The sequence below is a fragment of the Papio anubis genome, unplaced genomic scaffold, assembly GCF_008728515.1.
Source record: "Papio anubis isolate 15944 unplaced genomic scaffold, Panubis1.0 scaffold546, whole genome shotgun sequence".
Taxonomy (NCBI): domain Eukaryota; kingdom Metazoa; phylum Chordata; class Mammalia; order Primates; family Cercopithecidae; genus Papio; species Papio anubis.
The window spans coordinates 1-52,313 of NW_022165677.1; the positions used below are offsets into that span (position 1 = coordinate 1).

At 39.2% G+C, this 52,313-nt stretch overlaps 2 protein-coding genes across 6 annotated transcripts; both read left to right on the forward strand.

The window, feature by feature from the left end:
* Nucleotides 1-145: 145 nt before the first annotated feature.
* On the forward strand, nt 146-29,924 carry LOC116273319 (transient receptor potential cation channel subfamily M member 7-like). Of its 3 annotated transcripts, XM_031662319.1 has the most exons (15): nt 146-1,011; nt 3,279-3,346; nt 6,718-6,814; nt 9,841-9,911; nt 12,167-12,201; nt 14,371-14,396; nt 17,271-17,321; nt 17,401-17,466; nt 18,061-18,344; nt 18,476-18,558; nt 18,717-18,922; nt 20,322-20,373; nt 20,488-20,594; nt 20,819-20,868; nt 28,415-28,526. In XM_031662319.1, the coding sequence occupies exons 1-14, from the start codon at nt 195-197 to the stop codon at nt 20,836-20,838; spliced, it is 1,983 nt and encodes a 660-aa protein (XP_031518179.1). In that variant the 5' UTR covers nt 146-194; the 3' UTR covers nt 20,839-20,868; nt 28,415-28,526. The 3 variants fall into 3 exon arrangements, with proteins under 3 accessions (XP_031518179.1, XP_031518177.1, XP_031518178.1); XM_031662317.1 differs by lacking the exon at nt 20,819-20,868 and having other exon boundaries at nt 148-1,011; nt 28,415-29,924; XM_031662318.1 differs by lacking the exon at nt 20,819-20,868 and having other exon boundaries at nt 150-1,011; nt 9,844-9,911; nt 28,415-29,924.
* A 13,321-nt stretch (nt 29,925-43,245) lies between these two features.
* Nucleotides 43,246-51,915, forward strand: LOC116273318 (putative ubiquitin carboxyl-terminal hydrolase 50). Of its 3 annotated transcripts, none has more exons than XM_031662314.1 (5): nt 43,246-43,781; nt 45,762-45,956; nt 46,755-46,950; nt 49,284-49,499; nt 51,709-51,915. In XM_031662314.1, the coding sequence occupies exons 1-5, from the start codon at nt 43,729-43,731 to the stop codon at nt 51,898-51,900; spliced, it is 852 nt and encodes a 283-aa protein (XP_031518174.1). In that variant the 5' UTR covers nt 43,246-43,728; the 3' UTR covers nt 51,901-51,915. The 3 variants fall into 3 exon arrangements, with proteins under 3 accessions (XP_031518174.1, XP_031518176.1, XP_031518175.1); XM_031662316.1 differs by having other exon boundaries at nt 43,251-43,781; nt 45,767-45,956; XM_031662315.1 differs by having other exon boundaries at nt 43,251-43,765.
* Nucleotides 51,916-52,313: the final 398 nt, after the last annotated feature.

The window sequence follows — 52,313 nt, forward strand, 5'->3', positions numbered from 1 at the left end:
TTTACAAAAAACTAGCCGAGCGAGGTGGCGGGCGTCTGTAGTCCTACTGAGGTAGGAGAATGGCGCAAACCCGGGAGGCGGAGCTTGCAGTGAGCTGAGATCCGGCCACTGCACTCCAGCCTGGGCAACAGAGCGAGACTCCGTCTCAAAAAAAAAAAAATAACTGTACCTTATTTTATATCTTGCTTAAATGCATGTACAATTTTTCTCTTTATCATTATTATTTGAGGCTACAAAATAAAATTCTAAGTTTTTTTTTTCACATTTGTAAAAAAGGCTTATTTCTCTCCTACAGAGTGGAACAGATGTGCATTCAGATTAAAGAAGTTGGAGATCGTGTCAACTACATAAAAAGATCATTACAATCATTAGATTCTCAAATTGGCCATTTGCAAGATCTTTCAGCCCTGACGGTAGATACATTAAAAACACTCACTGCCCAGAAAGCGTCAGAAGCTAGCAAAGTTCATAATGAAATCACCCGAGAACTGAGCATTTCCAAACACTTGGCTCAAAACCTTATTGATGATGGTCCCGTAAGACCTTCTGTATGGAAAAAGCATAGTGTTGTAAATACGCTTAGCTCCTCTGTTCCTCAAGGTGATCTTGAAAGTAATAATCCTTTTCTTTGTAATATTTTAATGAAAGATGACAAAGATCCCCAGTGTAATATATTTGGTCAAGACTTACCTGCAATACCCCAGAGAAAAGAATTTAATTTTCCAGAGGCTGCTTCCTCTTCTGGTGCCTTATTCCCAAGTGCTGGTTCCCCTCCAGAACTGCGACAGAGACTGCATGGGGTAGAACTCTTAAAAATATTTAATAAAAATCAAAAATTAGGCAGTTCATCTAATAGCATACCACATCTGTCATCCCCACCAACCAAATTTTTTGTTAGTACACCATCTCAACCAAGTTGCAAAAGCCACTTGGAAACAGGAACCAAAGATCAAGAAACTGTTTGCTCTAAAGCTGCAGAAGGAGATAATATAGAATTTGGAGCATTTGTAGGTAAGTTTGGCAAATTCATATTTGTATATCAATATTACTTTTCACCTTAGAAATAAAAATTATCACCTTAGAAATAATAAAAACATACTGTATTACAAGTCAGTATCTTTTCATAGAGTATAATTATAAAAATTTTTTAAAGAATCAGACACCTGTGATTCTGGTACTTTGGGAGGCTGAGCAGGCAGGATTGCTTCAGCCCAGGAGTTGAGGACCAGCCTAAGCAACATAGCAAGACGCCATCTCTACAAAAAATTTTTAAAAGTAGTCAGGCGCAGTGGCATGTGCCTGAAGTACCAGCTACTCAGGAGGCTTAGGCAGGCGAACCACTTGCACCCAGAAGCTCAAGGCTGCAGTGGGCTGTGATCACACAACTGTGCTATAGTGTGTGTGATAGAATGAGACCCTGTCTCTAGAAATGAAATGGGAAAAAAAAAAAAAAAAATCAGAAGTATGGGAAATAGACTGACTTAGGCTATAAGAGTTATTTTGGCATATAACCTCTTTGATGGAATTTTAGGTTCTGTCTTTTGAGTTTGAATATCTTCAGTTGGGTTTCATCAACTCCTGTTGAAAACTTAAGTGATTCTTAAGTGTTAAGTAGTTGGAGAACCTCCTAGGGGAGGTTAGAATCAACTGGAAAAGAACAGTGCCCTGTAAATAGATAACCATATAATTTTTTTACCCAAACCAAGACACTTTAAAAGTGAAAGAGTGCACTATTAATAATTATTATCAGAACAACAACGGAAATCTAGGAATCTACTGGGAAAATTAGTATTTATGGTCTACCTATTTATGTATTCACAGAGGAGAACATTTTAAAAAGGAATGACTTATTCTTATACCTGTGATAGCTTAAATAAGACAGTATTTATTTTGGCAGTAACACATTAAAGACCTTAGTGAAAACTTTCATGCATAGAGATTGTTCAGACAGTATGTTAATAAGCCCATGGAAAATTGCCACATTAAGGCCAGCCTAGGAAGTTATCTAGGCACTAAACGTGTTGATATTTACTTCTAGGCTATATGGGATTCACTCTAGATACATAGATATACAACTTTTCCTACATTAAATGTATTCCTTTTTTTAAAATTTAAGACAGAGTCTCCCTCTGTCGCCCAGGCTGGAGTGCAGTGGCACAATCTCGGCTCACGGCAGCCTCTGCCTCCTGGGTTCGAGCGATTCCCCTGCCTCAGCCTCCTGAGTAGCTGAGATTACAGGCACGCGCCACCACACCCAGCTAATTTCCAGTTTATTTTTAAAAATGCATTTTAGCCTGTTTTTTAATGTATTACCAGTGAGGTATATGTTTATATCATATATATTTTCTCGACATGTATATCATATAGGAAAATTTATGTATCTATATATCTAGAGTGAATTCCATATAGCCTAGCAGTAAATATCAGCATGTTCAGCGCCTAAATAACTTGCTGGCTGGCCTTAATGTGGAGATTATTCATGGGCTTATTAACATGTTGTCTGAACAATCTCTGTGTGTGAAACAGTTTTCATTAAGGTAATTAAAGTGTTATTGCCAAAATATTTTTTTTCTGTTCTTGTTTAAGTTATAGGCATAAGAATAAATCATTCCTTTTTGGTTGATTATCCGTATATATGTAATACTTTTATATATTTTTTATTAATAGTAAAAATGCTTGGTCCCCTTGTTTCTTTTAAATTTCGAGCTATTTATTCATATCACATGTTGGTTTCTTTTATAAGGACTTTGGCTTTTAACGTTAGTGTAAACTTAACTATAATCTTGGCCAGGTGCAGTGGCTCAGGCCTATAATCCCAGCAGTTTGGGAGGCCAAGGCAGGCGGATCACGAGGTCAGGAGTTCAAGACCAGCCTGGCTAACATGGTGAAACCCCATCTCTACTAAAAATATAAAAATTAGCTGGGCTTGGTGGCGCGTACCTGTAGTTGCAGCTACTCAGGAGGCTGAGGCAGGAGAATTGCTTGAACCCAGGAGGCAGAGGTTGCAGTGAGCCAAGATCATGACACTGCACTCCAGCCTGGGCAACAGAGTGAGACTCGTTCTCAAATTAAAACAAAAAACAAAGAACTATAACCTTCACCAGCTTCTTGGCAATTTTCAATTTTATTTATCAAAAGAGCTAAAGGAGACTGCAAAGCCATCAAATGTACTTGAAAAGCAGCATAAATCTATTGTTTTTATAAACTTTAAGCAATGCCATTATTTTGGTGAAGAAAAATAAAAATTTCTCATTGCAATCTCTTTTTTTCTATTAAAGGACACAGAGATAGCATGGATTTACAGAGGTTTAAAGAAACATCAAACAAGATAAAAGAAATACTATTCGTAAGTAAATCCTTATTAAAACATCCACAGTTCTTTTTATTTTACTATCTTGATGTTTAGTTCAAAATTTAATTAAACGTTTTTTCAGTAAAAATACAGTTGTAGCAGATATCATCATTAACATGCTGATACCAAATATTTGAAGCTGTCCTCAATTTGAAAAAACGAACAATTGAGGAACATGAAAAGGTACAAATAGCTTGCATAGTTATAGTAATTAAATAGCAAACATCACCTATTTAACATTTCTCTCTCTCTCTCTTTTTTTTTTTTTCTTTTCTTTTCTTTTTTTTTTTTCTTTTTTTGAGACGGAGTCTGCTCTGTGGCCCAGGCTGGAGTGCAGTGGCACGATCTCGGCTCACTGCAAGCTCCGCCTCCCGGGTTCACGCCATTCTCCTGGCTCAGCCTCCCAAGTAGCTGGGACTACAGGCGCCCACAACCGCGCCTGGCTAATTTTTTGTATTTTTAGTAGAGACGAGGTTTCACCATGGTCTCGATCTCCTGACCTTGTGATCCGCCCGCTGTGATCCGCCCGCCTCGGCCTCCCAAAGTGCTGGGATTACAGGCGTGAGCCACCGCGCCCGGCTCTTTTTTTTTTTTTTTGAGATGGAGTCTTGCTGTCACCCAGGCTGGAGTGCAGTGGCACGATCTCAGCTCACTGCAATCTCTACCTCCCGGGTTCAAGTGATTCTCCTGCCTCAGCCTCTTGAGTAGCTGGGATTACAGGTGCACGCCACCATACCTGGCTAATTTCTGTATTTTTAGTAGAGATGAGGATTTACCATGTTGTCCAGGCTAGTCTCAAATTCCTGACCTCAAGCGATCCATCCACCTTGGCCTCCCAAAGTGCTGGGATTACAAGTGTAAGCCACTGTGCCCGGCCTACATTTCTTTTTCTAAAGTTTCTTCTCCCCATATGTTTTCCACTGATTAAATACTTAATGAGCTCACTCTTCCCAGATCCAAAAGTTTTATTAGAACATGACCCTGACTCTTAGAAACCTATTGTCTAGCAGGAAGAAGCTGTATATTATGTACAAATGCAAGATAATTCAATAAATGTTTGTTAAATAAGTTTCAAAATATATAGGACAGCTGGCAAAAACGGTGTATTTCTTGCCTGCAAGTTAGTTTTATTTCTTAAATGTTGCTATCATATATTGTGGCTATTTAAAGCCTTAAGAGTAGTAACGTGGCTACACCAAGATAATTAAAAACACCTAGAAAGGTGTTAAGCTTCTCTAGCCCTTAAAGAACTTACACTATGGAAATGTTAAGTGACATACACAGTGAAAACAGGACCTTTCCTAAAGCTAGAACCAAGTCAATGATAATGACATAGGAGTTTCTATGAATGATTTACTTTTTATGTGATCCAAGTTAATTATGTAATTGCTATCAGGCCATATTACTTACTCCCCTACATATAAAAAGTAGACTCAAATGCATTTTTGTATTGTAACATTTTGTATTTTTATTATCATATATTTTGATTAAAGTATTGTACTAAATCAATTAATATCAACTAGATATTGATAACTTGGAATTTAATTCGTTATTATAAGCAAATTGAGGTGTAATGATTACCTAGGTTTTTTCCTTTCTGTATTTGCCTTTAAGTTTGAGAATAGTTGCAGTTTTCTTACCTCAAATAGGAACAGCAGAATGATGTAAGAAATGTGATTATGGAGTATACAGAGATGCCTAAATATGAGGTAAACTCTCTTTAGTATATGCAGAAGTCAGAAAGTCAGCAAGATGGAGAAAATAGGTGTAGGTTCAGTGGACCTCTCATAAGGACTGTAATTCGTAGTGTTTTCTAGCCATTTTAATTATGGCATATTTAGACTGAGAGAGCTAAATAAATGGATCAAGTTCTCTTAGGTAGCCTTAGCTGACACATGATAAAAAGAGAAAGAAGAAAAACAGGAATGAGACTAGGAAGTAGGAAGAACAGACTGCTGTCTACCAAATTGGTTTTATAATTATTGCAATATGACTTATGGAATATCTGTAATCCATATAGGATTGAAGTAGATTTTATAGGTAAATGAAATGTTTTATGGACTTTCGTAAGTTTTAGTAAAGCTGTTTACAATGTAGAACTATTTAAACCTAAGTTCATCACATTTTCTTTACACAAATTATTGCCACACCTCTAGTGGTATTGTTTTGCTATTGTGAAGCACTTGGTATAGATAAGACATAAAACTTAGGATAAATGGGCATTTCTTAATGGGAAAAGGTAAAGCATCAGAGCTTTCCCACAGATTTCACCTTTTTAATAATGAACTTAAAGAGGAATGTGCTGAAAATGTTTTAGTGGTAGGTACTCCTTAATAAAGCAAGACATTGCAAGTTTCTGTGAGTTAGCAGAAAAGCAGTAGCTGTGTTTTGATTTAAACAACTTTTTTCTTTTCAGACAGAGCAAGACTCCATCTCAAAAAAAAAAAAAAAAAAAAAAGCAGTATTTATTGAGCCAGTAAAGCCGTCAGGGCTTTCCAAACACATAAATAATGGAAAAATATTAAGGGAAAATGTAGAGATTTAAATACCTAAAAAACATAGTCAAAAGAAATTTGAAAAACAAATTGCAATTTGACAGATAGTAAGCATATAGATAACCTTGTTGTATAAATAGCTCATACGAATCAATAAGAAAGTTACCATGATCCCCAAAAGGAAATAGTTCCCCCACCATTAATGTTATCAGTGTGTCAAGATACATGTAAGATAATAGCTTCTTTGAATTCATAATGGTTTCATTTTTTCTCCACAGTTTTGTATATTTTTCCAACTTTTTAATGAGGCTTTTTGTTTTGTTTTGTTTTTTGTTTTTTTCTTGAGACTGAGTCTCATTCTGCCACCAGGCTGGAGTGCAGTGGCTTAATCTTGGCTCACTGCAACCTTTGCCTCCTGGGTTCGAGCGATTCTCCTTCCTCAGCCTCCCAAGTAGCTGGGACTACAGGCGTGTGCCACCACACCCAGCTGATTTTTGTATTTTTAGTAGAGATGGGGTTTCACCGTATTGGCCAAGATGGTCTCGATCTCTTGAACTCATGATCCTCCCGCCTCAACCTCCCAAAGTGCTGGAATTACAAGTGTGAGCTACCACACTCAACCTGAGTTTTTATTATTATAAAAAATTCATTTGGATGGATTTATGAACAGTAGGCAAATAAGGTGTTTTGGTGCAGTTTTTGAAATTGGCATTGAAGAAAATAACCATAATCTATAATATACCCATCAGTGTCCAGGTAGAATAAAGCGTATTGAGCTAAATAGATCAAGGGACTCTTATACTACTTAGAATAATGGGTTGAAATTTAGTTCAGTTGTTTTCAAATTGTATATATGTACAATATTTGCAGAATAACAATACTTCTGAAAAGACTTTGAAACGAGTGAGTTCTCTTGCTGGATTTACTGACTGTCACAGAACTTCCATTCCTCTTCATTCAAAACAAGGTGAGTATTTTGACTACATGAATAGTGTTAGAAAACATACTCATTTACACTTTATAAATGTATTTTATGTTTGTCAAACACGTGAGCAGTGAATGGTACAGGAGTCAGAAGATGAAAATTCTGGTCTTCCATAGTTACTGTAACCTTGAATAAGTCGTAATCCTAGCATTCATTAGAATGTTATTAGAATATTTTTTTAAAAATTGTTTATTCTGTAAAGATGGAATAGAAAAACTTTTTATAAATCTACTTTTAGCTTTTACAGATGTATCTGTTCATCTGTATCATCTGTTTTAATCTGTATCATCATTTATTCAACATATTTTTCTAGTTTAACTTTTAAAAATAATACATTTTTGGTTCAAAATTAAAATACAAACACTCTGAAAATTTTCCCTCTCACTCTGTTCCCCCATGTAACCACTATTTGTCTACCCTTTAGAGTTTCTTGCTTATACAATCATGTATGACAGTACAATCTTATACCTCTCATTTTTTACACGAAAGGTCACAGACAATACATGTTGCCTTGTACCATTAATTTTTCATTTACTATATTGTGGTGATGTTTCCATATCATAATTTTTTTATAAGTCAAAGTTATATATGCACATCCTTGAAAAGTTGAATAATTATAAAGGTTCCTTAAGAAAAATAGTACTACATTGTCCAGCTCACCATCACTTCTTTCATTTTTCTTTGGCATACTGAATTCAGCAACGCATATTATGACCAAATTGGGTTTATTCCAGGAATGAAAGTTGTCTTTACATTCAAAAATATAATTATGGTGATGCATGATAATAGCAGATTAAAGGAGAAAAATCATGAGATCATCTTAACAGCTGCAGAGAAGGTATCTGATTAACATTCAGTATTCATTCGTAATCTCAAAAAGGATATCAACAAAAAGTTATCACGAAGCATCAAATTTCATGGTGAACTATTGAAAGCCCAAGATGGGGAGCAAGACAAGGATTCTGACTGTTACTGTTTCTGATGCCAGAGCAATAAAGCAAGTAAAATGGTAAAGGGGGCCGGTTGGCTCACGCCTGTAATCCTAGCACTTTGGGAGGCCGATGCGGGTGGATTACCTGAGGTCAGGAGTTCAAGGCCAGCTTGGTTAACATGGCGAAACTCCATCTCTGCTAAAAATACAAAAATTAGCCAGGTGTGGTGTTGCACACCTGTAATCCCAGCTACTCGGAAGGCTGAGGAAGGAGAATAGCTTGAACCCAGAAGATGGAGGTTGCAGTGAGCCAAGATCGCACCACCGCATTCCAGCCTGTGCAATGGGAGCGAGACTCCATCTCAAAAAAAAAAAAAAGAGAAAGAAAAGAAAAAGAAATGGTGGAAGGATTAGGAGGGAAGAAAAAGAATTCTCAGTATTTAAGATAACATAAATGTTATTTTTGAGCTCGTATGCTTATATGGGTTGAGCATCCAAAAATCTGAAATGCCCCAAAATCCGAAATTTTTGAGTACTGACTGAAAGGAAGTGGTCATTGGAGCATTTCAGATTTCAGATTTTCAGATGCTTTCCTGGGTGAGTATAGTGCAAATCTTCCAAAATTTTTTTTAAGAAAAACAGAAATCTGAAACACTTCTGATCCCAAGCATTTCTGGTAAGTGATACTCAACCTACCTGTATTGCAGCATCCTCATATTTCAGTTTTAGGCCATGTCTGTTGACCTTCCACTAAAGAAGAGAAGAATTGAACTCTTTTCTCACTCTGTATTCCCAGAACGAATGAACAAACGAACACACACACACGCACACTTGTTCACCTTTTTCCACCAAGTATAGCTACAGTTTTGGTTAGGTCAACACTCTAGGTTCTCTGATATTTAACCAAATTTCTTCATGATATTCAGAATATAATGTATTCTGTCAGTTTCATCATATTGAAAACATTTTGCCCAGAGTCTTCTAATATATCTCAGTCTGGTCTTTTTGTCCTCTGCACCTGGAATACACATTTTGTTCTGAGATTTTCCTTTCTTCATTCTGAGGTTTTCCTTTATTGTACTGTAAAATTGTAAGCTTTCTTTAAGTTGATTTGTAACTTAATGTCCTGACTTTTTTTGGAAGTAGGCTTAATTCTAAAGTTCATTTCAGATAAACAAGATATGACAACAAAGGTATTATCATAAATTGGGGAAAAGGATTATTCATTGCAGCATTGTTTATCACAGGAAGAGATTGGAAACAGATCAAATGTCCATCAGTAGGAGTTTGTTTGAATACATTACTGTATATCCAGTATGAAATAAAGAGAGCATCAAAAGATAATTGGAAATCTCTGTTCTTCTGTAGAAAATCTCTAAGCTGGCTAGGCGCAGTGGCTCACTCCTGTAATCCCAGCACTTTGGGAGGCTGAGGTGGGTGGATCACCTGAGGTCAGGAGTTTGAGACCAGCCTGACCAACATGGAGAAACCCAGTCTCTACTGAAAACAAAATTAGCTGGGCATAGTGGCACATGCCTGTAATCCCAGCTATTCTGGAGGCTGAGGCAGGAGAATTGCTTGAACCCGGGAGGCAGAGGTTGCGCCACTGCTCTCTAGCCTGGGCAACAAGAACGAAACTGTCTCCAAAAAAAAAAAAAAAAAAAAAATCTCTAAGCTTAAAGTTCAAAAAAAACAAAAACCTCAAGACATATATATTTCCCTGCCATTTATGTTAAATATTGGCAGGGGTATGTGTACACACATACAAATATCCTAGGAAGAATATACAAGAAATGAATTATCTTTACTGCCCCCAGTCAGGGTTACTTGGGAACAGAAGGGAGGTAAATATGTTTTTACTTCATACTCTCATTTATTGTTGCCTTTTCACAATAGTTTACTCAAAATAAATTGAGTAATTTATGGGCCTCATGTACCTGTTGTGTTCAGCATGTTGAGGAAAGTTTGAGTTATCTTATGAAGGTTATACTCTGCCTGGAATACTTTGTGTTTGGTTAGTTGGTATTCATAAAACTTCAGTTGTATAGCTTTTTTATGTTTTTAAATTTTCTTGCAGCAGAAAAAATCAGTAGAAGACCATCTACCGAAGACACTCATGAAGTAGATTCCAAAGCAGCTTTAATACCGGTTTGTAGATTTCAACTAAACCGATACATATTATTAAATACATTAAACTTTTTTAGGTAAGATCTACAAAGTGGTGATATTTGGGACTATATCAAAAATTCAAAAAAATTTTTCTTAGAAAACTGACTTTAGCAAAATAGCAGTTACAGAAAAGTTTCTTCTTACAGTGAATAATCAGGAATTTTAAAGAAAAATGTATGCAGAATAAAGGCAGAAATCTCTTTGTTTGAATTGAAGCTAATTATATGAACTCATTTCCAGCTAATTGCGATAATAATTGATTTTGCAAATTCCCTTTAAAAGCATACACTGACAAGACAAAAAGCTCAGGAAAAGACAAAAATTACTCCTTTAAAATCAAGTATATATAAGTCAGTTCTCATAATTTTGCTCAAGAAAATATTGACTTACATTCAAAATATATCTGTTCTGGCATAGAGAGATTATGTTGTTAAAATCATGTTATTGAAAAAAGTTATTTCAGTGGGGAAAGAGGTTAGTTAAAGAGATTCACAGTAACAAATCCTCCTTTCTGGAGGGACTCTTCCTGACCCTGAGCTGCACAACGTTGCAACAAATTAAAGCTTTGCCAAAGATGACCTCACAATGGCAATTTAGAACTCGTGGGAGTCAACTTACATAAACGGTATTTGATTTCTGATAAGATAGTGGAATTATTGGTTACAGATGACAAAATAAGTATGTTTAAAGTGATTATAGACATAAAAAAGTTTTAAATATAAAACATGAGAAAAGGAGGAGATACTATTAAAAAAGACTGGCAAATTTGAAAAAACTAGAAATTAAAAAAAAACTCAGTGGGGGCTGAGTGCGGTGGCTCAGTAATCCCAGCACTTTGGGAGGCTGAAGTGGGTGGATCACTTGAGATCAGGAGTTCAAGACCAGCCTGGCCAACATGACAAAATACTGTCTCTACCAAAAATCAAAAATTATCTGGGTGTGGTGGCACATGACCTGCTACTTGGGAGGCTGAGGCAGGAGAATCTCCTGAACCAGGGAGGTGGAGGTTGCAGTGAGCAAGATTGCACCACTGCACTCCAGCCTGGGCTTCAGAGTGAAACTCCATCTCAAAAAAAAAAAAAAAAAGCCCCCACTCAGTGGGAGTTATAATTAACAGATTAGGCACATCTGAAGGGGCAATTACTAAACTGGATCAGAATGCAACACAGAACTGTAATTAAATGGATTAAAGTAATAATAATAAATTGTCCACAAGATGATTAAAGTAAAAAAAAAGATAAACTACATAATAAGGTGGAAAATATGTTCAAGGTAAAGAGATATGGAAGACAGATCTAACTGGCCTTGAGAGAGTAGACAAAATATGAAGAGATTAGAAATGGTTTAGAATTTTACAAAATGATGAAATATGTGAAGATTCAAATTCAGGCAGAATGAGTCTCAAAGTGAGTAAGTAAAAATAAACCCACACCTAGGAACATTATAAAACTGCAGAATAAAAACCATATGCACATACACACAACAAAGGCAGCAGTGAAATACACCTAAATGTCATGAGCATTCACAGCTTACATGCTTTTAATGTTTCTGTTTATATTTTGATGTTTATTTGGCAAGGGTCACATATTATTTTTAGAATCACAGAAACAAATGTGTGTGTGTGTGTGTATATATATATATATTTTTTTTTTTGGAGATGGAGTCTCACTCTGTCACCCAGGCTGGAGTGCAGTGGCACGATCTTGGCTCACTGCAACCTCTGCCTCCTATGTTCAAGTGATTCTCCTGCCTCAGCCTCCCAAGTAGCTGGGATTATAGGAACCCGCCACCACGCCCAGCTGATTTTTGTATTTTTAGTAGAAGCGGGGTTTCACCAGGTTGGCCAGGCTGGTCTTGAACTCCTGACCTCAGGTGATCCACCCACCTTGGCCTCCCAAAGAGCTGGGATTATAGGTGTGAGCCACCACGCCTGGCCACAAATGTATATTTTAAGAGAATAGAATTGTCTTCAAACAATATAAAAATTCATAAAGAATAGAAAGACTATGTTGTGGGAAATAACAAAATTTTTTATTCCACTTTGTTGAATAGCCTTATGGTAGTTACAGTTATAATAAATAAATTTATTGTTTTATGAAACAAGAACTTTATGTTAATTTTTTAGCCTTTCATTCTTAAAATATAAGAAAAAAGTTAAACAGTTGTGCTTCATCTAGAGATTTTGGTCTTTAAAGTTTTTGTGTGTGTGTGTGTGTGTTTTTTTTTTACCTAAGGATTGGTTACAAGATAGACCATCAAACAGAGAAATGTAAGTAAGCCTTTTCTCACCATTAGCTTGAAAAGTATCATAGTTATTGAATGTTGTCTTTTTTCCTGCTCTTTGCATCATCTCTTTAACATTTCTTTATGAGTGTTGATGATTTATTCTAGCATCTCCTCTCTTCACATAGATGAGGTTAGGGGAACAAGTTTATTATGGGTTAACACATAAGTTAAAATTTATTTTCGTATAGTTGTACTATAATTACAACTCTACTAAGGTCTTCCTCATAGTGATGCAATTCTGATTTTATTATTTAGTCCTGTTTCTAACTTATTCCTGAATAAATTTGTTGAGAGACCTAGTTTGAGACTTTAGTTTTGTACTTGCTTGATTTCTCTATCCATCATTCTAATCAAACTTTGCATCTGCTTTTGGAAAGCACTTTGATGATTAGAGCAGTAATACACAGTATATATTAGAAAGCCTGCATACAGGAAGATCCACTAGAAAGCTGATGTGGTAATCCAAAACCGAAAGTGGAAACTATAGGCAATCTGACAGGTTATTGTCCCCAGAAGGTAAAACTTTTTGGTACAGATTAGACATAAGGGTAAAGACGAATCTAAGATAATCTCTGTGGTTCCATCCTAGGAATTAGTATTGTAGAATTCCAAAGGATATGGGGGAAAAAAAAAACAAGTCTTGTTTTGACACGCACCTGATACTGGAAGCATGGTAGAGTTATTCTCTCATATGGATTACTTGAGCAGAGAGGCTAATTTGGGGGAAATTTTTATTCTGCAGTGTTTTTCCCCCTTCTGTGAATCAGAAATAAATCTGGGTCAGGCATGGTGCTTCACACCTGTGATCCTAGCACTTTGGGAGGCCAAGGTGGGTGGATCGCTTGAGTTCAGGTGTTGGGGACCAGCCTGAGAAACATAGTGAGACCCCGTCTCTAAATTAGGTGGGCATAATGGTGTGCACTTGTGGTCCCAGCTACTGAGGAGGCTTGAGACAGAAGGATTGTTTGAGCGCAGGAGTAGTGAACCGTGATTGTACCACTTCACTCCAGCCTGGGCAACAGTGAGACCTAGTCTTAAAAAAGAAAAGAAATCTGAATCTATAGAGAAGAAAATAAACCTGGGCCACAGATAAGCAGCTGCTCAAATTGAGTTTCCTGACCCTGAAATGGCATTTGGAAGACCCACCTATAGTCAGACCTCTTCAAGGAATATTTTCTTTTATAACCAAAGCCATAGGATGTAAGTACAGAATAGGTACTTCAAGTTGGTGTTAATTCTGGTTTCTAACAGCAGAACATTGTCTTGCAGAATGCTGACCCTGATAATTACCCATAAAGGTGGAGTTGATTGGCAACCCTTTGAGTGCTGAGAAAAGAGTGATTGATTAGCAGCAGGCAAAGGAATGATGTTAGGTTCAAAATACTTTTTGTAAGAAAATGTTTCTATTAAGGTGAAAATCAACAGGAAACAACAGGGTCACATAGAATGTAGGAGCTGGAAAGTGACAAGGTTATTTACTCCGAAGGTCCTTTCTGGATCTGGTCCTTTCATTCCTGAGCAAGGATACATAGCTGTATAATGAAAGTGCTAACTCTCTAACCCGTTTTCCTTTATTCTCATTCTATTCTCTTTTCTGCTATACCTGTGTGTCTAATTGACACTGGAATCCTTGGAAGTAAAAGAACCTCCATTTGGTGCCAGTATATGTTGTTATAAATAAATACAGTGAACATTGGGAGAAATATTTTGCAACATTAGAAACTAAGAGGCAAAATGACATCTACTTACTTTTCTGTCAGTTCTTTGTTCATCAGTTCTATTGAAATATTTCTAGCATCCTGCAAAGTCATCTCAATGTATTGTTAAAGTACTGGAATGAATCTCCACAAATACAGAAGTTATGAAATACTTTATTAGTATAGAGCCTTCAATTTGGCACCAAACTACTAATAATATTTAGGCATAAATTGGAGATACAAGTTATTAATAAGGAGATAAATATGTATATATATATGGATATATATCTATGGATTGGGATTGGCTTAAGGGAAATGGCAGATATTCGGAGGGAATCATTATCAGAATTTCTTTAATATTTTTATACAATAATTGTATAAAATCAAAAAATTAAATGATAGCCAAAATTTATATCATAGCACAGCTTATACTATATTTTTTGGTGTTTCTTTAGGCCATCTGAAGAAGGAACATTAAATGGTGAGTCTGTGTGGTAGATTTAATGTGAAAAAAATGACAATCTTACATGATCCGTTATAGCAAACACCACATTATTCTAGGTAATACATTTTAGACTTCAAGCTAGAAAAAGCCAAGGTAGTGAAGAGTTCTTCCCTCATATAGTTTTTCCTTACTGTAGATGTTTCACAAACACATGAACCACCCTGTGAGTGATATCTGTTTACTGTCACACTTCCTCCCGCCACTTGGTCTCTGCTATACAGCCTGCTCCTTTTCTAATATTCCATCTGTTGTAACAAATGAAACTTTTAGTCAGCTGAGTTATTCTTGACCACCTTGACTTTGTACTCGCAAAGTCCTATTGCATTTACTTCCTACGTGTCTCTAAAATCCATCCTCCACTATACATCCCACTGCTCCTTTCAGCTTAGACCACTACTTTTTCAACCTTTTATCGAAGTGTATAGTTCATACAGAATAGTACAGAATTCAGTAAATTCTTACAAAGTAAGTATAGCCATGTAATCTGCACCTAAAAACAATTTTGCCTATATCCCTATTCCTTTGTTTCTACTTCTTACAGTCCCTCCCCCTAAAGCAATAGTTTCACCTATTTTGGGGGGGGTGTGTGTGTGTGTGTGTTTGCATGTTTGTGCATATTGGCTATATAAATGAAATTATACAGTATATACTGTTTTGTGTCTTGCTTCTTCCTGTTAACATATTGTTATAAAATTCATCAGTATTGTTGTGGATAGTGGTAATTTGTGCATTCTCACTCCTATATAAAATTTCCTTATGTGAATATATTGAATTTACTTATCCATTCTGCTATTTGGTGGTCATTTCAGTAGCTTCCACTGTATGGTTATTATGATTTGCTGCTATAAGCATTCTTGTTCTTGTTGTTTGATAAACATATATATATTTATTATTGGCATATGCCTAGGAGTGGAATTGCTGAGTCAGAGTTAGCATGTGTTCACATTTGGTAATTACTGCCAAATAGGTTTTCAAAGTGATTATACCAGTTTGGGGTCCCTGCCTGTAGTTTTACTTCTTGTCTATGTTCTATTCTGCCACCAAAATGATTTTTCTTCCCCACCCCCGGGTGAGATGAAGTCTTGCTCTGTTGCCCAGGCTGGAGTAGAGAGTACAGTGGTGTGATCTTGGCTCACTGCAATCTCCGCCTCCCAGGTTCAGGCAATTCTCCTGCCTCAGCCTCCCGAGTAGCTGGGATTACAGGCGTGCACCACAACGCCTGGCGTTGTTTTTTTGTAGAGAGGGGATTTCACCATGTTGGCCAGGCTGGTCTCTTAACTCCTGACCTCGTAATCTGCCCACCTCGGCCTCCCAAAGTGCTGAGATTACAGGCGAGAGCCACTGCAGCTGGCCTGATTTTTCTAAAAGATCTGATCTGGTCACTCCTCCACTTTACATTTTTCCCCATTGTTGTTTAATAAAATCCATTGTTCTTCCCTAACCTATTAGGCTCTTAATTCCCCCCCACCCCGCCACCTGCCCAATATTAGGCTCTTAATTCCACGCCCCTCCCCGCCCCGCCAAGGCAGGATCTCTCTGTCACCAGGTTGGAGTGCAGTGGCACGGTCTTTGCTCACTGCAGCCTCAACCTCCTAGGCTCAAGCAATCTTCCCACCTCTGCCTCCTGAGTAGCTAGGACCACAGGTGGGCGCCACCTCGCCCGGCTAATTTAAAAAATTTTTTTTGTTGATATGGGGCCTCGCCATGTTATCCAGGCTGGTCTTGAACTCCTGGCCCCAGAGCAATCTTTTCATCTCAGCCTCCCAAAGTGTTGATGATTACAGCTGTGAGCCTCTGTGCCTGGCCTCCTCTTAACAATTTGACATTCCTTGCTTCTGTAGCTTCACCTCCTGCAGTTACCCCTGTATTCTTGCCCATTAATTTGTAGTCTTAGCTGCATATTCAGATCATTTGTAGAGAATCATTTATGTGATGACACATACCTATAGAATTAGAATATTTTGGAGTGACATCTGGGTGAGTGTATATCCAAAAAGCTCTATAGGTCATTCTGATGTGTATATAATTAGCCCTATTCATACAAAACTGTGTGTAGTTTCCCAAGTGTAGCATGTACTTTAACACTTCCATGCCTTTGTAAATGAAGCCCTCTACACACCAGTACCTTGCAAAATACTCTGTTTTCCCCCTTCTCTTACTCTGAGATAGCCTTTGACGTCTTCTCAACCAAAAGGCATTAGGTACTCCTTCTATATAGTCTTACAATATGTGTACACATGTATGTGTATATGCACATTTTACAGTATATTTTTATGTTTATTATACAGTATTAAAACTGTTGGCTAACTTCCTTTTCCTGCAAGACAGTAGGTTTCTTTTTATTTGTGTTCTAGAAACTTAGCACAAAGCAGATTTGACTTGTCTTTGTCTTCTTGCTACATTTAAAGGTCAATTCCACACACAAAAAAAAAGATGGGGAAAGGGCTTTTGATGGGTATGTTTCACATTCCAGAAATTCATCTTCTCATGGTAGACCTGCTAAAATAGTTACATGGCTACAGTCCTCAACCCCCAAACATCAGAATCAAAGAGAGATTTTTCTTTTTGAGTGGGAGGTATGGGAAGAGTAAGTTTATGGCAGGAGTTAGGATAGTGTGCAGCATAATGTGGTCTTCACTTGTGGGTGTCTAAATGCACAGCTCTCACTAATCTGGCATAACGAAACAGGGTAATATAGCACAGGGGACATATTTTATCCCTAATTTTTTCTGTTTTTGTGAGGAACAGTTACACGATGGAAATTGAAAATTATTTTATGAGAGTATCCAGGTTAAAATTTTTGCTGCACTAGTACTTTTTAAATGGTCTCATTTGTTTTTGCCATTCTAGGTCTCACTTCTCCATTTAAGCCGGCTATGGATACAAATTACTATTATTCAGGTCAGTAATATTAAAAACAAAATTTAATAGTATTTTGAACCTTTACAGATTTCATCATTTCTCTCTCATTTTTATGCAGCTGTGGAAAGAAATAACTTGATGAGGTTATCACAGAGCATTCCATTTACACCTGTGCCTCCAAGAGGTAAATCCAAAAATTAAAGAAATAAATAAAAGTGAAAATTAACCCTTTAATGGTTTTTAGCTATAATATAGACTGTGGGTGGGATTACATTAATAAGTATCAATTTCAACTAAAATCTTAATCTGACTACTACAAGGGTGAGGTATGTTTGAATAGAAGAAGGGAAGCATCAGAAGTGTTGAATTTCTCCATTACTGGCATATTCAGAAGCAACAATATATTCTAATTCTAAAAAGTTCTTGATCCAGTATCTAGTAATGTATATAAATTGACATCACAGTGTCCATGAAACAGATAGCTCTAACTTCTAAGTTTAATTCAGAAGTGTGTAGAATTTCAGTTGCTTTTTTAAAGGTTTTCTTTAAAATGCTCAGAATTTCAAAAGTGCTTACATTACACATGAATTCAAAGATATTATGAAAATATCCTTGATTTCTTACCTATTGCTATTAAATTTCTTTTCATAAAACTACATCTTGGTCCATTTTATCTTCTGTTCCTTATTTAATCAAAAATGCCTGCTAATTTTTATTTTACTTTGTCGTTTTTAAAAAGTCACAATTTAATCTTAAACTGTTTCCATTCATGTTGCAGGGGAGCCTGTCACAGTGTATCGTTTGGAAGAGAGTTCACCCAACATATTAAATAACAGCATGTCTTCTTGGTCACAACTAGGCCTCTGTGCCAAAATAGAGTTTTTAAGCAAAGAGGAGATGGGAGGAGGTTTACGAAGAGCTGTCAAAGTACAGTGTACCTGGTCAGAACATGATATCCTCAAATCAGGGCATCTTTATATTATCAAATCTTTTCTTCCAGAGGTGGTTAATACATGGTCAAGTATTTATAAAGAAGATACAGTTCTGCATCTCTGTCTGAGAGTAAGTGTCAGTGAATGTTTAATAGTGGAACATAATTTAAGCTTTATATTTTAACTTCTGAAATATCAATAAGCCAAATATAATCTTAGTTTAAATATTAAACAAGGGTTCTCCCCACCCCACTTTTACAGGAAATTCAACAACAGAGAGCAGCACAAAAGCTTACATTTGCCTTTAATCAAATGAAACCCAAATCCATACCATATTCTCCAAGGTAAATCTTTAATTTTTTTTCTGGGATCTTTTATTATATGGATAGCAGTCCCTTTTGACCTTCATTTTTGATATTGAATATTTAATTATCCATTTTGTAGATCATTTAGAATTTTATTAACAAAACTGCTAGTAATATTTGTAACTATTTTTTATAAGGTTCCTTGAAGTTTTCCTGCTGTATTGCCATTCAGCAGGACAATGGTTTGCTGTGGAAGAATGTATGACTGGAGAGTTTAGAAAATACAACAATAATAATGGAGATGAGATTATTCCAACTAATACTCTGGAAGAGATCATGTTAGCCTTTAGCCACTGGACTTATGAATATACAAGAGGAGAGTTACTGGTACTTGATTTACAAGGTAAATTTATTAAAATATTGCTAAGGTGAAATTCTCCACCTCCCGGGTTTACGCCATTCTCTTGCCTCAGCCTCCCGTGTAGCTGGGACGACAGGCGCCCGCCACCACGCCCAACTAGTTTTTTGTATTTTTTAGTAGAGACGGGGTTTCACCATGTTCGCCAAGACAGTCTCGATCTCCTGACCTCGTGATCCGCCCACCTCGGCATCCCAAAGTGCTGGGATTACAGGTGTGAGCCACCGCGCCCAGCCCAATTTTAATTTTAATAACAACTGCCGGATTATTTTCCCAAAAGCTTATCAGAAATCATACTCAGCATTCTATGGAAGTTCCCGCTTCTCTACAGTCTTTCCAGTATTGAATATTCTTAATGTTTGCCATTCTATTGGATGGAAAATAGTATCATGTTTTAATTCTGGTTTTTCCTTTTGTGAAATTAAACCATTTTATTAAATTTTGTTCTAATGGGTTAAATATTTCTGATTATTCAAAATATCAGTAGGTGTTAGTGTGTGTGTGTGTATGTGTTTATATATACACACATGAATATATGAGAGACTGGAAGGATTTAATCATAATACTTCTGGAGAGGGTTGGAGGTGAAGAAAGATTTTCACAATCTTACTCTTTATGTTACATGAATGTTTTGCAAGAAAATGTGATATGTATTAATGTGTGTGTTTTTTTTCCCTTAAATCCCAAACACTTTTTTTTTTGAGACGAATCTCACTCCGTTGCCCAGGCTGAAGTGCAGTAGTACAGTTTCGGCTCACTGCAACCTCCGCCTCCTGGGTTCAAGCAATTCTCCCATTTCAGCCTCCCCAAAGGAACTGGAACTACAGGCGCTCCCCACTACGCCCGGCTAACTTTTTTTTTGTATTTTTAGTAGAGATGAGGTTTCACCGTGTTGGTCAGGCTGGTCTCAAACTCCTGACCTCAGGTGATCCACCCACCTCGGCCACCCACAGTGCTGTGATTACAGGCGGAGCCACTGCGCCTGGCCAATCCCAAACACTTAAAGTCCTATGGATTATTCCTTTATGTACCAAATTGTTTTTTGCTAACTAAGATGAAACAAGGACAGATTGACCAGACCTTTTACCAGGAGGTATTTGCATACTTGGCACTGTAGGATAAGGAACTTATATGCCTACCTACCAACTCTGATGTTTAACTCTTATTCACATTACAAGGAGCTATGCCTCTCCCTGGTAGAATGCCAGGGTCATAAATCAAGTTATGAAATATCAAAAGAGAAGAACTACACTCCTTTGAATAGTTTAACATAATGATTGGCGATACTATAACATCTCTTAAGATGATTTTTATTATGCAGATGTCAGTGTTTATGTCAATTATATAATGTAAATTATTTGTCTTTTTTATATACAATACAAAGGTGTTGGTGAAAATTTGACTGACCCATCTGTGATAAAAGCAGAAGAAAAGAGGTAATAAGTTTTAACTATTTCATTAAGGCATAATTTCACATTTTACATTTGTACCTGCATAAACTGTCCCTTTTGTTGTTGTTGTTGTTTTTGTTTTAATTACCAATTCTGCAGATCCTGTGATATGGTTTTTGGCCCAGCAAATCTAGGAGAAGATGCAATTAAAAACTTCAGAGCAAAACATCACTGTAATTCTTGCTGTAGAAAACTTAAACTTCCAGGTAAAAAATTTCTTAATCAGTTATATAGCATATAAATTGTTAACGAAACTTGGTTTCTACAGTACCTCATAAGGCCAGAGGTACAAAGGTTTAATGTAATGGTCTCTAATTGTTCCAGCTTCAGCAGCGCCTTTGCAAATACATATTGTTGGTTATAAATGAATCTGTGTTTTCTTTCTTTCTTTATACAAAGTTCATTCATTTAATGTATTATGTGTCTGCAGAATGCCAGGAATTGTGCTAGGTGTTGAAAGTAGAATATCGAACCAGACAGGTATGTCCCTGCCCTCATGGAGTTTAGCCTAATGTTGAATATTGACAAGACTAGCAGGGAGTTACAGGACCGATAAATGCTAAAAGAGACAAAAAAACAGAACAGAGTGCTATAGAACATGTAAGCAGGTCCCTTAACTCAAACCCAGGTCAGGGAATGATCCTGGGAAACTAACATATTTGCCTTTACTTGGAGAATGAATAGACTTTCAAGTTAGCCTTGCGGAAGAATTGAGAAAAGGCTGTTTGATCAAGCAGAAACAGGAACTGTAAATATATTGTCTCATGATATTAACATCATCTTTGTATGTGGTGAATTACAAGTTATTATTTAATCATAAGTTAAAGCACAAACCCGTGGTTCTCTCTCTTTGATGTGCATCATAGTCCCCTGTGGAACTTCAAAAAAAATTACCCTGCCAGGAGCAGTGACACATGCCTGTAGTCCCAGCTACTCAGGAGGCTGATACCAGAGGATCGCTTGAGCTCAGGAGTTCAAAGCTGTAGTACCTTCTTCAGCCTGGGCAACATAGTGAGACCCTGTCTCTTTTAAAAATTAAATTTTTTAAAAAATTACACATGCCTGGGCCTCACCCTTGAGCTGTTTGTTTGTTTTTGAGACAGGGTCTCACTCTGTTGCTCAGGCTCGAGTTCAGTGGTACGATCTCAGCTCACTGCAACTTCCACCTCCCAGGCTCAAGTTATCCTCCCACCTCAGCCTCCCACGTAGCTGGGACTACAGGCATGTGCCACAACACTTGGCTAATTTTTCTTTTTTTTTTTGTAGAGATGGGGTTTTGCCATGTCACCCAGGCGGGTCTCAAATTCCTGGGCTTAAGCGATCCACCTGCCTCGGCCTCACAAAGTGTAGGATTACAGGCATGAGCCACTATGCCCAGCCCTTGTGTATTTTTGAAAGTCCCACTTTGTATGACCAGTAATGTAGTAGTTAGGAGCTTAGACTTGAGAGCCAGTATGCATGGCTCCAGAGAATACCTCCATCACCAAGGATTTTTTGAGGACTTAACGAGTTGGTTTTGTGAGATATTTAGTCCCAGCCATATAATAAGCATTATTAGGTATGTAAATGGTACTATTTTTTTAAATTTGTTTTTTATTTATTGCTAGTATACAGAAATACCTTTTTTTTTTTTTTTTTGAGCTTATGTCTCTGCAACCTTGCTTAACTCCCTTTTTTAGGAACTTTTCGTAATAGACTTCTCGGGATTTTTTTGTGTAGACAGTAAAGACAGTTTCTTTTCAACCTGTAGTATCTTTTTTTTTTTTTCCTTGACTTTTTGCACCGGCAAGGATTTCCAGCACGGTATAGAATGCGTGTAGTGAGAGTCAACATATTTGCTTTGTTTCTGATGTTAAGGGAAAGCATTCTGTCTTTTCACCATTAAGATGATGTTAACCGTAAGGATTTTGTAGATGCACTTTATAAGGCCAAAGAAATTTCCTTCTACTCCTTGTTTCTTGAGAATGTTTGTCTTGAATGGATATTGAATTTCGTCAGATGGTTTTTTCCTGCATCTTTTGGTATGATCATGTGGTTTTTCTCCTTTAATAGGTTAATATAGTGTATTACATCAATTTATTTTTTTAATGTTGAGCCAGTCTTGCATTCCTAGGACAAACCACATTTTGTTGTGATAAATATCTTTTTTATTTATTGTTAGATTCAGTTTTTAATAATATGTTGAGGATTTTGCATCTGTGTTCATGAAGAATATTGGTCTGTGGTAGGTTTGTTTTATGGGGCACTATGTTTGTTTTCTTTTAGTATTAGGATAATACTTATTTTAAAAGTTCTATTTTCGGGAATAGATTGTATAGAATTGATATTGTCCCTACCATAAATGTTTCATAGGATTGTCCAGTCAAACCATCTTGGCCTGAAATTTTCTTTGTCATATGGTCTTAAAACTAAGCATTTAATTTCTTTAATATGGATAGGACTGTTGATTATCAAATTCTTCTTGAGTGAGTTTTGGTAGTTTGTGTCTTTTAAGGAATTGGTCTGTTTCTTTTTAATTGTCAAATTTGGGGGCATCAAGTTATTTATGCTGTTACCTTACTATCTTTTTAATACCCGTTAGGTCTGTGGCAAATCCTCTTTTTCCCTATCGCAGTTTGTGTCTGTGCTGTTTGTTTCTTGATCAGCCTGGCTAGAGGTTTACCAGTGTTATTGATACCTTCAAAGAATCAGTTTTTGTTTTTATTGTTTTACTCTATTGCTTTTCTGTTTTAAATTTATTTGATTTATTCTTTTTATTATTTCCATGTTTATACTCGCTTTAGGTTTAGTTTGTTCTTTTTCTAGTTTATTAAAGTCGAAACTTAGATTATTGATTCTCAGATCTTTATTTTATTTATTTATTTATTTATTTTTGAGATGGAGTCTCACTGTGTCGCCAGGCTGGAGTGCAGTGGCGTAATCTCTGCTCACTGCACCCTCCACCTCCCAGGTTCAAACGATTCTCCTGCCTCAGCCTCTTGAGTAGCTGGCACTATAGGTGCATGCCACCACACCCAGCTAATTTTGTATTTTTAGTAGAGTCAGGGTTTCACCATGTTGGCCAGGATGGTCTTGATCTGTTGACCTCGTGATCTGCCTGCCTCAGCCTCCCAAAGTGCTGGGATTACAGGCATGAGCCACCACACCTGGCCTCAGATCTGTATTTCTAAGAAGAGATTTAGTGCTATAGTTTTCCCTCTAAGCATTGTTTTAGCTCCATCCCTCAAATTTGGGTATATTTTATTTTCATTTTTATTTACTTTAAAATAGTTATAATTTCAGTTGTTATTTCCTCTTCAATGTATGGATTGTTTAGAAGTGTCTTGTTTAGTTCTTACTTTTAAGTTTTCCAAATGTCTTTTATTGATATCTTACTTAATTCTATTATAAAAGAAACATGCTGTACTTCAAAACCAATTAAATTTTTTTTTTTTTTTTTTTGAGGCCAGTCACCATCTATCGCCAGGCTGGATTGCGGTGGCCCGATCACCACGTCACTGCAAGCTCCGCCACCTCCAGTTCCATGCATTCTCCTGCCTCAGCCTCCGGCGAGATGGCTGGGACTACGAGAGCCAGCCACCCGTAGGCTGGTGCTGTATCTTTTTTTTTAGTAGAGAGCGGGGGTTTCGCCGTGTTAGCCAGGATGGTCACCGATAAGCCTGACCTGTGATCCGCCGTCAGCCTCCCAAAGTGCTGGGATTACGGGCTTGAGTACGCGCCCGGCCCAATTAAATTTTTTTAACCTTACAGTTTTATGGAGGGCTGGGTTTGGTGAAACCACGCACGTAATCCCAACACTGGGAGGAGCAGGTAGTGGATCACTTACCTGAAGTCGGGAGGTCGAGACCAACCCTGTGCACACAATGAAACCCATCTCTCAAAATACAAGGTATTAGCTGGATGTGGTGGTGGGTGCCTGTAATCCCAGCTACTCAGTAGGCGAAGGCAGGAGAATCACTGGGACCTGGGAGACAGAGGTTGCAATGAGCCAAGATCGCACCACTGCACTCCAGCCTGGGTGACAGAGCAAGACTCTGTCTCAAAAAAAAAAAAAAAAAAGTTTATGGTCTCTGATCATTCCATGTGCTTTGGAAAGTAATATATATATTCTGCTATTGTTGGATGGAGTATTCTGTAAATATTAATTAAGGAAAGTTTGTTGCTAATGTTCAGATTTCTTATATCCTTGCTGGTTTCTGTGTATTAGTTCTATTGATTAACTAGAAAGGAGGTCTCCAAGTATAATTGGATTTGTCTGTCTTGCTTTTCAGTTCTATCAGTTTTTCCTTCATGTGTTTTGAGGCGTTCTTAGATGCATACACATTTACTGTTGTTAATGTCTTCTTGGTGAATTGATTATTTTATCATTGTGTATTAATAATATCATGGTAATTTTCCTTATTTTGAGGTATGCTTTTTCTAACCACTCCAACTATCTTTTGATTAAGGTTTTCATCATATACCGTAGCCAATCTTTTTTTCAAAACATACACATACACATCTGTATATAATTATGTTTAAGGTGGGTTTCTTGTAGACAGCATACAATTAGGTTCTTGATTTTGTTTTAAATCTAAACAGTTTCCATTTTTTAAGCCGGCACGGTGGCTCATCCCTGTAATCCCAGCACTTTGGGAGGCCGAGGAGGGCAGATCACTTGAGGTCAGGAATTCGAGACCAGCCTGGCCAACATAGTGAAATCCTGTCTCTACTAAAAATAAAAAAATTAGCCAGGCGTGGTGGTGGGTGCCTGTAATCCCAGCTACTTGGGAGGCTGAGGCAGGCAAATTGCTGGAATCCTAGAGGCAGAGGTTGCAGTGAGCAGAGATCACACCACTGCGAGACAAGAGTGAGACTCCATCTCAAAAAAAAAAAAGCAATCTGGCCCAGATCCTTCATTTTCTGGATTATATAATTAAAGTTGAGATGACTTGCTCATTGATACACTTACTAGTTAACAACATAATTAAGATGAGCTATAATTGTGTTTCCACTGTTCTTTGTACAGTAATTGCAGATTAGCTTGTATTCCCTAAAGCCATACTGACATAGTCTTGAATTTAAAATTTATCAAAAATAATTCATGTATTTGCAAATATGTGTTTGGATTATTTAATATAGGCTGTTTCTTAGATTAAAATTAACAGTTTATGACTCAGCGAGGTCAAATATTTTTATTTTTAAAAAAATAAAAAATTAGTTTATATTCTGAGTATCAGTTATGTTTTATATGGAGATAAAAATATAAGGGTTTACACCATGGCACACATATACCTATGTAACAAACCTGCATGTTCTGCACATGTATCTTTTTTTGAGGCAATAAAAAGAAACATACTATATATGTTTATGCTTGATTTGGTTAGTTTATAATGTTGATGTTACTGCATTATTTCCAGTTCTGCAACTATTTTCATATATGTCCTAACTTCTTAAGTGATTTCTTCCTATCCCATACCTATAAATATGGTTATATACTGATCATAGCAAATTTATCTGGAGACTTATTTCCCAAGCTCCCGTTTCTGTTCAGCTACCTATATTTCTACTTGGATACTATTTTATTTTATTTTATTTTTTGAGACAGGGTCTCACTCTGCCACCCAGGCTGAAGCAGAGGGGTCCAACCGTTTGGCTTCCCTGGGCCAAATTGGAAGAAAAATTGTTGGGCAGGCACCATGGCTCATGTTTATAACCTCAGCACTTTGGGAGGCCGAAGTGGGCAGATCACTTGAGGCCAGGAGTTCAAAACCAGCTTTGCCAATATGGCAAAACCCAGTCTCTGCTAAAAATATAAAAATTGGCCATGTGTGGTGTCACAGGCCTGTAATCCCAGCTACTTGGTGAGGCTGAGGCACAAGAATCACTTGAACCCGGGAGGTGGAGGTTTCAGTGAGCCGAGATCGTGCCACTGTACTTCTGCCTGGGCAACAACAAGACCTTATCTAAGAAAAAAGAAGAACTGTCTTGGACCACACATAAAATACACTATCACTACTATAGCTGATGAGCTTTTAAAAAAAATTGCAAAAAATGCCATCACGTTGTAAGAAAGTTTATGAATTTGTGTTGGGCTGCATGTGGCCTGTGGGCCGAGGATCGGGCAGACTTGCTATAAAGCATCTTTAGTAATGTGTCCAATCCAAAATTCTTGATTTACATCTCCCACCCTACATAGAACTCTGTTTCCCCATCTCATTAATGGTTACCCAATTGCTCAAGCCCAAAACCTAAAGCTATCCAATTCTTCTTTTCCCTTGCCCTTCATAGCCAATTCATCAAATTCTGTCTGTTCTAATTCTGAAATCTCCCTAGAATTCATCTGCTCTTCTCTGTCTTCATGGCTAGCACCTTGTTTCCTGGACTGCTGCCACCCATTATCTCACAAGACTTTTCATAGTCATCAGAATAGTTCTTGAAACAAATCTGATGATGTTTCTCTCTTGAGACTGCTTAAAACCTTCCAGTGGATTTGTATTGTATCTGTACTTCTCATCATAGCTTGTATCTTTTAAATAAAGATCAGTAAACTTTTGTAAAGGGCAAGGTAGCAAATATTTTAGGCTTTGTAGGGCCATGTGGTCTGTCCCAGCTACCTAGTTCTACCATCGTGGTGCGGAAATAACCATAGACTGTAACAAATGAGTGTAACTGCATTCCAGTAAAACTACTTACAAAAACAGGCAGCAGGCCAGATTTGGCCCACAAGCTGTAGCTGACAATCTTGGACCATTAACTGCTGCTTGAGCTCAATTTCTACTAGTTTTCCTCTCATTCACCTTGCAGAAGCCACCCTGTCTTCTTACCATTCTCAAAGCACGCTAAGTCCATTTCCTTCTGACAGTCTTTGCAGTTAATCCTCCCTCTGCCTAGAACACTCCTCCTAGAGCTTTGATAGTTCACTTCTCAATATTCAGGTATTTACTCAAATCTCTTCCTCTGGCTTTCCTGCCCAGACCTGTTTGAAAGAATCACCCTATACCATTTTCTATCTGTCCCTCACTATAAATCACTACACTATTTTCTTCAGAGCACTTACTTTATTTTTGTTTTGAGACAGGATCTCACTCTGCCGCCCAGGCTGAAGTGCAGTGGCATGATCTTGGGTCATTGCAATCTCTGCCTCCTGGGGCTCAAACAGTCCTCTCACCTCAGCCTTCTGAGTAGGTGGGACAACAGGACACACCACCACACCTGGCTAATTTGTGTATTTTTTGTAGAGATGAGAGACTTCACCATGTTGGCCAGGCTGCTCTTGAACTCCTGACCTCAAATGATTCTCCCACCTCGGCCTTTCAAAGTGCTGGGATTATAGGCATGAGCCACTGCACCCTGCCTTCAAGGCACTTTTTACTGCTTATAATTCTGTTATTTTTCTATTTGCTTATTTTTTTGTCACCCACTAGAATATAAACTCACTGAAGTCAGGGACCTTGTCTGGTTTGTTCACTGCTACATTCCCACGCCTACATGAGTTTCTGACTTATGGCCAATATGTAATTATTTGTTGAATGAATGACTGACTTCATTTTTATGTGTATAAATTTGGTGACTACTGAATTTATAACAGCCTGATGGAAAACAAGTCTGACATGTTTGGAGAAAAATTGATTAGAAAATATTCCTAATTCAGCTGGGCACGGTGGCTCACACCTATAATCCCAGCACTTTGGAAGGCCGAGGCAGGTGGATCACCTGAGGACGGGAGTTCGAGACCAGCCTGACCAACATGGCGAAACCCTGTCTCTACTAAAAATATAAAAAATTAGCCGGGCATGGTGGTGCATGCCTGTAATCCCAGCTATTCGGGAGGCTGAGGTAGGAGAATCGCTTGAACCTGGGAGGTGGGGGTTGCGGTGAGCTGAGATCACACCATTGTACTCCAACTTGGGCAACAAGAGCAAAACTCCATCTCAAAAAGAAAAGAAAAAAAAATGTTCCTAATTCTCCATTTCTAAGAAATACTAACTTTTTTCTTTTCTCTTTTTTTTTTTTTTTTTTAAATTATTGTGGGTGTTCAATGTAGATCTGAAGAGGAATGATTATACGCCTGATAAAATTATATTTCCTCAGGATGAGCCTTCAGATTTGAATCTTCAGCCTGGAAATTCCACCAAAGAATCAGAATCAACTAATTCTGTTCGTCTGATGTTATAATATTAATATTACTGAATCATTGGTTTTGCCTGCACCTCATAGAAATGTTACTGTGTCACTTTTCCCTCAGGAGGAAATTGTTTGGTAATATAGAAAGGTGTATGCAAGTTGAATTTGCTGACTCCAGCACTGTTAAAAGGTCAATATTCTTTTGACCTGATTAAACTAATCAGTCAGAAATTCCCTATAGGATAGAGCTGGCAGCTGAGAAATTTTAAAGGTAATGATAATTAGTATTTATAACTTTTTAAAGGGCTCTTTATATAGCAGAGTATCTCATTTGACTTTGTTCTGATGAGGGTGATGCTCTCTCTTATGTGGTACAATACCATTAACCAAAGGTAGATGTCCATGCAGATTTTATTGGCAGCTGGTTTGTTGCCATTCAAGTAGGGAAATGAAGAAATCACTCAGCCTTTTGGTTAAATGGCAGTCAAAATTTTCCTCAGTGTATTTAGTGCGTTCAGTGATGATGTCACTGGTTCCCAGCTAGATGCTTACTGGGCACGGGAAGTGAAATGACTTGTTCTAATTCTAGGTTCACAGAGGTATAAGAAGCCTGAACTAAAGACCATTTTCAAGAGGGACGGTATTTATGAATCAGGGTTAGGCTCCATATTTAAAGATAGAGCCAGTTTTTTGTTAAATAGAACCCAAATTGTGTGAAAGTGTTAATTGGGTTTTTTAAACATTGTTTTATCAAGTCACTGTTAAGTAGAAGAAAGCCATGGTAAACAGATATATAACCTAAATTATAAAAGGAGAAATCTAACTCACTCATCAAGGGAAGTTACCTTGTGAGGAAAGTTAAAGTACTTTTTCTCTATTTATATCAATAGTGACAACACAGAACTTACTTCTCCAAAGATTTTATTGATTGTTATATCAAATCAGAATGTAAACATGAACTCTTGCATATATTTAAAATTGTGTTGGAACATTTGAACATGAATGCTGTTTGTGGTACTTAAGAAATTAATTCAGTTGGATTATCATTATGTGATACTGGCAGATTGCAGTGCAACCTTATGCCAATAAAATGTAATTTAACAACCCCAGATATTGTTGAATATTCAACAATAACAAGAAAAGCTTTTCATCCAAGTTTTATGCTTTAATTTTTTTTCCTTTTTTTTTCTTTTTGTTTCCTTGGTACTAATTTTAATTTTTATTTGGAAGGGAGCAGTATAAAGCTTATTTGTACTCAGTAGTGTATCTCATAGATACAGACAAGGCAAGAGATGATAAGCTGTTTAAATAGTGTTTAATATTGATTGGGGGTGGGGAGAAAAAAAGTGTATTACTAAAGATATTATATACATTTTGTATATCATTAAATCTTTAAAAGAAATGAAATAAATTTATTATTGTTTACAGATGTTTAGTGAGTTTAATCATTCTGAAAAATCTGACATTTTCAGGGTATCAATTTGAGTATCAGTTTTTTTAAATGAACTATTTATATACCTATGCTTTTGATATCCTATCTTGTACAATGTTTAAATTAATACTCATTTCTTACTGTCTTCTTAGAAATCTGTTTTTTGTTAGGCCAAAAAAGGGCAATATGGGCTGTCTATTGATTTTATTTTCACAGGATTATAATAGTAGCTACACTTTTTCTTACCACTGCGCCCGGCTGCTAACACTTATTTAGTGCCTACTACATGCCAGACATTACTCTAAGTATTTCACATATATTAACCTATTTAATCCTTATAACAATGTTATAAAGAAATAGGTGTTATTATCCTGTTTTGCAGATTTGTAAATCAAAGTGTTAGAGAGGTAAAGTAACGTTCCTAAGATTCTTACATTTATTTAATAAGTAGCAATGATAGGATTTGAACCCACGCTGGCTGCCTTTCATCTATACTGTTTTTGTTTTGTTTTGTTTGTCTCGGTGTGGCATGGTGGTTCACGCCTGTAATCCCAGCACTTCAGGAGGCCAAGGCAGGTGGATCACTTGGGCTCAGGAGTTTGAGACCAGCCTGGGCAACATGGCAAAATCCTATCTCTACTTTAAAAATACGAAAATCAGGCCGGCGCGGTGGCTCACGCCTGTAATCCCGGCACTTTGGGAGGCCAAGGTGGGCGGATCACAAGGTCAGGAGTTTGAGAGCAGCCTGACCAACATAGTGAAACCCCGTCTCTACTAAAAATACAAAAAATTAGCTGGGCGTGGCATCAAGTGCCTGTAATCCCAGCTACTTGGGAGGCTGGGGCAGGAGAATCACTTGAACCTGGGAGGAGGAGGTTGCAGTGAGCCGAGATCATGCCATTGCACTCCAGCCTGGGCAACAGTGTGAGACTCCATAAAAAAAAAAAAAAAAAAAAAGCTGGATGTGGTGGTATGCACCTGTATATAGTTCTAGCTACTTGGGAGACAGGTAGGAGGATCACTTGAGCCTAGGAGATGGAGGCAGCAGTGAGCTGAAATCATGCCACTGCTTTCCAACCTGGGCAACAGAGTGAGATCCTGTCTCAGAAAAAAAAATAAGAGACAAGCTCTTGCTCTGTTGCCCAGGCTGGAGTGTAGTAGCGTGATCATAGCTCACTGCAGCCATAAACTCCTGGGCTCAAGCGATCCTCCTGCCACTGCCGCTTGATTAGGTGGGACCACAGGCATGCACCATCACACGTAGCTTATTTTATTTTATTTTATTTTATTTATTTATTTATTTATTTATTTTGTTCTATGAGTTGGAGTCTCACTCTGTTGCCCAGGCCAGACAGTGGCATAATCTTGGTTCACTGCAACCTCTACCTCCCTGGTTCAAGCAATTGTCATGCCTCAGCCTCCCAAGTAGCTGAGATTACAGGTACCTACCATAATGCCTGGCTAATTTTTGTATTTTCAGTAGAGACAAGGTTTTATCTTGTTGACCAGGCTGGTCTCAAACTCCTGACCTCAAGTGATCTGCCTCCCCTGGCTGCCCAAATGCTGAGATTATAGGCTTGAGCCACCATACCTGGTCAACACCCAGCTAATTTTAAATATGTATTTTGTAGAGATGGGGTCTTGCTGTGTTGCCCAGGCTGGTCTCAAATTCCTGGGCTCAAGTGATCCTCTCGCCTGAGCCTCCCAAAGTGCTGGAATTGCAGGCATGAACTTGCTGCACCCAGCCTCATCTGTGCTGTAAATTATGTGCTATATTGACTCAATCATGATGACCATTGGTGGTTTCTGTACCATTTCCTGTTACTTACTGAAACACACCTACTCCATTAACTTCTTGGGTTAAGTCTAGAAAGTAGCAGTTTACTTGTAAACCACATTTTTCATCCCCAATAAGTATTTTTTTTTAGATTATTGAAGTTTATTATTATTACCCTGTGATGTAAAAGTGTCGTTTGCTTAATCTCTAATTTTTTATTCTCAACCTCATCTTACTGAAGAGAATAAAACTCTTTTACCATAGTCTTAAAATGTGGAATTCTCGGCCAGGTGCAGTGGCTCACGCCTGTAATCCCAACACTTTGGGAGGCCAAGGAATCATCTGAGGTCAGGAGTTTGAGACCAGCCTGGCCAACATGGTGAAACCCCATCTCTACTAAAAATAAAAAATTATCTGTGGTTGGTGGCACATGCTTGTAGTCCCAGCTACTCAAGAGGCTGAGGCAGGAGAATTGCTTGAACCCAGGAGGCAGAGGTTGCAGTTAGCAGAGATCGCTGCCACTGCACTCCAGCCTGGGTGACAGAGCAAAGCTCCATCTCAAAAAAAAAAAAATGTGGAATTATTTTCTGCAAAAGTTTTCTAATAGTATACCTTCTTCAGTGTGTCGGTATATGTATGCCATTATTTTACAAGTAATACATGTTGATTGTATTGGAAATTATAGAAAAGATTATATTGGATTGTTTAGAAAATGTTTTTAAATATGAAGAAAAATATAAAAATTACTCCCTTGTTCCACTTTCCCCACTCTCAAGTCAGACTATGTTGCTTTCATAGTTAGTAGCTAGCAGCCTACCCCACTAGATTATATGCTTCACAGAGGGAAGGGACCCTCGAGACTTCACCAGATGAGGAGCACCCAATACCTTGCTTGCTGCCTGGTTTGTGATGGGCACACTATAAGAAAAAAAGTCTGAATGACAAAGTGTTCTTCCATACCAGACTTCCTCTTGAAAAATAGGTCATAATGTTGTAGTCTTATATGCTTAAGTAGACAGTCAAAGCAAGAATACTCAACAAATGGCTATTTATCACTTTAAAGAAAGATCAAGTAATTATTTACAGAAAATGATGGGTCTACACAACAGGGGTTTTTGATGTCTCCTTATTTAGCATATCTGATCTTACTGCTTCCTAGCTGGGTGTCAGCAAGGCACCTGTATTTAAAGGTTCCAAATAATCTGTGAGCTTTTTCTCAAGAAAATTCCAGGCTGAGGCTCTGGTCCTCTCTAGAATATGATTTTCTTTTTCTGACTTCTTTGGAAACTCCTTAAAGCAGAGTTCTGTTCCTGGGGCCCATGATTCCACATTGTTCTTCAGAAAAAGCACACACTTCAGGCTAACAGTAGATAACACCAATGCACAGAGCACTTTCTTCATGTGCTGTCCAAACCAACATTAGGCCCTCTCCTTGTATTTCCCTTGGAATTTCTGTGTAATCCTGCATTGCAGAATTTTTCTTTCATTGTAATTATAAGTGTCAGTATACATTTCTTAAATATGAAGAAATTTAACATTATTACACCTGAAAGTTTAACCAAAACTATTGTCAAACATATAATCATTGTTCTAAAAAAATTTGTTTTAAGTAATTTGTATTAGGACACGGAACGTCCATACATTGCAGTTGCTGGCTCGTTTTGTTTTTTTATTGGAGACAGTCTTGCTCTGTTGCCCAAGCTGAAGTACAGTGGAGTGATAACCTTCGCTTCCCGGGTTCAAGTGGTTCTCCTGACTTAGCCTCCCAAGTAGCTGGGACTACAGGCACATGCTGCCACACCAGGCTAATTTTTGTATTTTTAGTAGAGACGAGGTTTCACCATGTTGGCCAAGCTGGTCTCTGACTCCTGACCTCAAGTGATCCACCTGCCTCCGCCTTCGCCTCCCAAAGTGCTGGGATTTTAGGCACGAGCCATTGCACCCGGCCAACAATCGCTTGTTTATAAAGTCTCTTAGTGTGTAGGTTTTCTGTCTCATCTTTGCCCCCAGCTTATGTTTTGAAGAACCAACTTACTTGTCCTGAAAAGTTTACTACATTTGAGATTTTGCTGATTGTTTCCTGCATGTGTCATAAACTAGTTGTTAGTTAGGTCTAAAGGCCTGATAGATTCAGTACTGAATTTTTGGTAAGAATGCTTCATTGGTGGGGGTATATAATTCTGTTGGGAAACACATGCCTGCTTGTCTTTTTGATGGTCATTGCCTGGGTCTGTTATTAATTAGGTCAGTGGTGCTCATGGTGGGTCACAGACCCCTGAGGGTCTCCCCAGGACAATGTCAAGGGGTACGTAAGATAAGGTCAAAACTTCTTATAATACTAAGATATTGTTCGCCTTTTTCACTATATTGAGAGTTGTATTGATGGAGTAAAAGCAGTGATGGGTAAAACTGCCAGAACCTTACCATGAATCAAGTGAAAATTAGAATTTTGGAAAACTTGCCTTTAACACCAGTAGCACTATAGCTTCCTAATACTTTCCTAATGAAATCAGTAGTGTTGATATTTTAAAAAAAAAAAAAAAAAAAAAAATTTTTTTGATACGGATCTTTGCTCTTGATGCCAAGGCTGGAGTACAGTAGCGTGATCTCCACTCACTGCAACCCCCGCCTCCCAGGTTCAAGTGATTCTGCTGCCTCAGCCTCCCAAGTAGCTGGGATTGCAGGCATGAGCTGCCATGCCCAGCTAATTTTTGTGCTTTTAGTAGAGACGGGGTTTCACCATGTTGGCCAGGCTGGTCATGAACTCCTGACCTCAGGTGATCCGCCTGCCTCGGCTTCCCAAAGTGCTGGGATTACAAGCATGAGCCACCGTGCCAGGCCAAAAATGATTAGTGTATAATGAGATGTGTCAGTGTTTCGAAGATCTGCATAACTAAACCAGTATTTTCGGAATGGCCAATGCATAGTATTACAAAATAATGCATAAGTGAAAGATCTAACATAGTAGAAAAGGTTTGTTTATGAGGTTTCAGAGTCTACATTATAGTTAACCTTTAGGAAACTACTACTCATCCAATTTTCGTGTCCTCATCCTCAAGAATATCCGCAGCTATCTAAAAGGCTATTAAAATGCTCCTTCCCATAAAGAACTACAATAATCAAGACAGTGTGATACTATGATAGACACAGCAATCAACAAAATTGAAATAAGAGGTCAGATGCAGTGGCTCGTGCCTGTAATCGCAGCACTTAGGGAGGCAGAGGTGGGTGGATCACTTGACGTCAGGAATTTGGGACCAGTCTGAACAACATGGTGAAACCCCATCTCTACTAAAAATACAAAATTAGCTGGGTGTGATGGCTCATGCCTGTAATCCCAGCTACTTGGGAGGCTGAGGCAGGAGAATTGCAGACTCCATCTCAAAAAAAAAAAAAAAAAAAAGACAACCTAATTTTAAAATGGCCTGAGGTCTGAATAGTTATTTCTTCATGTATACATTGGATATGTATATATCCATCCAATGGAATATTGTTTAACGATTAAAAAAGAATGAAGTACTGACATTAAGGGTCTTTCAATTCTGTAGCTACTGCGTTATAATAACACTGCAGTGCAAAATTGATCTAAATAGACTTGGACTGTCTCTTACCCTGCCACTTATTCCATAAGTGACTGACTTACTGAGCAACCCTTTCTGACAGTACTTAATGGTGATGGTGTGAAAGCGGAATGAGTTAAATATTGGCACGTGGAGGTCTCAAGTATTGGGTCCCTCCTTGCTACTTTTTTAATTCGGGAATTCCAATGAGGACAGGAGGACATGATGGGAAATAGAAAACATTCTGAGAGTAATTTTTTTTTCTATGAAGGAATTTATGTTGTAGCTTCTTCCATTAGTACTCTAATTAAAGTATGACCATACACTTAAGATCCTTGTAAATGTGTGTAATGTGCATCAGAGTGCATAAGTCTAACCCATCTCAACGTTTGGAAACAGGCACTTTTAAGTTACTCTTTAAGAATGAGATTAGGGGAAAAAGGCTGAAAGTTGGGGCAGGATGGTACAAGGTATTAATAAAAAGTGGCCACAAGCACCAAATGTAAAGCTAAAGTAATCATACAAGTGTTCAACTACATACAAATGCATATGTAAGAAGACTAATGAGGCCAGTCGTGTTGGCTCATGCCTTTAACCCCAGCATTTAGGGAGACTGAGGCTGGAGGATCGCTTGAGACCAGGAGTTCCAGATCAGCCTGGGCAACATACTGAGACCTCATCTCAACAAAAAAGTTAAAAAAAATAATAATAATGATAGAAAACGTGGGAAGAGTTGGAAGTACAGAGAATAATCCAAGTTGTCAGTAAGTTGTCAATAGTTTGTAAGCTATATGAGAGTGAATACTTGTATTTTATTCAGTATTACACACATAGCATGATGAGTGGCATAAAGTAAATGCACGTTTTCTGGATTAATAAATGAGATACCATAGCATTTTGTGTTTTGGGGGTTTTTGTTTTATTTTGAGACAGGGTCTCACTCTCGCCCAGGCTAGAGTGCAGTGGTGTGATCTTGGCTCACTGCAACCTCCACGTCCCAGGCTCAAGCGATCCTCCCACTTCAGCCTCCCAAATAGCTGGGACCACAGGCGCCCACCACCACACCCAGCTGATATTTTTCTATTTTTCTGTAGTGATGGGGTTTCATTAAGTTGCCCAAGCTGGTCTCAAACTTCTGGGCTCAAGTGATATACCCAACTTGGCCTCCCAGAATGTTGAGATTACAGGCATGAACCACCATGACTGGCCACAATAACTGTATAATAGAAGTCCTAGAATAAAAACGCTAGAAGGAAGGAAATAACCCACTAAATGCCACATTTTGTGATTCTGCAAGTAAAGAAAGAAAAAATTTACAGGGAACAGATTGACATCAAAATTCTCACATAGTAGGCCAGGCGCGGTGGCTCACACCTGTAATTCCAGCACTTTGGGAGGCTGAGGTGGGAGGTTTGCGTAAGCCCAGGAGTTCGAGACCATCCTGGGCAACATAGTGACACCTTGTATCTACCAAAAAAAAAAAAAAGCCAGGCGTGGTGGCATGCACCTGTAGTCCCAGCTACTCTGGAACCTGAGGTAGGAGGATTGCTTGAGCCTGGGAGGCAGAGTTTGCAGTAAGCTGTGTTTGTGCCCTTGCACCCCACCCGGGCAACAGAGTGAGACCCTGTCTTAAAAAAAAAAAAAAAAAAAAAAGTTCTTATCTCCTGTATGTAAGAGGCAGCAAAGCAATATTCGGAGGGGAAAGAGGGAGGAAGTTGAATCCAGTCATGTGATGGCATTCCCAGAAAGTCTACTACCCATGCTTTTTGGAAAATGTTAAGGATATCTTCAAAGAAAAATAAATAGGAAGACACAAGGGGGAAAAAAAGGCACGGAAGTAAACAATGGTGTATGAAACACAAATTGAAATGCTTACTGACAATTTTTTTTGTTTGTTTTGTTTTGTTATTTTAGAGATGAGGTGTCGCTGTGTTACCCATCCTGGTCTTGAACCGACTGCAAGCAATCCTCAGTGCCTCAGCCTCACAAAAGTGCTGGGATTACCAGTGTGAGCCACTGCACCTGGTCACAAATGTTTTTTGAAAAATGTAAACTAGAATAAAATTTTTTAAAATATTGAAAGTGATTCAGGGAAAGATAGTAAAAGCACACTAAAGGTTTCGTTTCTATTTGGGAGAAATTATGGGTGTTTTTGACATTGAAAGGTAATTCTAAATGTGGGTAACCCTTGCTATCCTTACTTGCACTGTGAGCTCAGGAACTACATAGATTAATGTACATTTTCACACAAACTCACGGCATCCAGAGTTTAGAAACCAAATAGGTTGGGATAATACAGTATTCTTTGCTATTCAAACCTTAGACCCAAATAGATTAAGGTGACAGGTTACCTTTTTTTTTTTTTTAATATTTAAAGGAAATAAACAGAATTATAAAAACAAACACAACTTCTTGGCCATTAGAAGGAAATAAAGTTTGAAGGGAAGGAGAGGATTTTTACAAGGTAATCCACTAGGGCCAGGTGTGGTGGCTCACGCCTGTAATCCCAGCTACTTGGGAGGCTGAGGCAGTAGGATAATTTGAGCCTGGGAGTTCAGGAGGTGCCCAAGCAACATGGCAAGATGCTGTCTCAAACACACGCACCCACACTAACAGGAAGACCAGGCCCCAGGTCCCTTTCATCTTCATTCATTCATAAGTTAGTCTAAAATCCACTAGGTTTCAGACCAGTCATAGGTGTTCATGGTGGGAGGCAACAGTGACCTGGTGGGGGGTATCAGCAAAGCAGGGTGAGGATAATGCTTGTGTGTTGTGTAAAGAGGGGAGTGGGGTTGATGTCCGCAGCGACAGGAGATTAGTTATATGCAGAGGGGTTGATCAAATAAGGAAATATATTGAGGACAATGGGAGGTGCCTCTCTGTTGGAGATGGGGTTGTAAATATGTAAAAGGGAGGAAACTAGAATAAATCCTGAATTATAGGTTTGGAATTGGAATTACTGGCATGAATTCGTGGTTCCCAAAATATCAAGATATATTCAGTATGGTAGTAATACTGAAAAAAAAAAAGTGTGGAGAGATATACCTATGGATGTGGATGTATGTATGCATGAGGACCTGGAAGCAGCAACGCTGTAATAACATGACTATACCCAGCTCCCAGATCTTGGTTTCTAAATACCATTCTTCACTGAAAGGAACCAGGGCTCGGAGAAACACCTGACTTCAGGATTGGGGCAGGAATGGTACTCTGGAAGATCTTGCTGTGCCAAAAAAAGGAAGTGCTCAAAGAACAATGAGGACATGTCAAATGGATACAGAAGACATCTTGAAGGGCTTCCTGCAGGCTAATCTTGAGACAATTTGAACATCTAAAAAAAATCATGGCCAGGCGCAGTGGCTCACACCTGTAATCCCAGTACTTTAAGAGGGCAAAGTGGTTGAGCTTGAGACCAAGAGCTCAAGACCAGCCTGGGCAACATAGTGAAACCCCCATCTCTACAACAAAATTTAAAAATAGCTGGGTATAGTGGCATGTGATGTAGTCCCAGCTACTCAGGAGGCTGAGGCAGAAGGATTGCTTGAGCCCAAGAAGTTGAGGCTGCAGTGAGCCAAGATCACACCACTGCACTCCAGTGAGCAACAGAGCGACACCCTGTCTCAAAAAAAAAAGAAAGGAAGGAAGAAAGAAAATATCAGATGTGCACCCATAAAAAAGGATGAGTTCATGTCCTTTGCAGGGACGTGGATGAAGCTGGAAACCATCATTCTCAGCAAACTAACACAAGAACAAAAAACCAAACACCACATGTTCTCATAAGCAGGAGTTGAGTAATGAGAACACGTGGACACAGGGAGGGGAACATCACACACCAAGGCCTGTCAGGGAGTGGGTGGCTAGAGGAAGGATAGCATTAGGAGAAACAGCTAAAGTAGATGACAGGTTGATGGGTGCAGCAAATCACCATGGCATATGTATACCTATGTAACCTGCACGTTCTGTACCTGTATCCCAGAACTTAGAGTATAATTTAAAAATAAATAAATAAAATATCAGATGTAATCCATTGAACAAAACAGTAATTTGTGAGTCCATGCTGATTAAAATAAAAGACTAAACAGAGACATAGCCAGGTGTGGTGGCTCACGCCTGTAATCCCAACACTGTGGGAGGCCAAGGTGGATCGCTTCGAGCTCAGGAGTTCAAGACCAGTATGGGCAACATGGCAAAACCCTGTCTCTACAAAAAATACAAAAATTATCCAGGCATTGGTGACACGCGCCTGTAGTCCCAGCTACACAGGAGGCTGAAGCTGGAAAATCGCTTAAGCCTGGGAAGTGGAGGTTGCAGGGAGCTGAGATTGTGCCACTGCACTCCAGCCTGGGGGACAGTGAGACCCTGTCTCAAAAGAAAAAAAGAGAAACTTCTCTTTATAGTAGAGTACCAACAGATGAATGTAGTCAGAATAATGATATTAGAAAATCACCACTTGGCAATCACCATAGCAAAAATTAATCCGGCCAAGAAACATCAATTGCTAAAACTAGTGTATGAAAGTTTGATGAGGAACAGAGCATTTACACAGTCTCAAAGTCCTCCCTGCAAAATGCTTCCTGATGATTACAAAAGGAAAAACTACATTGGAGAAACCTGGGAGACCCCACTTCATTCAAGTTATCACAGTTAATCACAGTTCACATAACCAGTGCTGGGACAAATCAAAATTGTATAACATTTGATACAAATGCAATATGAACACAGCTTCACTTCAGTGATATTCTTCATAAAAATGCATAATGTGAATCTAATCATGAGGAAACATCAGACAACATTGTTCCCATAATGTTCTTTTATGGCGATTTTGTTTTTTTCTGACCCAGGATTCAGTCCAGATAGATGTAGCTTCTGAATAGAAATTAAGGGATATTCTTCACAATAATTGGTCAGTCATCTTCAAAAGTCAAGTTCATTAAAATCAAGGAAATACATAGAACCGTTTCAGGTTGAAGGAGCCTAAAAGAGACAATGACAACTAAATGCAATATGAGATCTCAGCTAAACCATATCTGGTTTTCCTTTTTGTGTTTTTTGTTTTGTTTTGTTTTGTTTTGTTTTGAGACAGAGTCTTGTTCTGTCTCAAAGCTAGAGGGCAGTGGCGTGATCTTGACTCACTGCGATTTCCGCCTCCCGGGTTCAAGGGATTCTCGTGCCTCAGCCTCCAGAGTAGCTGGGATTACAGGCCTGCCCCACCATGCCCAGCTATTCTTTTTGTATTTTCAGTAGAGACAGGGTTTCGCCATGTTGGCCACGCGGGTCTCTAACTCCTGGCCTCAAGTGATCTGTCCGCCTCAGCCTCCCACAGTGCTGGGATTGCAAGTATGAGCCACCACTCCTGGCTTTTGGGGTTCTTTTTGAGACAGGGTCTCACTCTGTCACCCAGGCTGGAGCACAATGGCACAATCACAGCTCGCTGCAAACTTGACCTCCTGGGCTCAAGTGATCCTTCCATCTTGGCCTCCTGAGTAGCTGGAACTACAGTCATATGCCACCATGCCCAGCTAATTATTATTATTTTTATTGGTAGAGGGAGGGTGGGGAGTGGGGTGGAGGGGGAATGGGGTGGGGGTGAGGGATATTCTCACTGTGTTGCCCAAAGTGGTCTTGAATTCCTGGACTCAAGCGATCCTCCTACCTCGGCCTCCCCAAGTGCTGGGATTACAGGCATGAGCCACTACACCCAGCCCCATGTCTGGTTTTAAACTAAGTTTAGTAGTTTGTTATATAGCACAGAACATTAACACAGATAATCTAATTCATGAACATAGATACGAAACCCTTGAACAAAAAGATTAACAACTAGAACCCAACAATTCATGAAAATAACTGCATCACAAACAAAATATACCTGAGGAATAGAAGATTAGTTTAATATGTGACCATCATTGATAATGAACAACAATAACAGAATAAGGAAGAAAATCTCATGATTACCTCAATAAATACAGAGAAATCTGGTCACAATCATGAATCTATCCATTCATGATTACAACTCTTCAAAACTGTGACTGCAAACATCATGCTTAATGGTGAATTATCCAAAGCTTTCTCTCTGAGTTCAGGAATTAGCTATCTCCACTTCTATTCACTAGTTTACTATATTCACTTTTTTTTTTTTTTTTTTTTTTGAGACTGAGTCTGGCTCTGTCGCCCAGGCTGGAGTGCGGTGGCCGGATCTCAGCTCACTGCAAGCTCCGCCTCCCGGGTTCACGCCATTCTCCTGCCTCAGCCTCCAGAGTAGCTGGGACTACAGGCGCCCGCCCCCTCGCCCGGCTAGTTTTTTGTATTTTTTAGTAGAGACGGGGTTTCACCGTGTTAGCCAGGATGGTCTCCATCTCCTGACCTCGTGATCCGCCCGTCTCGGCCTCCCAAAGTGCTGGGATTACAGGCTTGAGCCACCGCGCCCGGCCATATTCACTTTTTTCACTATTTTACTGGCAATCCTCACTAGTAAAGAAGGTAAGAAGTAAGACTTAGGAAAAAATTAAACTGATTTTGTTGCAGACAACTTGAATGTGTTTATAGAAAATCCAAAGAACCTATGTAAAAAGTAGACTTAAGTAAATCAAGTTAGGCCATACGTAGTGGCTCACATGTGTAATCTTAGCACTTTGGGAGAGTGAGGTGGGAGGATTGCTTGAGCCCATGAGTTTGAGACCAGCCTGGGCAACATAGCGAGACCCTGTCACTATTTAAATAAAAATTAAAAAATTAAAGAGTAAGTCAGGTTAGAAAGGTTCCTAGATAGACAACCAACAAATGACAAATAATTCTATTTTTACCTACCAGCATCAAACACAAAATGAAACTTTTAAAAGACCCTATTGATTAGGAGAAAGTGAAGGACTTGGGAGAGCCTCACTGACAAACAGAGCAAGTTTACAGGATTTAAGTCCTGCAGAACCACCACTGAGGTGACTTCGAGAGATACCTCTGTAAATACATCACAAATATCAAATACCTACAAGACAAGACACCTCTGCTTGCCAGGATTCCTTATCCAGGTGTCAAAGAATGAATATTCTTAATATCTTTGTGTAGCCTGAGAATATATGTAGGTTTTTTTAACCATTTGGACATAAGTTGGGGCGCATACTATGGATTCTTCAATACCTTGCTTTTTTTGACTTACCAGTCATGTATCTGGAGGGAAATCCATTTTAGCAAAAAATATGTCTACTATATTCTTTCTTTTTAATTTTTTTTTTTCTTTTTTTTTTTGAGACTGAGTCTCACTCTGTCTCCCAGGCTGGAGTGCAGTGGCGCGATCTCGGCTCACTGCAAGCTCCGCCTCCCGGGTTCACGCCATTTTCCTGCCTCAGCCTCCGGAGTAGCTGGGACTACAGGCGCCCGCCACCTCGCCTGGCTAGTTTTTTGTATTTTTTAGTGGAGACGGGGTTTCACCGTGTTAGCCAGGATGGTCTTGATCTCCTGACCTCGTGATCCGCCCGCCTCGGCCTCCCAAAGTGCTGGGATTACAGGCGTGAGCCACTGCACCCGGCCTATTTTTAATTTTTTAAACTTGCAGAAGAGTTGCAAGAATAATGCTCGTTAGTGGGCCTTCACTTGGATTCACCAACTGCTGGCATGTGGCTTTATAGTATGTGCTTTATCACTCCCCTTCCTTCCCGTCCTCGGGTTCCTGTTTCTTCCTGAACCATTTGAAAACAGGTTGCATATATCATGCCCCTGTCCCCCAAAAAACTTCAGTGTGTATTTTCTAAGAACAAGGGCATCCCCTTGCATAAACGCAGTACAATTTTATCAAATTCAGAAGATTCAACATTAATAGAAAAAACCATCTGCATATTATCCATATTCAAATTTCATCAATTGTTCCCATAATGTTCTTTTATGGCAATTTTTTTTTTTTTTTTTTTTTTTTTTCTGATCCGGGATTCAGTCCAGATAGATGTAGCTCCTGAATAGAAGTGAAAGTCCTCCCTCCCCAGGGTGAGGAAATTCCCTCAGGGCTCCTAGGTGTGGTGTAGTCGCTGGTAAGGGGGAATGAGTGCCCAAAGCAGGCAGGGTTGCTGTAGTGTCCACTCACTCAGTGGTGGTAAATCTTTTGTGCACATGTAAGTGTGTGTGTGTGTATAATATATACACACGCAAGAGAAACTGAGTGATGGAGAAAGGGAGGTTATATGTGTAATTCATTCTCTGAAGCCTAATCTTTTTAAAACATTTCAGACAACCAAGTAACAGTGTCTCATGGCAACATGCTAGAATCTTGAAGGTGAATGGAAAGGATTATGATGTATGGAAAATCCAAGTTGGAGTGGTGCCTGATACAGGTGAAAATCAGTTTGCAGCTACTGGAAGAGAGAGGAGCATATCAGTTGTTTAAAACAAAAAGCCAGTGTTAACAGGCTCAGAGAAATGAAGTTGAAAGGAATAGTTGTAGCTGCTGAATAGAAGTGAAATTCCAACGTGGTTCCATTAAAATGTCTTCTCAGCGATCTCTCCCTGCAGATGACTTCGGTATCTACTATGTCCTGTGAGCCTTGATCTACTACAGCTTTCTAGATAAGCCCAGCTCAGAGGAGTCAGGGGATACATGCTACATTCAAGAGGGTTCTCCCAGGTGTGACCCATGGGAGGTCCCCTGAAAGGAAGGAAGATTGTACCTAATATCTTGGCAATAAATACATGTCCTTCCTAAAGGGTGACAGTCTAGGACCTCCTGTGATATCAGTGAGTAAAAGTGAAAATGACCATTCTTATAACAGTGAACACTTTTCAAACTGGCATAACTGTGCTTAAAAGCATGTAAGAGGTGAGGTCACTGTCTCATGGAGGCCAACTTTAAATACAATATATGGAAAGAAAAATCCCAGAGGACATAGATACCGGGTTGCCTGGCACGATATAAAAAATTACAAGAGGGGCTGGGTGCGGTGGCTCAAGCCTGTAATCCCAGCACTTTGGGAGGCCAAGACGGGCGGATCACGAGGCCAGGAGATCGAGACCATCCTGGCTAACACGGTGAAACCCCGTCTCTACTAAAAAATACAAAAACCTAGCCGGGCGAGGTGGCGGGCGCCTGTAGTCCCAGCTACTTGGGAGGCTGAGGCAGGAGAATGGCGTGAACCCGGGAGGCGGAGCTTGCAGTGAGCTGAGATCCAGCCACTGCACTCCAGCCTGGGCAACAGAGTGAGACTCCGTCTCAAAAAAAAAAAAAAAAAAAAATTACAAGAGGAAGCTCTGTGCAGGGAGAGGAGGTGCCCTTCGGAACCCTCAGTGTTCTCTCCGTGCAGGCAGGTCTGGCCAATTCACATGAACACTCTAATCCTGTAGCTTACTGGGAAGGACATCCTAGACCAGTCACTTAAAAAACTTTTTTAAGTTGTCATTTATTGATGAACCTGTGTCAAGTACCTTGCATGATACCTTCATAATCCTCACAACCATCCTATAAGGCAGATGACATTATTCATATTTTATAGACAAGAAACAGACATAGAATCCCAGATCCTATAACTAGTAAATGGCATAGTTGGGATTTAAACTAAGATCCATTTTTTACAAAGTCTGTGCGCTTTCTCCTTTCCATGTATATATGTGTGTGTGTATTTATATGTATATAGCTATATACATATATACATATATGTGTGCTCTTAAGATATCTATATGCATGCTCTTAATATGTGTATATGTTATGCTTTAAATATATATGCTATATATACATATATACACAAATATACACATATATAAATCACATATATATAGGCAATCTTAATATATATAAATCCAAATATCTTAATGGATAGATATATTGGGAGAGAGGGAGGGAGGCAAACAGATGATAGGCAGGTATTCCTTTTCTCTACATACCACCACACACCCCGTGAGTAAATGACTAAATCACTTCAAACCTGACATCTCATCTGTAAAATGGGATGTAAAAATAATTGTTCCTGCCTTACACAATTGTTGAGAGATTTAATGGGAAAATGCATGTTAAGTACTTAAATAGTGCCAGGCTCACTACCTGATAGCTATTGTTTTATTAACTTTTAATAATAATAATAATAATAATAATTTAATTACTTGTCCAGCAAGTTGTCGGTTGTCTTGCTTTGGTTTTAGAAAGAAATTTCTATCTGTCTTATTTGGCTTCAGGCACTTGTTCACAGTTCTGTTCTAAGTAATGTAATTTTGTTTTTAATTTAATTTAATTTATGTAATAGAGACAAGATCTCACTATGTTACCCTGGCTGGTCTCAAACTCCTGGCCTCAGGCAGTCCTCCCACCTCGGCCTCCCAAAGGGCTGGGATTACAGGTGTGAGCCACTATGCTCTGCCATGCTGTAATTTTAGACTCCAAGTTCCCATACTTCCTGTCCTTGGTGGGGAATGCATTTGGAGGAAGTCTTATTAAGAACTCTTCTTTGTTTCACAATATTGAGAGGCTTATTGTCATTTGTACTTATTTTGTTCTCTCAAAACCCTTTCTTTCCATGTGGCACCAACACAGTGCAGAGTGCACAGATTACTATGATACCCTTCCAGTTAAGGAGGCTGATGGGAGCCAGCCCTGTTCTCAGGGCGTCACTGGCTTGCGGAACTTGGGCAACACGTGCTACATGAATGCCATCTTACAGTGTCTCTGCAGCATCTCGCCGCTGGTGGAATACTTCCTCTCCGGGAAGTATATCACTGCTCTTCAAAAGTAAGCCCATTTGCATTCCCTGCAGCCCAGCTCCCACCCCCACTTCCCCACAGGTGAGGTTAGAGAAGGAACTCTGGAATCCCTATTAAGGGATTAAACAAGCAAGTCAGTAGAGGTTGTAGCTTCCCAGATAACATGCTAGAGTAAGTAAAAGTGGGAAGGGCAACCAAGAAATGAATGCAGCTCCTTTTTTTTATTTTTATTTTTAAAATTTTTGTTGTTGTTGAGACAGGGTCTCGTTCTGTTGCCCAGGCTGGAGTGCAGTGGCACGATCTTGGCTCCCTGCCACCTCTGCTCCTCAGGTTCAAGTGACTCTCCTGCCTCAGCCTCCTGAGTAGCTGGGATTACAGGCACGCACCACCATGCCTGTCTAATTTTTTTTGAATTTTTTTGTATTTTTTTGTATTTTTAGTAGAGAGGGGGTTTCACCATGTTGGACAGGCTGGTCTCAAACTCCTGACCTCAAGTGATCCACCTCTCCCAACCCACCACCTCAGCCCCGCAAAGTGCTGGAATTACAGGCATGAGCCTCTGAGCCTGGCCTCCTTTTTTTTTCTTTTAGACAGAGTCTTGTTCTGTCACCCAGACTGGGGTGAAGTAGTGGTATGATCACAGCTCACCGCAGCCTCGACCTTCCGGGGGCTCAAGCGATCCTCCTGCATTGGCCTCCCAAAGTGCTGGGGTTACAGGCATGAGACACCACGCTCTTCCATTTTGAGACTAATTTCCCAGGCTTGGGTGATGAGGTGCCTTCTTTTCATTAAATCAGCCAGAAACATATCCCTTTCTTCTTCCAAGCGATTGCAGTGAGGTTGCCACTGCTTTTGCCTACCTGATGACAGACATGTGGCTGGGAGACTCAGACTGTGTCTCACCGGAAATATTCCGGTCAGCTCTTGGCAACCTCTACCCAGCATTTACGAAAAAGACGCAACAAGATGCTCAGGAATTCTTGATTTATGTCCTAAATGAACTTCATGAAGCTCTAAAAAAGGTAAGTAGAATTAATGACCTTGAAATAGGATAGTTCTGCACCTTTATCAGCAACTTCCATTTTTCCTTCTTTTGCTTGTTCAGTTAATATTGTCTACTTTGTGCCAAGCACTGTGCTAGGTGTCCTATGGAGAACATCCAAGTTAGTATTTCAATGTGTAGCTGTATTTACCAAACTTACTTGTCATCAGAATCACCTGGGAAGATTTTACAGCACAGATGTTAAGGCACATACTCCAAGGGTAATGAATTAGAACGTCTTTGGGGAAAGCTTACTTGGCATTTCCAGTGGTCAGCCAGGCATGGGAAACACTAGTCTACTTTTCTTTGGAAATAAAGGCTGCATGGACTAGTTTTTAAAAGTGCAAAATATATTCCTCACGAGAAATATAGAATTTTATAGCTTACATTTTCTTGGGACCTACAAATCCATGAAAATATTAAGCTTGATATTAGATTAAGCAACAGATCTACGCACTACAAAGTTTCATCCTCGTACCAAACACGCCTAACCTGAGTTCATCACCGAATTACGACATACGTTTCATTAAACATGAAGTCATCAGTTACTCTAGAGGTTTTGCCTTTATTTACAAAACTCACTGCCCTTAGTCTTGGTCTGAGACCCACATTCTCTGAAAATGTGTCCTTGACTTTATGCAATGTCCTTCCACTAATGTTACCTCACTGCACCTCTAATACCCAGGGAATGGTTAGCATCGAGATTGCAAACTATAGCTATTAATTGTTCTCATTGGCAGGCCTCAGTTCCGTTTTTCATTTAGAGTAATAAAAAAAATTCATGGCCGGGTGCTGTGGTTGACACCTGTAATCCCAGCATTTTGGGAGGCCGAGGCGGGTGGATCACTTGAGGTCAGGAGTTCGAGACCATCCTGGCTAACATGGTGAAACCCCATCTCTACTAAAAATACAAAAATTAGCCAGGCATGTTGGCGGGCGCCTGTAGTCCCAGCTACTCGGGAGGCTGAGGCAGGAGAATTGCTTAAACTCAGAAGGTGGAGGTTGCAGTGAGCTGAGATCCCGCCACTGCACTCCAGCCTGGGTGACGGAGTGAGACTCCGTCTCAAAACAACAACGAAAAAAAAACCAACAATGAAAAGAGAGAAAAAAAAACGTATTCATGGCAGCACTTTTTAAAGAGAAGAGGCGAGTGGGCAGTAAAAATCCCTCATGTCCTCTTCTACAGCCAATCTGAAACAAATAGCATTCTGTTTCCCAAGATCAAACTAGGAATTAGGGGAATGAAGTTACTGTCAGGGTGGAAGACTTTGGCAGCAGAGTGTGACGAAATGAGCAAGCAGAAGTGGAATGGTGAGCACAGCCCCAAATTAGAGCCAGCTGTGGAGCTAACGCATCTTCAAAATGTATATTCTACTGAGACTCTTCAATCACTGAAAACTCAGGGTGTGCCCCAGAAACGCTGTTGCTGAGTATGAGTTAGATCCAAACCAGGCCACAAGGCTAGTTCTGCCAGGCTGCCTTAGGAATTTCAGATTTGCTCTCTTATCTTTTTTTTAAAAAATTAACCCTGTAGAGACAGGATTTTGCTATGTTGCCCAATCTGATCTCAAACTCCTTGTCTCACGTGATCCTCCCGACTCAGCCTCCCAAAGCACCACGATTACAGACGTGAGCCACCATGCCTGGCCAAGATTTGCTCTTTTAAAAAAGTGTTTTCTAGAAGTTAAAGGAGAAAAGGCTACAGAATTTAACCTGAAGGGACTGGAGACAGGAAAGATTGGATTTCTTAATATTTTACCTTTAGATCTGCTTGAGTGACCTAATGCTAATTTAGCTTACTTACCCCCTTCCCAGGAAAAACTAGCTCCCAAGGCTGGTAACTTATGGGGCCATGGGTATATGTTTTACCAGAGTTAGGGTGTCATCACTCCTCTGTTTCACCTAAAGGGAAAATATCTGAATTATCAGAAATCACACATGATATATATACTTTCAAGGATATCTTACTCTATTGTCTGAATCCAAAACTAAGTGGTTTCTGGTAGCAATGTATCATTCTGATAGGAAAAAAAGCAGTCATGTCATTGAAAACTTTATTTTTTTTGAAACATGGTCTCACTCTGTCACCCAGGCTGGAGTGCAGTAGTGCTAACACGGCTCACTGCAGCCTCGAACTCCTGGGCTCAACTGATCCTCCAACCTCAGCCTCCTAAGTAGCTGGCACCATAGATGTGTGCTACCACGCCTAGCTCATTTTTTTTTTTCTTTGTAGAGATGGGATCTCACCATGTTGCCACAGTCTTTTTTAAATAACCAGTAATTAATCTGGGTTAAATTTGCTCCTTGATTCAGTACCACTACCCCCGGAGAAGATCACACGAGAAAGGTCCTGCTCAGAGATGCTGCAGGAAATGGATTACCACTGAGACATCCGTCATCACCCAGCTGTTTGAAGGGCAGCTCAATTATAGCATCGTGTGTTTAAAGTGTGAGAAATGCACCTACAAGAACGAAGTCTTCACTGTCCTCTCACTCCCCATTCCATCCGAATATGAATGCTCCCTTCAGGTAGGAATGCGGTATTCCTGGACACTTTGTCTTGCTATACTCTCAGCCTGGATTTTCTCAGGGCTATTTCCTACATTTGTTTAGTATGAGAGGCAGCTTTATAACTTTAATTTTAAAAGAAATAGGCTGGGCGAGTGGCTCATGCCTGTAATCCCAGCACTTTTGGCCGAGGCAGGTGGATCACCTGAGGTCAGGAGTTCAAGACCAGCCTGGCCAACATGGTGAAACCCTGTCTCTACTAAAAATACAAAAATTAGTTGGGCATGATGGTGGGCACCTGTAATCCCAGCTACTTGGGAGACTGAGCCATGAGAATCGCTTGAAGCCGGGAGGCGGAGGTTGTAGTGAGCCAAGATCGCACCACTGCACTCTAGCCTGGGCGACAGAATGAGTCTCCATCTCAAATAAGTTAAATAAATAAATAAAAGAGGAAGTCCATGATGACAGAATTTTTTTTTTAGGGACATACTGGTCAAAAGTTACTAGGAATTCAATCATATTTTTAAATGTACTCAATGAAATAGCCTGATTGTAAAATTGGAAATATAGTGGGGTTTATTCAGTCTATTGAGATAGATTTGTGCATAAAAGAAATTTGTAATTTCTAGCAAAAATTTGTGACCCTCCCTTACCCCAGAGGTCTGTAAGGCCCAGACTTGGAACTAGATATAAAACATTCTAGACTCTCAGTCTCGCACTCTTATATTTTGGACTAAAGCTGTGAAATGTTTTGGAAAGACAGAATGGAATCTAGTGCCTTGGTTTACCTCTCAAATTTTCTTCGCCACAATGCCAAAAGTTAATCTGTAACTGGGGATGTGGGCATGGGGTGAGTGGCAGTAGAAGGCAGCCAGCAATAAGGGGCAAACAAGGGGCGGACAGCAATAAGTTTTCTTGCAGAATTATATAAATTTATATTTTTTTCTTCCTATATTATGAAAGCACATTTTATTGCTAAAAGTTTTACCTACCAGAATTGGAGAATAGAATCCTATTACTTATTCAGCACTGGGCTTTGTTTCTCAGCTCAAACTGCTAGATTGTTGGAAAGAAATTCCAAACACCCAAGTAAGGTGCCAGTGGGTCCTCTGCAAACAAAATCTGTGCTCATCTTCTTCTTCCAGTTAGTGGTTTGCAGAACCAAGGACCTGGCCACATTGAGGATCTCTCCTATGGATATGGGGTCTAATTTTTCCCTGTTCTGCTATCTTTATCATAGGCCACCCCCAAACCCTGAAAGTCATTTTTGTCACCAGATCATTTTAGCAATGAGATGAATAGCATAAAGCAGCTGCCTGATTTCACTGGTGAAAATTGCAAAGTTGCTTGAGCCATTACAGGCTCAAGCCTGTAATCCCAGCACTTTGAGAGGCCAAGGCAGGCAGATCACGAGGTCAAGAGATCGAGACCATCCTGGCCAACATGGTGAAACCCCATCTCTACTAAAAATACAGAAATTAGCTGGGCATGGTGGCATGCGCCTGTAGTCCTGGCTACTTGGAGGCTGAGGCAGGAGAATCGCTTGAACCCAGGAGGCGGAGGTTGCAGTGAGCCAAGATCGTGCCACTGCACTCCAGCCTGGCAACAGAGCGAGACTCCCTCTCGAAAAAATAAATAAATAAATAAAATAACAAATAAATAAAAATTGCAAAATCACTATTATTCAGGAAAAAACAGAAAAGTTAAAATGCCGATTTATAGGCTGGGTGTGGTGGCTCACGCCTGTAATCCCAGCACTTTCGGAGGCCGAGGTAGGCAGATCACCCCCTTTCTACTAAAAATACAAAGATTAGCTGGGCTTGGTGGTGTGCGCCTGTAGTCCCAGCTCCTTAGGAAGCTGAGGCAGGAGAATCACTTGAACTGTGAGGTGGAGGTTGCAGTGAGTCGATGCCACTGTAGTCCAGCCTGTGCAACAGAGCGAGACTCCATCTCAAAAAAAAAGAAAACAAAAAACCCAAAAAACTGATTTATAGATTATAAGTGAGGTAGGCAGTCAAATCCATCTCAGTAACAAGAAAGAAACACCTTCTAGGTGGATTTTACAGGTATCTGGCTGCAACTAGTGAGACCGTTATCTTCTGGACTTGTTGACTTTGAGAAAAGCACTGAGAATTACATTTCCTCGGCATTTGCAAAGTTCCAATAGAAACAGAGAGTGCAGGTCGCAGTTGATCCAATTTGGTCACCAAATCCTTTTTTTCCTGAACAGGACTGTCTCCAGTGTTTTTTTCAACAAGACACACTGACCTGGAACAACCAAATTCACTGCTCCTTTTGTGAAACCAAGCAAGAAACTGCCGTGAGGGCTGGTATTTCCAAGGCACCCAAAATAATTATTTTTCACCTTAAAAGGTATGGATTTTTACATTTTGTGGGCACGTATTTTCGAACAGCTTTCTAGAGATGTAATTCACACGCCAATAATTGGCCCATTTAGAGTATACAGTTCAATGATATTTGGTATATTACATTATTGTTTTTAAATTGTGATAAAATACATACAGCATAACATAAAACTTTGCCATTTTAGCAATTCTAATCATACAATTCATTGGCATTCATTATTCACAATGTTGTGCAACAATCATCACTGTTTCTAAAACTTCTTCATCACCCAAACAGAAACTCTGTAACCTTTAGTAACTCCACATTCCTGCCCCGCCAGTCCCTGGTAAGATACTTCAGTGATGGTCTGTCAAGGTCTTTGGTGTATTTTAAAAATTGGGTTGTTGGTTTTGGTTTTCTTTCTCTCTTTTCTTTCTCTCCCTTCCTTCCTTCCTTCCTTCCTTCCTTCCTTCCTTCCTTCCTTCCTTC

Coding starts and splice junctions, on each gene's coding strand:
- LOC116273318 (XM_031662314.1), top strand. CDS start 43,729: ATGTCTTCTCAGCGATCTCTCCCTGCAGATGACTTCGGTATCTACTAT. Junction 46,951..49,283: donor TTCATGAAGCTCTAAAAAAG/GTAAGTAGAATT, acceptor TCCTTGATTCAG/TACCACTACCCCCGGAGAAG. Junction 49,500..51,708: donor AATATGAATGCTCCCTTCAG/GTAGGAATGCGG, acceptor TTTCCTGAACAG/GACTGTCTCCAGTGTTTTTT.
- LOC116273319 (XM_031662317.1), top strand. CDS start 195: ATGTACAATTTTTCTCTTTATCATTATTATTTGAGGCTACAAAATAAA. Junction 14,397..17,270: donor TGAAGAAGGAACATTAAATG/GTGAGTCTGTGT, acceptor TTGCCATTCTAG/GTCTCACTTCTCCATTTAAG. Junction 17,467..18,060: donor TACACCTGTGCCTCCAAGAG/GTAAATCCAAAA, acceptor TTCATGTTGCAG/GGGAGCCTGTCACAGTGTAT.